Genomic DNA, 71,730 nt, shown 5'->3' on the forward strand with positions numbered 1-71,730 from the left:
GTAATGCTTAAGGAAGTGGTGACAACATTTGCATGAAGGATAAAAGGCACTGATGAGAAAAAAAGTATAACCAAAACGTCATCCTCTATGACGTTTGCGCAGCGTTGTTTGTTGGTATTGTTTGTGAGCTGTGTCTGTGCTGTTTTTTGTGTTGTCTATGTGCTGTCAGTGTTATGTGTTAAAAGGATGAAATTGGCTAGAATAGGTGCAAAACATTTTTTTTGTTAGACTGTAGTCTATCTGATTTGCACCGCAAAACAAAAGCAATTTTGAAAGATGTGTCAAATTAAATGATAATGGAATCGTATGTAGTAATACAACACCTTACTACATATGGGTTCTCTAAGTTATAAAAACATACATTTTGATTTTTATTCAAATTTCTAAGATTCTTGTGATAAATGATGAAAAGATGATTGTAAAGTAACTAAAGAAGGTACAAGAAAGTGAAAATGTCTAATCATTTGATAGCTGGATCGCTCCCCATGCGGGGAAGCCATCCATTTATTTGCTAAGCTAGTTGTGGAAGCAATCCAATTGCCTCAAAAAGTAGCTATATGCACGTGTGCAGGGCACACGTACGAGACTGATAAGGTGTCAAGAGGTAACGGGCTTGCTGACAGAACCGCATAGCTGCAACGCAAAAGTCACTTCAAACTTTTATACACACAGGAAGCAGATTAAATTACTGAAACATTTTTAAAGATGTGCAGCGACAAAATCCATAGACTGAAATTCAATTATGGACGAAAAGAGGGGCAAGAGTCGAGAATGGCATCTATAGATGACCAGAAGACTGACCTATCCTACCAAAATAAAAAAAACATGATAAAATGGGCAGTAATATTGAGCCATGGTGTGTGTCACATGGCTCAAGAGGAGGGATAGTGGGGCAAGTCAGCTTTATACAACATATGGATTTGATTCATATTCAAAACATTTATAAAAAACAAAAAAATCGTAGAGCTTGTTTGACATGTGCTAAAGAGAATCCATAGGGTTATAATGCCTGATCATAATAGATGCATTCTCAAAATGGATTGAATTGTTTCAAAATTAACACTGAATGCCTTAACAGTGGCAAAAACGTAATGTAAAGAAACAATGACGTTATTGCATGTTAGGTGGCCATCTTGGTTGTAGTTTTGTTAACTTTAACAATATGGTATTTGTGGGAACTAAGAGTCACAATGAATAGGGGCGAGATGAGTTGGCAATTTATATAGAACAGTCCTAAAATTATGCTGCATTGCGTTGATTTAAAAAAGATAAATTTGGCCTTTGCAGTGTGATCCGCTGTGTTGCATCTGGCCATGGAGAAAGTATGATGTTTATTTGTGTACTTTGTCAACAACCGATGTAGATGTTAAAGAATGAAATTAATAGCTTTATGTTGTACCGTTGCCATTGACCAAAGAATGTGTGAAATCTGTCACGTCTACTGATTGTGAAATGTGCGACAGAGATATATCTGTTGAGAAAAAAAAAACAAACAACAACATTGCTTTCAGAGAATGAAGTCAAGCGAAATTGTATATGTATCGACATGTCAAGATCTGGGGAAAAGCTGGTAAAAACTAAAATGCCTTTAAATATGAGTGACGACGATGATCTGACTGAAATTGATGCAATTGGAGTCCCAAGAGGAGTTCCTGATTAATACGAATTAATTGACCAAATTGCAGTAGGATGGGAGTCCTCCATTTGCTGCTGGTGAACGATGAACAAGAACGTTGACAGGATAAATTACATCCATTGCAACATGCTGAAATTGGGCAAACGGACACAAGCGGGATTTGAGGCAGGGCATGAACAGCTAGCCTTCCCTAATGGACTTCCAGAATCGCATTGCTTTTGATATGTTGTTGTCTGAGAAAGGGGGGGTCTGCGCCATGTTCGGAGAACAATGCTGTACCTTCATCCCCAACAACACTGCCCCTGATGGGAGCCTGACGAAGGCCATTGCAGGCCTGCGGTCCCTCAACATGAGGACGAAAGAGCACTCTGGTGGTTTATCTCCCGGGCTGCAACAAAACTTGCAGCAGTCGTAGAATTTGGAGATGCAATCCACTTATTGAAACAGTTTTTTTGTTCCTCAAATTACACCTTTCCTCTCAGTTCCAACAGGGCGATCGGCAGCAAATTTAGCATGCTTTAGCTGAAAATGTCGCTCCAAATTCCTCTTCTTGTTATTCGACAACTTCTCATTACAAATCAAACATGCAGGCAATGCTTCAGCATTGGCAATGAAAGCAAAAAGTTCAGTCCATTCTTTCTTAAAGCCTCTGTTCTCATCATCAATCTTTCTCTTTTTGCCTTTTGAATCCATGGCCCATCACTCACACACACATCACTTTGTTTACAACTCATCTGTGCTGTGACGCAGGCTATGACGCAATTTTGCTATTTGGCGTCATTCTTAAATTCAGTATTTTTAATATATTTACAACTACATACATTTTTAAAGCATAAGAATTCTTGTGTCATGATAACCATCTAAAAACCATTTGTAAAAAAACAACAACAAAAAAAACCCACACGTATTTTTCCGTTTTCACGCATTTTTGCAAAACTCCAGGGAGCCGCTAGGGGCGTGCTAAAGAGCCGCTTGTCCGGGAGTTAATCCCAGGTAATCAGGCACCCTAAGGGAGAATCATTCCCCTGCACCAATGAGCCCCATAGTAGACCAGCTGACCTTGTTATATTATGACTGGTAGCCCATGTGACATGGACCTGAAGACTGAATGTCAGTGATTAATGGAATAAATGGAATCTGGTTGGCCTAAGCCTCCCAATTCCCTAACTTCAAGCCCTAACGCTAACCCTAAAACCCTAACAATAAGCAAACCCTAATAATTAACCCTTAACCTGCGAACCCGCGAACCGTAACCTCCTTATGTTAAAGGTAGTGGTCTCCAAACTTGAAGGCAGGCATCGAACAGGACCAGCAGATTGCCTCATTTCAGAATTGTTTTAGAAACCTTTACAGACGGTTAAAATCCACATCATAGTTTTGAGCGCATCTGTTCTGTGAGCGTTCTCCACCCACGCCCACTGTTGGAGGGTGAGCACAATTCTCACCCCCTCTGCAGCACTGCTTCGTCGGGGGAGAACCTGGAAGTGTCTGCCGTGTGGTTGTCGTCTTCAGTGGCCAGGGTAGACTACCTGGCCACCAAGGGGGAAGAGGATTATTCTGCCTCTATTTGAATTGGGGGCGGGGACGCTGTCGATGGTGGATCTGCTTCCTTGCTGGAACCGTCGTGTTGCAGTCATCAAGTCCAGAACCATCCCCAGACAGGATCATGAGAGTCAAAGGTCACAACGGTCCTGCGTCGACGTGCAGAAGAGTTGGACGTGCAGAAGAGTTGCGTGCTGTCGTCAGCTGATGATGTTGTATCCTGTAGGTGTGGTCTGTCACCCACACTGGTGCAGACACTTGTCCAGTTGGCGGGCAGCATCGGACAACCACTTGAAATGGCTCTCTCATCCTGACACTTAGCAGTGACATCCAAAGCTCCCATCCAGTGTCCTCCTGGAGAGCAGTCGTCGTTGATGCATTTGTGGGTCTTGTTTCCTTGGATGTAACATGTATAGTTCACTTCAGCTGGTCTCTCTGTGTAAGCCACTTGCGGCAACGTTCGTCCTTTAACAGTTGCGTTGACATTAATCCAAAAAGAGTTTGATCACAGGTTCTTTTCTGTGAGTCCAATAAAATCCATGTGCATGATTTGGAATGGGTAAGATGGTTTTGGAAATGAGCCTCTCTTAGGTCTCATGTTTCCTTGTGGATTATGTTTTACACAAACAGGACATGCTTTACAAAAAAAAATTAAGTAAGCATCTGAACCAAAGGTAGTGAATTGACCTACACAAACAGGACATGCTTTACAAAAAAAAATTAAGTAAGCATCTGAACCAAAGGTAGTTAATTGACCTCATCCCTCCTGTTGACACATGGCAAGGCCCATGTGTCGCAATTGCTGCTGCCTTAAAAAGTGATTTTGGTAAAACAGGTTTGTCATTGATGCGGTGGATATTATCTGTATCCACCAAGTGTTTCCGCACCTTGTTGTCTAATTCAGGTGGGGAACCATTGGGGAGCGCATATTTTAGCTGTTGCTGATAAGCACTCTCAGCTGCATCATTGAATGGGATGCCATTATGCACCCTAAATTATTTTTCAAATGTTAATGGAATGGCAGCCTCATCACTTTTTATCTTTCCATTTTTGGTCTTTTGAATTTGTTCACATCGCTCGTGAAGTTTTCAACCACACTCTAGCACATTGCAATTCTCCCTCTTATCTTTCCTTTCTCAGTCCTTTTGTCTTCCCAGCCACACTCTCCTCCAAAACATCAACCACTATTTTCCACATTTCAACTTCCCTTCTACTCCATACTTTTTCTTCCACTTTGGCATGTATCGCATACTTGCCATGTACTTCTCATCACCTTCAAGAGTTAGAGATTTACCGTTTTTTGTTTCCTATCTTAACTTGGTATTTTTCGATTTTTCCAATTTTTATTCAATTTTTTTGTTTTACTTTTTTGAGGATCCTCAATGCAGGATTAAATTGACCGTTCAACAACAATTGCCTCTTAGTCAAATTATCCTACCATTCACACTCTCAACCACACAACTTTCATGCAAACAGCTCGGAAAAACAGGCAAAAAAAAAGAATCTACGCCCTTCTTCAATTAAGAAAAAGAAGCTCTGTCTTTTTTTTTTTTTTTTTTTTTTTTTTTTCAACCTGTTCCTTCCACTGGGACTCTAACCCAAGCTGTTCTTTGGCTCGGAAAAACGTACAAAGAAAAATCTACGCTCTTCTTTGAATCACAAAAAAGAAGCTCTGTGTTCCTTAGCACGTTCCTTCCACTGGGACTCTAACCCAAGCCAGATCCCGCAGCTTGGAAGAACAGACAAAGAAGAATCTACGCACCTCTTCAATGAATGAAAAGGAAGCTCTGTTTTCCTTAGTCTGTTCCTTCCACTGGGACTTTAACCCAAGCTGTTCTTTGCCTGGACAAACCAAACCGTAAACTTCATAGCTCGGACAAACCAAAGCCGTATATCTCATAGCTCGGACAAACCAAAGCCGTAAACTTCATAGCTCGGACAAACCAAAGCCGCATTTCATAGCTCGGACAAACCAAAGCCGCAAACTTCATAGCTCGGACAAACCAAAGCCGCAAACTTCATAGCTCGGACAAACCAAAGCCGCAAACTTCATAGCTCGGACAAACCAAAGCCGTATATCTTGTGCACCTTCAATTTTTTACGCGTATCTCATAGCTCGGACAAGCCAAACTGTAAACTTCACAGCTCGGACAAACCAAACCGTAAATTTCACAGCTCGGACAAACCAAAGCCGTATATCTTGTGCACCTTTACGCGTTTACACTTAGGGCTTTAACTTACTTGTCCCCTGGTTCGTTGCACTGCCGGATTCCGTCAATCCACTGTTGCTCGACGAAGGCAGACCTTAGATGCTGGCCCAGCGAAGAATTTACTTGCCAGGTCTTTTCTTTACCAGGTCCTCCTAATGGACGCTGGCTTGTCGACAATGCAGCACGTCGTCCTCCGTCGATCAGCAGTGGGTATGTTGGATCCGGGTCACGGCACCAAAATGTTAGAGATGTTCCGACTCTAACTTACTGTGCAAAAACAACACAGGAGACAGTATGCCCTTTGAACACTTGCACGTGGAGAATTTGTTCGTCATTGTAGATACAACAATGTCCGAACAAATTCTGCAAGTGGAGAATTTGTTCGTTGCTGTTGACACAGCACTGTCCGAACAAAGTCTGCCGCTGCACCCATGCAAGAGAGTATTTATTGAGAAAAGAAGGGTGGGGGTGACAATTTACATGTGTGGTGGCCAAGGTGGGGGTGAAACACCTGGCCTCTGATCACATCATAGCGGGGGATGTTTTACGATGTTGAGTAGACAAAACAACTTTGATTGCGTCTTCTACAATTGGTCAATCAGTGCAAAGGATCTTAGCACTTTGTTCTACTTCTTTGTTAAGACAGGACAAGTTTAGGTCAATCACCACTGATTACATTCCAACATAATATGATCAACCTAATCTAGGTCAATCACCACTGATTACATTCCAACATAATATGATCAACCTAATCTATTCAACCCTAACACCTCTCTGCCAATCCTAATCCCTCATCAGTGTGGAAAGGCCTGCGGAGCATCACGGGCTTCAAGAGACCAACCCCCCATCCTGTGGAGAACCCAAGGCTTGCAAACCAGCTAAACAGGTTTTACTGCAGGTTTGAACGGTCCAGCCACACAACGGGACCTCCTGCAGCACAATCAACTTCCACACCTCCCCCAACAACACCCCTGTTCACACCTCCATCTCCGTTATCACCTACTCTCTCTCTTTCAGATCCGTGAGGAGGAGGTGTGTCAGATGTTCCGGAGAAAGAAGGTCAGGCCCAGACGGCGTGTCCCCCTCCTGTCTGAAAGTCTGTGTTGAACAGCTGGCACCCACCTTTGCACAGATCTTCAACCATTCCCTGGAGCTGTGTGAGGTGCCCTCAAGCTTCAAAAGCTCCACCATCGTTTCAGTGGCCAAGAAGCCCGCCATCCTAGGTTTGAATGATTCTAGACCTGTCGCCGCATCTGTGGTCATGAAATCCTTTGAGAGCCTAGTGTTGAGCCACCTGAAGGACATCCCGGGCCCCCTGCTCGACCCCCTGCAGTTTGCCTAACGGGCAAACAGGTCGGTGGATGATCCGGTCAACATAGGACTGCACTACATCCTGCATCACCTAGACACCCCAGGAATGTATGCCAGGATCCTGTTTGTGGACTTCAGCTCGGCGTTCAACACCATCACTCCCGACATCCTACACCAGAACCTCGTCCAGCTCGCGGTGCCTGGCTCCACCTGTCAGTGGATCACCAGCTTCCTGACCAACAGGAGACAGCACTGGCGCCCCCCCCAGGGGTGCATACTCTCCCCACTGCTCTTCTCTCTCTACACCAACGATTGCTCCTCAGGGGACTTTTCGGTGAAGCTCCTGAAGTATGCGGACGACACCACTCTCATCGGACTGATCCGGGACGGTGACGAGACTGCGTACAGACAAGAAGTGGAGCAGCTGGTCCACTGGTGCAGCCAAAACCACCTGGATCTGTACCCGCTCAAGACCGTGGAGTATGTATGTATGAATTTACTCACAGCAAACTGCATTGACCAGGAATCAAACCCAAGCCTCCCGCGTAGCAGGCAAGAATCCTACCACTGGACTACCAATGCAACTTGTAGCAGCTACCTATCAGATTTTGGAAAGATGACTCTAGCCATCACAAACTGCTGTCGAACTCATTGGTTTTCTTTTTGTCAAACTGTCAAAGCGAATCTAATTAGAAACCAGAATTAGCTCTCACCAAAATGCTAAATAAAGTTAAGGTTGACTTGGAAAAGGTGTCAATTATTGTCCAAATACGTTTCAATGGACACATGTAATATGGTAGCTCACAATATACTGTTGAACGGGGAGGAAACTTGGGTCTCACCGATAGCTGTCCCCGTCAATATTCTTTGGAGCACCCCATCTTACAGCCAGTGTCAAATATTGAACAGAGTCCGTTAATGATCCTAGGAAACGTCCTGACATGGTATGCGCTGCTTCTCACTCTCTGACGCCATATTTAGAGAACTGATGGCTGAGTCTACCGTGCAATGCACAAGGAAGTTGTGGAAGTACACCTTGTCCCCTCAGCCTATTGAACAGAAGGCCTTTGAACTGCCACTTGCCATCACTGGTAATGGGTGCTCACTTAGGCTTGACAACTGGGGCTGATGTAGGAGGATGTTGTAGATACAAGGGAAAGGCGGCTGTACATATACAGGAGTATACAGGAGTTTAAATCCACAATATATGCAGGGGTTTTGGTTTTGGTGAATCATCAGGCAGGATTCAGCAGGCGTTGGGGCTGGCTGCTGTCTCTGTGAGACAGGGTCGGTCCCAACCATGAACTTGAGAGTGAGGTATTATGGTGTCATAATTGTATGCTGCCTTTACGTCACATCACGTATAAACAATTCTGGAGTATCCACATTTTGACGAGGATTTTTTTCTATTTGTAATGTTAATCACGCATAATCACATTGGTGACCCATCAGACAAGATTAGGCAGGCATTGGTGCTGGATGCTCTCTCTGTGGGCAACACAGTACTGGAGTGGTCTAACAATAACCTTGAACTGCGGGCTGGTTGGCCGCTGTTACTTTTTTCCTTTGTCTTTTGGCTTTGCTTTGATGGCTACGCACTTATTGGCTTTCTTTGTGGCGCTGTTGTGTGGCAGCCTTATAGGAGCATAATGAGTTGTGTGTCTTTTATATACCCGCTCTGTGGTATGAATGCTGCTGGGGCCTGAATTTCCCCACCCCCGGGATCAATAAAGTATCAATCAATCAATCAATCAATCAATCAATCAATCAATCAATACATCAATCAACTGTCTGTGGCTTTGAAAACTGGGCAATATGACCATCCGGAAAGGTAAGTGTTCCTCTTTTTGTGTCAGATCAGCAGCAAAAGCCTAGTGTCTCAATGACATCCAGCCCTAAGTTTACAGTCAGCACCCAGATCTGCAACCAAAAAATTCAACAAAAGTTCTTTTTGGATAATATCAAGGTCACCAGTGAGTCACTCAAAATTTATGCTCACTCACCAGTGACAGTAATTTTAAAACTGAGGTCGAGACAGTCGTGCCGTTCCCTTTTTCCTTAGGTGTTAGCAGACTTGGACGTTTTTTTACCTAAATGTCAGTGGTTTGAAGGAAACCTATATTAATCACAATCTATTTTAGGGCAACGAATGTGCACAAATCATATTGAATGATGGTACTGGATGTATGAAATTAGTGGTCTCAAACAAGCCTATATTAATCACCATGTATTTTTATGCAACAAATGTGCAGAACTCATATTGAATAATGTACGTATATACGTATGTTTGGGTAAATTAGTAAGTAACTAACATTGCTGTTGCTCCTTCTTGAGGCCCTAAACTAATCCCCATTCAATTCCATCCATTCCATCCATTATCTATACCACGGGGGGTCGCGGGCGTGCTGGAGCCTATCCGAGCAGTCATCGGGCAGTAGGCGGGGGAGACATTATAACTGGTTGTCAGCAATCACAGGACACACGGAGACAAACAACCATTCGTACTTGCACTCACACCTATGGGCAATTTGGATTACTCAATCCACTGACCAAGCTTGTTTTTGTAATGTGAAAGGAAAACCCATAGGTATGGGGAGAACATGCAAACTTCATACAGGGAGAGCCAGATCATAAGTCAAAAGTCCTTCTATGATAGTTAGTTAGTTAGTTAGTTAGTTAGTTAGTTAGTTAGTTAGTTAGTTAGTTAGTTAGTTAGTTAGTTAGTTAGTTAGTTAGTTAGTTAGTTAGTTAGTTAGTTAGTTAGTTAGTTAGTTAGTTAGTTAGTTAATCTATTGACAATATTATAAAACTTTGGGTCTAAACAAAAAAAGATACACATTACAAAATATTAAAATAAATACCACAATAGATTAAAATAAAAACAAAACACAAAAATCCTTGCTTCACAGTTTTCTGTTTTTCCAACGTTGACAGACAGGCATGTAACATTCGCAAAGTTGCTCTGTTAGTGCCCACAAAGAGTGAGCTCAGGTCCTTACACTCAAGTCCATATTTCTCTCTAATGTCTTGTGTGAGGGGACACACCAGTATGTGCTGTTCGTTCTGTATACCAGTCTCACATTGACATGTCCACTGCTCAGGTGGTGTGCGATTCCAACTTCCCATTTCCACACGTAATCTATGAGACAACCGAAACCGTGTAAAGGCTATCCTCAAATAGTCCTCGATGTAAGGTATAATGCTGGTGCTTGTATATAGTGGATGCACCGATAATTCTGGGTTAATATCTTTGTATGTCATAGGTGTCAAACTCTGACCCGCGGGCCAAATCTGGCCCGCAGTGTAATTCTATTTGGCCCGCGAGGCAATTTCAAATTAACATTAGAGCTGGCCCGCCGGTATTATACGGCGGCAGCGCTGTAACACTGCATTCATCGCTTGTACTACAAATCCCATAATGGTCTGCTGTTGCTTTGGCGCCCATACGTCCGTTCATGACTCCGCCTCATGCCCATATAAGTAGAATCCGTTTTCATTTTTTCCCAGAATGCACCTGAAATTGTCAAGATGTCGCTGCCTAGATTCGATACTATTGGCTTCCGAGCAGCTGTCCACAAACTAATGGGTGACGTCACGGATGTTACGTTCATTTCTTATATACAGCCTATGTGCACACCCTGCATCTCCGTGCCTCTCCCCCACACTGCGACCTCAAACGACAGCTGTCACTGTGTTACCCTACCAACAAATGGCGAAAAGAAAGGCAGAAAATGGAACTTTTCTGGACAGGTGGGAGACAGAATATCTGTTTATATGTATACAAGACAGACCTGTTTGTCTTGTTTGTGGAGCCAACGTGTCAGTAACTAAGGAGCACAATATTAGACGACACTATGAAACCAAACACCAGGACAAATATAAGGTCCTGGACACGGCTCAAAGGAGCCAGAAAGTTAAGGAGATGAAAAGAGGTTTGATTTCACAAAAGAAAATGTTCACAAAAGCCACAACACAAAGTGAGGCTGCTGTAAAGTCAAGTATATCGTGGCACAAGAAATCGCCAAATCAGCTCGACCCTTTAATGAAGGAGAGTTTGTAAAAAAGTGCATGATGAAGGTTTGTGAACAAGTGTGCCCCGAGAAAAACCAAGCCTTTGCAAACGTAAGCCTGAGCAGAAAAACAATAGCTGACCGCACATGCGAGCTTGCCACCAATCTGCATGTCCAGTTGATGGAGAAGGGAAAATATTTTGTTTCTTTTTCCCTTGCTGTGGATGAGAGCACTGACGCGTTTGATATTGCGCAGCTGACTGTCTTCGTCCGCGGCTTGGAAACAAATCTGTGTGTTATGGAGGAGCTTTTGGGATTTAAACCAATGGATGGCACAAACACAGGGAAAGAAATCTTTGAGGAGGTTTGAAAATGTGTAACTGAAATAAACATCCGTGGAATAAACTTGTGGGATTAACCACTGATGGTGCGGCAACCATGAGTGGTAAAAGGAATGGACTGGTGGGCAGGATCTGTGAAAAGAATCGCGAAGAGAACTGTGCAGGTGAATTATCTGTTTATCACTGCATCTTACATCAAGAATCCCTGTGTGGTAAAGGGCTGAAGATGGAGGATGTTATGTCCACAGTAACACAAAGATCTCAATCACCACCAGTTTAAGTCTTTTCTGGAATTTTCTATGCACTTTTTCTTGCTACTCCAAGGCCTGAATGGTTGATTTATTCATAGTTGTTATGTTATTTTATTTTCAAATTTATTAGCCTCTGTAACAAGCTAATTTTGACATTTACCTCAGAAGGCTGCAAACAAAAAGGAGGCATTCAATTTTTATTTAAATTGTATTTATTATGCCATTGATATGTTTTATTATTATCATTATTATGATTACTATTATTACTATTATTGTTAGTATTAGTATTATTAGTGTTATTATCAACTTGATTTTGCACGCCTGCACTTTTAAGTTATATAAGCCTTGGTTGTTCAATATTCATTGTAAAATCAAAACTTGTTTGATTCCATAATAAAAGGTTCATTTGTTCCACCTTGGCCCGCGGCTTTGTTCAATTTAAAATTTTAGCCCACTGTCAATTTGAGTTTGACACCCCTGCCGTAAGCCATCACAGTGTCCAGAGTTTTGCATTTTATAGACACAATTGCCCCTGAAAACCCGTGCCAAGCAACTTGATGGCTGTTGTAAAAGTTTCCTTTCACAATTGACGTGGGAAAAAAAAGGCTTCAGCTTGAAAGGCTGGTATTCCCTGAACGTCTCCTATCCATGTCACAACCAGATCCGAAAAAGGCTTTCTTCCAAGACTTTTGGTGTTTCACGGAAACATGGCTATCATGAAACGTTATTGACAGCTTTTAGTGTGGTAGCACGAATTTGCCGTTGCGACCTGCATTTTGCTGTATCGAAGTAAATGTCATGAAAAGGGTAAAAACACTACATGGAAGCGCAATGTGTATGTAATGTTGGGTTATTTTACAAATAAAGACTGCTGCTTTGAGTTCAAAGGGAGCCAGGCTCTTTATTTACTGTACATAGTCTCCCCTCTAGCGGTAAGAAACGTGAACTACAAAGGTATGGATGACACCACACAATTTACGTTTCAAACTCGGGTTATAGTTTCAATGTCGGAGTTAAAACTAGGGCTGAAGTTTCCGAATGCCATACGTGATGGATGTTGTAAAAGATTGCTTGAACGATTGAAGTGAATGTGTCGTCTTTCGGTGATCACAAAAACGCACGAGTTTTAGTGTGAGGGACCCGGGACCCAGGTCTGTATTAGTGCGCTTTGTTAGGAATAAACAATTGGTAAATTTGGTCTGATTGATCCACTGGTCTTCTCTTTGACAGAACGAACTCGCAAAATTGTTAGGTGCGCCAGTGTGTGGATTGGGACATAGAAACTTGTGCTAAGTGTTGATCGCAATTTGGAGTCAGATCAATAGCTAAAAATCCGTATCCTAACAATTTCTTGGTGACCCCGACGTGATGTCAAGAGAAGGGTAATTGGCAACTCGTGGTCTATATCCAGGACACCGGACATCGTCTGGGACGCTGTCTCTCGGTCGGCGAACCGTTTGGATTAAGTGCACAACGTTGAGCTGGTACAACGTCTCCTCAACCCTGAGCGCTCATCACTGATAAGGTAAGCAGAATACCTGTTACTATAAGTCGAAATTCTGCAAATTGAAAGAGGAAATTTAAGAGGAGACTGTTGTTCAGATCAAATAAAGTGTGCAAGAAGTTAAGAAACATACGGTGAATAAGTTTGGAACCTACGTGTGTGACGTGTACGGTAAAGTCAGGGACTTACGCGTATTACGGATAGGTCTGGGACCTAGCTTCGTCGTGGTGGACAAGGGTACGTTGACGAGCGTATTCAAATAGCCAGGTTTTTTGAGATCCTGGGAGAAGTGAGGCCTCCCAAACACATCCGGTGGTAACAGTTCCTCCTGTGAGAGATCAGACCTCTAAAATATCCAAAATGAATCAAATTGGGGGGAGTGTGTGTGTGTGTGTGTGTGTGTGTGTGTGTGTGTGTGTGTGTGTGTGTGTGTGTGTGTGTGTGTGTGTGTGTGTGTGTGTGTGTGTGTGAGATGAGAGGAGTGCGTGTGCTGAGAGGAATGAATGGAGTGAGATAGTGTGTGTGATAAGAGGTGTGTGTGCGCTGAGAGGAATGAATGGAGTGAGATTGAAAGAATGTATGCAATGTGGTAGCGCAAATTGTGAGTGGCATTGACAGAAAGAAAGTGGCAAAGGAGCGTGTGAGACACCGAAAAGTCTTCGCGAAATTGGAAGCTGACAAATTGTTTCAGGGTTTTTCAACAATTTGGGACATGGAACGTCTCTCACGGCAATTGCAGCAAAAAGAGGGTCAGGTGCTGAAAAGAAAGCTCTCCTTAGAAGACCAGCAGAAAGGGGCCGGCTGGCGTGAGCGCAAGGTGCTTGAGAAGCACAGAGAGAGAGGAAGAGCGACGCTCTTTGCACAATATGGCAACAGCTGCAACAGCTTTGTTTGCCACTCAGAAGAAACTGCCCGTAGAAAGTGTTGTTAATGTGAGAAAAGCAGAGGAGGCAAGGTGTGGCTGAACAAATTTTTGGCTCTGATGAGTGGGCAGACCTGCACACTTGGTGACATTCGCCAGATGTTGGCAGGAGCATGCTCCCTAGTGCAATTACAGGCGATTGAGGAAGCAGCAGGCACAGCGAGACTGGGGAGGGAGGTGCCCTTGCCACCAGTAGCAGCGCCCCTGTTTGAAAACATTAAAATGACTTTCCCACAACCTACCGATCTGGCCCCCACTATGTTTCCCTATGATGTGAAAATGTCACCTGCCCAACATTATGTAACATGTGTGGAGAGTTGGATTGAAACCACAGGTCGCCATCCGACTCTCACGCACGAGGCAGAGGTGCTCTTCCGGACGGCGCTGGTGGATGGACTTCCGCCAGATGTGAAGAAGCAGCTAATGTCAGACCCTGACATTCTGGTTTGTACCGAGGAACAATTTAAACGTCATCTTTTGCATCACTGCAGAATGTTTACTGAGTCACAAGCTAAAGTTGATAACGAGACAGACGCATTATCCAAACTGTTGTTTAAATTACAGTTGGCAAAAATGCATGGTGAAGCTAAACAGTCTAAATCACAGAAAAAGGAAATGCAAATGTCACAGGCTCCTCAGGTGGTGGGACGCGGAAGGGGCCAGTTCCGGGGCGGATACAGAGGCCGGGGAGGGAATGCACCTGCTTACCCGGGAGGGCAACATACAAACCCCATTCGCCCAACGCATGCTTCATCTGCGGCAAAACCGATCACTGGGCAAGAGAATGCCCGCAGTATCGACCGCACGGAGACGCCCGCCCAGCCGGAGGCCCGCCACATCAACCCGAGGCGCCGATGCAACAAGCAGCGCCCCTACCGCCTGGTGGACGGCCCTGGCAACAGCCACAAGCACACGGAGGTCAGTACTATCAACATGATGATCTCTGGTGTGGACAATTTGAATAGGGATGCCCGGGGAGCCAGAGAAGCAGTGGCCCGGCGGAGCCAATGCTTCATGTGACAGTGGAGGGAAAACCTGTGCAGATGCTGGTGGACACAGGAGCAACGTATTCATCAATAAACACTGCCCTTCCTGTATCCTTACTGTCAAAGAAAACAACAACTTTAGTCGGCTTCTCGGGAAAACCACGAAGTCTGCCTTTTACCAAACCACTTGAAACTGTGATCACCCGGACAGGGTGTAGACTGTGGCACAAATACATCCATTCCACAGACACTCCGATCAATTTGATGGGGAGGACTTGTTGTCAGCCGTTGAAGCCAGAATTCTGTGTGGGCCAGAGGGAGTGATTATTCAATTTCCAGATGGCGTCAGCATCCAGTGTTCACAACAAATACAACAACATGGTCAGTGGCTGATGGCGCCCCTACCGACAGAAGCAGAAACTGCAACCATCTACTGGGCCAGGCTGGAGCCAGAGACCCCTGCTGGTGGTGGTGTGTTCTCGACCTACCTACTGTGGAAACCTTGGATCTGCTCACTGGCGCCATACCACCCACCTGTTGATCCTTTGCATTGCACTCTATATTAAAGCCGAAAAAGTGATGATGTATATCGGGATTTGTTTGAAGAAATTGAAGGGCACATGTGGGATTTAACTTCATCACGTATTTTGATTGGTAAAGAGGGAGTTGCAGCGGCAACTGAACTGACACATGAACAAATGCAGTGGTTCAAAATGACAGAGAAAGGGGTGCCACACATTTCGCTGGCTATTGCCCCAGGACACGAGGCCAGACAATTAGGCTCAATGGTCAAGCAGTTGTTGCAACAGACCGATTGGCGGAAAACTCACATTCCTAATTTGTACTGGTCTGAGTTTCAGAATGCACACCAAATTAAACAACCCATGGCAGACACAGGATTGCTGGAGATGATGTTGGTGAACCGCGGTCCAGTAATCTGGACGGGGAACACCCCGACTCCTGTTTGCCTCTGTCGCTCTCACATGCCGATCTGTGTGCCGCCCAGGATGCCACGTCCCCGGAACAAAAATCAGTCTGGGTGGCAGCAAAGGCTGTCAAACAATCAGATGGCTTGTGGGTAGGACCCAAAGGCCAGCCCGCTCTTCCGGAAGGAAGGCTAATGGCGGAGGTCCTGTCACAGGCACACACAACTTCCCATGTGGGTCCCCATCCCATGATGATCCATCTTCGAAGTTGGTGGCATCCCAGACTCTCGGACATGGTCTGGAAATTCGTTGCGGATTGTGAGTCCTGCCAGACATTCAATGCACGTCCTACGTTGAAGCCTAAGCCCGGCCTGTTTCAGCCGACCCCGTGGTCGGGAGCAGAGGTGATCATTGATTTCACCGACATGTATACAAGAGTGAATGGGAAACGCTTTTTGCTTGTGTTGGTTGACGCTTACTCAGGCTGGCCTGAGGCATATCCGTGCTCGAAAGAAGATTCTGCTGCTGTGATCAAGGCTTTGATCACCCATTGCATCCCCACACATGGTTTTCCGGCCCTGATCCGCTCTGACAATGGTACACACTTTAACAACAAAGCCTTGGCCAAGGTGGAATCAATTTTGGGTTTGAAGCATCGATTTGGCTGTGTCTACCATCCTCAGAGCCAGGGCAAAGTTGAACAAATGAACCGGACGTTGAAGGAAAAACTGGCCAAAATTATTGCTCAAATGAAAATGAATTGACTCCAAGCGATTCCGCTTGCCTTGTTGTCTGTGCGGCAATCTGTTAACAGGCACACTGGATTTGCACCGTTTGAATTGATGACAGGTCGTCTAATGCCGGGACCAGCAACGACGCTCGTCCCACCGGAGGATGTTACGGTACCAAATTTGTCTCATACAGCATACTGGTCCTATTTGTCTGCTTTGGTGTCCAGTGTTTCTGCACAGATTGGAGAGAAATCCGCTGCGGCGGAGGAAGGCGTGTCGGTGGAGAAACAGCTCACATGTACACGTGTACGTCCGAGTCATCTCCAGAAAGTGGACGGAGCCCAGGTGGAAGGGCCCCTTTTGTGTCTTGGCCAGGACGTCTCACGCGGCCCAGCTCGACTTCAAAGGACGCCGGTGGTATCACTACTCACACCTACGTCCGGCCCCAGAGTTTGTTCCGTCAGGATGAAGGTATTCCTGTTTGGCCGTGTCCCGGACCCGGCCAAGGGGGGGGGCAGAAAGAGAAGGAGCAGCAATACGGAAAAGTAAAGGGGAGGGCTCGAAAGGTTTTTCGGATTTTTCAGAATTAATTTTAGTAGTGCTATTTTTATTAAGTTGTCTTTTTGTGTGGACATTGATGACAATTGATGAGACCATCCAGCAGAAAACGTCCCAGATTCAAATTTCACCCACCTATAGACAATATTGATGCAGAGGAAAAGTAGTTTATGAAGCTGAGGTGAACACAACAGAAGAGCTCTCACGAGAGGAACAGGGAGGTTTGAGACAGAGATGTGACAGCGGAAATTGGCAAATGTAAGTCACGTTACAGGACAAATTGGAAAAGTACCAGAGAAGGGTGTGGAGGAAGCAAATTGAAAAGGTAAGGGAAGTATTGGATTTAGCACCACCAGACAGAGAAGGGACATGTATTCACCAAGGTAAAGAGGATGGACGGTTTGTAGTTGCTTCATGTCATGGACAAAAGAAGTTAACATATGGAAAAATGTGGTTGTTTATTTTATTTATGGTTTTTCAATGCTTAGGGAATGAGTTAAGTTTGTCCTCGGTTGAGAGGGCATTGGAGAGTCACGGCATACAATTATTCACTAAAAAAGAAAGCCCGTTTTTGACAACCATGTTGTTAGAGATGTTCCGACTCTAACTTATTGTGCAAGAACCACATGAGACAGTATGCCCTTTTGAACACTTGCACGTGGAGAACTTGTTCGTCATTGTAGATACAACAATGTCCGAACAAATTCTGCAAGTGGAGAATTTGTTCGTTGCTGTAGACACAGCAATGCCCGAACAAAGTCTGCCGTTGCATTCATGCAAGACAGTATTTATTGAGAGAAGAAGGGTGGGGGTGACAATTTACATGTGTGGTGGCCAAGGTGGGGGTGAAACACCTGGCCTCTGATCACATCATAGCGGGGGATGTTTTACGATGTTGAGTAGACAGAACAACTTTGATTGCGTCTTCTACAATTGGTCAATCAGTGCAAAAGATCTTAGCACTTTGTTCTACTCCTTTGTTAAGACAGGACAAGCTTAGGTTAATTATTACTGATTACATTCCAACATAATATGATCAACCTAATCTATTCAACCCTAACATATGTGACTCAACAAAATATGACATGTTTAAAGTTAAAGGGAACCGGCATAAGTATTGGGACAATAGATTCCACATGGTGCAAATTCAATTTGTCACTGACTGTAACCTCTCCTCTCTCTCGTGCAGACATCTGGTTGTGGTGTGGTGATGACAAATTATATGATCGCTTGCCAAAGAATACATCAGGTATCTGTGCCCTTGTGTCTTTGATAATTCCTGTGGTGGTTGTCCCCATTGAAATACAGAATCTCAATTGGGACCTGGAGTCCCCATTGGCGGAGCTCCTGAAGCGAGCCAAAAGAGACGTTTTGCCCCCGTGGTTGAGCGACGACGATCCAACATATATTGACGCTATAGGAGTGCCCCGAGGTGTACCAGATGAGTATAAACTCGTTAATCAAGTGGCCTCGGGATTCAAAAGTATCTTCCTATGGATCACCCCCAATAAAAATGTAGACCGTATTAATTACCTTCATTACAATGTCCAACGACTGGGTAATTATACAGCTGAATCGGAAGGACCGATAGCGCGTTGTTTTGCAAAACAGGCCCAGAGAGGGAGTTCCGGACGATAACACCTCAAGGTCGGTGAGGAACGAGAACAAAGAACAACACCACGTCCAGGTGGTCGGGCTTCGAGAGGAAAAAACCCAACTCCTGACCACAGTGATGACACCTCGACGGGGAGGAGATGACCATCGACCAATAATCACACAATATTTTGCATGCTTTAATATTCATATTGTGGTTCTTTAAAACTGGGCAACCCGGAAGAATGTGTCGTCTTTTGGTGGTCACAAAACCGCACGAGTTTTAGTGTGAGTGACCCGGGACCCAGGCCTGTATTAGTGTCCTTTGTTAGGAATCAACAATTGGTAAATTTGGCCTGATTGATCTACTGGTCTTCTCTTTGACAGAACGAACTCGCAAAATTGTTAGGTGCGCCAGTGTGTGGATTGGGACATAGAAACTTGTGTTAAGTGTTGATCGCAATTTGGAGTCAGATCAATAGCTAAAAATCCGTATCCTAACAAGTTTCAATGTCGGAGTTAAAACTAGGGCTGAAGTTTCCGAATGCCATACGTGATGGGTGTTGTAAAAAAATTGCTTGAATGATTGAATTGAAAAAAAATAAAATAAAATAAAAGCTTACAGCGCCTGGTATTCCCAGGCGGTCTCCCATCCAAGTACTAACCAGGCCCGACCCTGCTAAGTTTCCAAGATCGAATGAGATCGGACGTTCTCAGGGTAGTATGGCCGTAAGCCATCAGAATCTCCAGAGTTTTGCATTTTATAGACACAATCGTCCCTGAAAACCCGTGCCAAGCAACTTGATGGCTGTTGTAAAAGTTTCCTTTCACAATTGATGTGGGGAAAAAAAAGGCTTTCAGCACCTGGTATTCCCTGAACATCTCCCATCCATGTTTTGCAGGCTGGCGCCCCCTTGGCTCCCCAGTGAGTTCCTAGCCCCCCCCCCTAAACACTCCACCAGTAACATTTTTGTCTCACACTTAATATTAATGGGATGGATGTGCTTGGTGCAGGGACACAAGCTTCTCAACATCAGGCTGGAACTCACTAAGAAGAAGTCGTAGATCCCCGCGGTCAGTAATTTTCAGTCGGTTTCTTTGCTTGGAAAGAAGCAAGGCGACTGCACTGAAGCCCCGTTCTACTAAATATGATGTTGGGAAGGCAATAAAGTACATCTTGACCTTGTTCCACAGCACTTGATAGCAGTCAGAGATTTTTTTTTGGAACCAAAAATCTTGATATGACTTTTTGAACTTTGGCCTTAGCTCAATGTCATTTTGAATTGAAATCAGTTCTTCCTCTGCCACTCCAGTTTCTTCACCGTCGACATTTAGGAATGGATTGATCACCCAGTCTGGTATTTCAAGCAATAAAATGTCCTCAAATCTACCACTCGAACTTCTGACTTCGACTTCAGACTGCCGCCCCCCTACCGCCCCCTTCTTCCTCACCGCCCCCCCAGATCTTTCCACCGGTACCGCCCACTTTGGGAACCACTTCTGTACATAGTCTCGCCTCAAATTTTTGTCTTAACTGTTGTTATTGGTAACATTCTGGTCGCCTAAGGCAGAGGGACCGTGTGAGACTTTTCCTGCATTATGACATCTTGCCGCAGGTTTTTCACTCACACATTAAAATTGATCTACGTAGATTGCGTAAATGATGTTTAGCCGAGCATGTTTTACAGAACACTAATGATTTTGAAATGATGATCGAAAATGCTTTGCAAGTGATGGACACAATGATGTGCTGTTTCTGTGTTTAGATTTTGTTGTTGTTTTTCTTTCTTCATTATATTTTCTTACTTATGTTTTATTGATCGGGGTGGGCATAATCATATGATAAACAGGAGGGATATGTTAGGGTTTATAAACTATCTTGATCGTATAATTATGTTGAGATGTAGACTAGAATGATGAACTTTGTTTGAACCTTTTACCTTTCCTTGACTCTGAAAAGTTTAACCATTCAGTTGTTGAAACTTTCCAAATGGTGTGGAAACATCCTTGTTTACTTAGTCATCTAAAATGCTCCACTAGGTTTTATTTCCAAGACCTCGTAAAACAATAAACTGGGACCCTCTGCACTGGTTAACCATTTGCTGAGGTGACCACCAACTGGGACCCTCTGCACTGATTAACCATTTGCTGAGGTGACCACCAAACATGTCAAATGTCACCCCCACCCTACTTGTTCTCAATAAATATGCTCTTGTAAGAGACTAACGGCTGAGTCTGTTAGGACATTGCTGTACCTACAGTAACAGACAAGCTCTCCACCTGCAAGTGCTTAAAGGGCATACTGTCTCCAGTGTGGTTCTTGCAAAATAAGTTAGAGTCAGAACATCTCTAACAGGTGTTGTAAAAGATTGCTTGAACAATTGAAGTGAAAAAAAATAAAATAAAATAAAAGCTCACAGCACCTGGTATTCCCAGGCGGTCTCCCATGCAAGTACTAAGTAGGCCCGACCCTGCTAAGCTTCCGAGATTGGACGAGATTGGGCGTTCTCAGGGTAGTATGGCCGTAAGCCGTCAGAGTCTCCAGAGTTTTACATTTTATAGACACAATCGCCCCTGAAAACCCGTGCCAAGCAACGACGGTACTTGATGCCTGTTGTAAAAGTTTCCTTTCACAATTGACGTGGGAAAAAAAAGGCTTTCAGCACTGGTATTCCCTGAACGTCTCCCATCCATGTAACAACCAGGTCAGAAAAAGGCTTTCTTCCAAGACTTTTGGTGTTTCACGGAAACATGGCTATCATGAAACGTCATTGACAGCTTTTTGTGTGGTAGGACGGATCTGCCGTTGCGACCTGCATTTTGCCGTATCAAAGTAAATGTCTTGAAAAGGGGAAAAACACTACATTGGAAGTGTTTTTCCCCTTTTCAAGACATTTGACTGCTGCTTTGAGTTCACAGGGAGCCAGGCTCTTTATTCACTGTACATAGTCTCCCCTCTAGCAATAAGAAACGTGAACTGCAATGCTATGGATGACACTACACAATTTACGTTTCCAACTCGGGTTATAATTTCAATGTAGGAGTTAAAACTAGGGCTGAAGTTTCCGAATGCCATACGTGATGGGTGTTGTAAAAAAACTGCTTGAACGATTGAATTGAAAATAAATAAATAAATACATAAATGCATAAATGCATAAACAAATAAAAGCTTACAGCACCTGGTATTCCCAGGCGGTCTCCCATCCAAGTACTAAGCAGGCCTGACCCTGCTAAGCTTCCGAGATCGGACGAGATCGGGCATTCTCAGGGTAGTATGGCCGTAAGCCATAGGAATCCCCAGAGTTTTGCATTTTATAGACACAATCGCCCATGAAAACCGGTGCCAAGCAACTTGATGGCTGTTGTAAAAGTTTCCTTTCACAATTGACGTGGGAAAAAAAAGGCTTTCAGCACCTGGTATTCCCTGAACGTCTCCCATCCATGTCACAACCAGGTCCCAAAAAGGCTTTCTTCCAAGACTTTTGGTGTTTCACGGAAACATGGCTATCATGAAACGTTATTGACAGCTTTTTGTGTGGTAGCACGAATTTGCCGTTGCGACCTGCATTTTGCTGTATCAAAGTAAATGTCATGAAAAGGGTAAAAACACTACATGGAAGGGCAATGTGTATGTAATGTTGGGTTATTTTACAAATAAAGACTGCTGCTTTGAGTTCACAGGGAGCCAGGCTCTTTATTTACTGTACATAGTCTCGCCTCTAGTGGTAGTACATGCAAGTACTAACCGGGCTCGACCTTGCTAAGCTTCCGAAATCGGACGAGATCAGGCTTTCTCAGGGTAGTATGGCCGCAAGCCATCAGAGGCTCCTGAGTTTTACATTTTATAGACACAATCGGCCCTGAAAACCCGTGCCAAGCAACGATGGTACTTGATGCCTGTTGTAAAAGTTTCCTTTCACAATTGACGTGGGAAAAAAAAGGCTTTCAGCACTGGTATTCCCTGAACGTCTCCCATCCATGTAACAACCAGGTAAGAAAAAGGCTTTCTTCCAAGACTTTTGGTGTTTCACGGAAACATGGCTATCATGAAACGTTATTGACAGCTTTTTGTGTGGTAGCACGGATTTGCCGTTGCGACCTGCATTTTGCCGTATCAAAGTAAATGTCATGAAAAGGGTAAAAACACTACATGGAAGCGCAATGTGTATGTAATGTTGGGTTATTTTACAAATAAAGACTGCTGCTTTGAGTTCAAAGGGAGCCAGGCTCTTTATTTACTGTACATAGTCTCCCCTCTAGCGGTAAGAAACGTGAACTACAACGGTATGGATGACACCACACAATTTACATTTCAAACTCGGGTTACAGTTTCAATGTCGGAGTTAAAACTAGGGCTGAAGTTTCCGAATGCCATACGTGATGGGTGTTGTAAAAGATTGCTTGAACGATTGAATTGAAAAAAATAAAATAAAAGCTTACAGCACCTGGTATTCCCGGGCGGTCTTCCATCCAAGTACTAACCAGGCCCGACCTTGCTAAGCTTCCGAGATCGGACAATCGGGCGTTCTCAGGGTAGTATGGCCGTAAGCCGTCGAAGTCACCAAAGTTTTGCATTTTATATAAACAATCGCCCCTGAAAACCTGTGCCTAGCAACTTGATGGCTGTTGTAAAAGTTTTCTTTCACAATTGATGTGGGAAAAAAAAGGCTTTCAGCACCTGGTATTCCTTGAACATCTCCCATCCATGTTTTGCAGGCTGGCGGCCCCTTGGCTCCCCAGTGAGTTCCTAGCCCCCCGTCCCCCCACAGACACATATGGAAACAAACACCTCTTTCTTGATATTTGGTATGCTGCAATTTGAAAAGAGGTTAAACACTGATGTGTATTTCACAAATAAAACCCAATTTAGCAAACCAATTCATTTTTTAACTGTTTTAACTGTTTCAGCAACATAGAATGGTAAAGACCTAAACACTCCACCAGTAACATTTTTGTCTCACACTTAATATTAATGGGATGGATGTGCTTGGTGCAGGGACACAAGCTTCTCAACATCAGGCTGGAACTCACTAAGAAGAAGTCGTAGATCCCCGCGGTCAGTAATTTTCAGTCGGTTTCTTTGCTTGGAAAGAAGCAAGGCGACTGCACTGAAGCCCCGTTCTACTAAATATGATGTTGGGAAGGCAATAAAGTACATCTTGACCTTGTTCCACAGCACTTGATAGCAGTCAGAGATTTTTTTTTGGAACCAAAAATCTTGATATGACTTTTTGAACTTTGGCCTTAGCTCAATGTCATTTTGAATTGAAATCAGTTCTTCCTCTGCCACTCCAGTTTCTTCACCGACGACATTTAGGAATGGATTGATCACCCAGTCTGGTATTTCAAGCAATAAAATGTCCTCAAATCTACCACTCGAACTTCTGACTTCGACTTCAGACTGCCGCCCCCCTACCGCCCCCTTCTTCCTCACCGCCCCCCCAGATCTTCCCACCGGTACCGCCCACTTTGGGAACCACTGCTGTACATAGTCTCCCCTCTAGCGGTAAGAAACGTGAACTGCAACGCTATGGATGACACCACACAATTTACGTTTAAAACTCGGGTTATAGTTTCAATGTCGGAGTTAAAACTAGGGCTGAAGTTTCCCAATGCCATACGTGATGGGTGTTGTAAAAGATTGCTTGAACGATTGAATTGAAAAAAATACAATAAAATAAAAGCTTACAGCACCTGGTATTCCCAGGCGGTCTCCCATCCAAGTACTAACCTGGCCAGACCTTGCTAAGCTTCCGAGATTGCGTGTTCTCAGGGTAGTATGGCCGTAAGCCATCAGAGTTCCCAGAGTTTTGCATTTTATAGACACAATTGCCCCTGAAAACCCGTGCCAAGCAACTTGATGGCTGTTGTAAAAGTTTCCTTTCACAATTGACGTGGGGAAAAAAAAGGCTTTTAGCACCTGGTATTCCCTGAACGTCTCCTATCCATGTCACAACCAGATCCGAAAAAGGCTTTCTTCCAAGACTTTTGGTGTTTCACGGAAACATGGCTATCGTGAAACGTTATTGACAGCTTTTTGTGTGGTAGCACGAATTTGCCGTTGCGACCTGCATTTCGCTGTATCAAAGTAAATGTCATGAAAAGGATAAAAACACTACATGGAAGCGCAATATGTATGTAATGTTGGGTTATTTTACAAATAAAGACTGCTGCTTTGAGTTCACAGGGAGCCAGGCTCTTTATTTACTGTACATAGTCTCCCCTCTAGCGGTAAGAAACGTGAACTACAACGGTATGTATGACACTACACAATTTACGTTTCAAACTCGGGTTATAGTTTCAATGTCGGAGTTAAAACTAGGGCTGAAGTTTCCGAATGCCATACGTGATGGGTGTTGTAAAAAAATTGCTTGAACGATTGAATTGAAAATAAATAAATCTTCACCTTCACCTTCATCTTCTTCCGCTTATCCGGGGTCGGGTCGCGGGGGCAGCAGCTTTAGGAGGGACTCCTAGACCTCCCTCTCCCCAGCCACTTCCTCCAGCTCATCCCGGGGGATTCCAAGGCGTTCCCAGGCCAGCCGAGGGACGTAGTCTCTCCAGCGCGTCCTGGGTCGTCCCCGGGGTCTCCTACCGGTGGGACATGCCCGGAACACCTCCCCAGGGAGGCGTTCAGGAGGCATCCTAATGAGATGCCCGAGCCACCTCAACTGGCTCCTCTCAACGTGGAGGAGCAGCGGCTCTACTCCGAGTCTCTCCCGGATGACTGAGCTTCTCACCCTATCTCTAAGGGAGAGCCCGGACACCCTGCGGAGGAAACTCATTTCAGCCGCTTGTATCCTGGATCTTGTTCTTTCGGTCACGACCCATAGCTCGTGACCATAGGTGAGGGTAGGAGCGTAGCTCGGTAAATCGAGAGCTTTGCCATTTGGCTCAGCTCTCTCTTCACCACGACGGACCGGTACAGAGTCCGCATTACTGCCGACGCTGCACCGATCCGCCTGTCGATCTCGCGCTCCATCCTGCCCTCACTCGTGAACAAGACCCCAAGATACTTGAACTCCTCCACTTGGGGCAGGCTCTCATCCCCGATCCGGAGAGGGCATTCCACCCTTTTCCGACCGAGGACCATGGACTTGGATTTGGAGGTGCTGACCCTCATCCCGACCGACCATGGACTCGGATTTGGAGGTGCTGACCCTCATCCCGACCGCTTCACACTCGGCTGCGAACCGCTCCAGTGAGAGCTGGAGATCACGGACTGAAGAAGCCAACAGCACCACGTCATCTGCAAAAAGCAGTGACGCAATGCTGAGGTCCCCAAACCGGACGCCCTCAACGCCTCGGCTGCGCCTAGAAATTCTGTCCATAAAAATTATGAACAGAATCGGTGACAAAGCGCAGCCTTGGCGGAGTCCAACCCTCACTGGGAACGAATCCGACTTACTGTCGGAAATGTGGACCAAACTCTGGCATCGGTGATACAGGGACCGAACCGCCCTTATCAGTTGGCTCGGCACCCCGTACTCCCGAAGCACCCTCCAGAGAACCTCCCGAGGGACACGGTCGAACGCCTTCTCCAAGTCCACAAAACACATGTGGACTGGTTGGGCGAACTCCCATGCACCCTCGAGGATCCTGCCGAGGGTGTAGAGCTGGTCCACTGTTCCACGGCCAGGACGAAAGCCACACTGCTCCTCCTGAATCCGAGATTCGACCTCCCGACGGATCCTCCTCTCCAGCACCCCTGAATAGACCTTACCAGGGAGGCTGAGGAGTGTGATTCCCCTGTAATTGGAACACACCCTCCGGTCCCCCTTCTTAAAGAGGGGAACCACCACCCCAGTCTGCCAATCCAGAGGCACCGTCCCCGATGTCCACGCAATGCTGTAGAGGCGTGTCAGCCATGACAGCCCCACAACATCCAGAGCCTTTAAGAACTCCGGGCGGATCTCATCCACCCCCGGGGCCTTGCCACCAAGGAGTTTTTTAACTACCTCAGTGACTTCGACCTCCGAGATTGGAGAGTCCGCCTCAGAGTCCTCAGGCCCTGCTTCCACAATGGAAGGCGTGTCGGTCGAATTGAGGAGGTCTTCGTCACCGACTCACGACATCCCGAGTCGAGGTCAGCAGCAGACCATCTCCACTGTAAACAGTGTTGACCGTGCACTGCTTCCCCCTCCTGAGACGCCGGATGGTGGACCAGAATTTCCTCGAAGCCGTCCGGAAGTCATTCTCCATGGTCTCGCCAAACTCCTCACACGCCCGAGTTTTTGCCTCAGCAACCGCCGAAGCCGCGTTCCGCTTGGCCATCCGGTACCTGTCAGCTGTCTCCAGAGTCCCGCAGGCCAAAAGGCCCTATAGGACTCCTTCTTCAGCTTGACGGCATCCCTTACCGCCGGTGTCCACCAGCGGGTTCGGGGATTGCCGCCACAACAGGCACCAACAACCTTAACGGCCACAGCTCCGGTCGGCTGCCTCAACAATGGAGGCGCGGAACAAGGTCCACTCGGACTCAATGTCCCCCGCCTCCCCGTGGGAAAAGCTCTGCCGGAGGTGGGAGTTGAAGTTCTTCCTGACAGGGGATTCTGCCAGACGTTCCCAGCAGACCCTCACAGAGCGTTTGGGTCTGCCAGGTCGGACCGGCATCTTCCCTCGCCATCGGAGCCAACCCACCACCAGGTGGTGATCAGTTGACAGCTCCGCCCCTCTCTTCACCCGAGTGTCCAAAACATGCGGCCGCAAATCCGATGACACGACTACAAGGTCGATCAACGAACTGCGGCCTAGGGTGTCCTGGTGCCAAGTGCACACATGGACACCCTTATGCCTGAACATGGTGTTCATTATAGAAAATCCGTGTCGAGCACAAAAGTCCAATAATAGAACACCGCTCTGGTTCAGATCGGGGGGGCCGTTCCTCCCAATCATGCCCTTCCAGGTCTCACTGTCATTGCCCACGTGAGCATTGAAGTCACCCAGTAGAACGATGGAGTCCCCAGAAGGAGCGCTCTCCAGCACTTCCTCCAGGGACTCTAAGAAGGGTGGGTACTTTGAGCTGCCGTTCGGTGCATAGACACAAACAACAGGACCCGTCCCCCCACCCGAAGGCGGAGGGAGGCTACCCTCTCGCTCACCGGGGTGAACCCCAATGTGCAGGCGCCCAGCCGGGGGGCAATAAGTATGCCGACAGCTGCTCGACGCATCTCACCGTGGGCAACTCCAGAGTAGAAGAGAGTCCAGCCCCTCTCGAGAGGGCTTGTACCAGAGCCCAAACTATGTGTGGAGGCAAGTCCGACTATGTCTAGTCGGAACCTTTCTGCCTCACACACCAGCTTGGGCTCCTTTCCAGCCAGAGAGGTGACATTCCATGCCCCTAGAGCCAGCCTCTGCAGCCGGGGATCGGACCGCCAAGGTCCCCGCCTTTGGCCGCCGCCCAGCTCACTATGCACCCGACCCCTTTGGCCCGTCCTATAGGTGGTGAGCCCATTGGAAGGGGAACCCATGTTTTCTTTTCGGGCTATGCCCGACCGGACCCCATGAGCGAAGGCCCGGCCACCAGGCGCTCGCCTTCGAGCCCCACCTCCAGGCCTGGCTCCAGAGAGGTGCCCCGGTGACCCGCGTCCGGGCGAGGGAAAACGACATCCATATATTTTTTTCATCATATGGGGTCTTCTGAGCCGTGCTTTGTCTGGCCACTCACCTAGGACCCTTCTGCCATGGTTACCCTACCAGGGGCATGAAGCCCCAGACAACATGGCTCCTAGGATCATAGGGGCACGCAAATCCCTCCACCACGATAAGGTGACGACTCAAGGAGGGTGAAAATAAATAAATAAATAAAAGCTTACAGCACCTGGTATTCCCAGGCGGACTCCCATCTAAGTACTAACCAGGCCCGACCCTGCTAAGCTTCCGAGATCTGACGAGATCGGGCATTCTCAGGGTAGTATGGCCGTAAGCTGTCAGAATATCCAGAGTTTTGCATTTTATAGACACAATCGCCCCTGAAAACTCGTGCCAAGCAACTTGATGGCTGTTGTAAAAGTTTCCTTTCACAATTGACGTGGAAAAAAAAGGCTTTCAGCACCTGGTATTCCCTGAACGTCTCCCATCCATGTCACAACCAGGTCCGAAAAAGGCTTTCTTCCATGACTTTTGGTGTTTCATGGAAACATGGCTATCATGAAAAGTTATTGACAGCTTTTTGTGTGGTAGCACGAATTTGCCGTTGCGACCTGCATTTTGCCGTATCAAAGTAAATGTCTTGAAAAAGGGAAAAACACTATATTGGAAGTTTGACTGCTGCTTTAAGTTCACCGGAAGCCAGGCTGTTTATTTACTGTACATAGTCTACCCTCTAGCGGTAAGAAACGTGAACTGCAACGCTATGGATGACACCACACAATTTACGTTTCAAACTCGGGTTATAGTTTCAATGTCGGAGTTAAAACTAGGGCTGAAGTTTCCAAATGCCATACGTGATGGGTGTTGCAAAAGATTGCTTGAACGATTGAATTGAAAAAATAAATACATAAATAAATAAATATTAGCTTACAGCACCTGGTATTCCCAGGCGGTCTGTCATCCGAGTACTAACCAGGCCCGACCGTGCTAAGCTTCCGAAATCGGACGAGAACAACTTTGATTGCGTCTTCTACAATTGGTCAATCAGTGCAAAAGATCTTAGCACTTTGTTCTACTCCTTTGTTAAGACAGGACAAGCTTAGGTTAATTATTACTGATTACATTCCAACATAATATGATCAACCTAATCTATTCAACCCTAACATATGTGACTCAACAAAATATGACATGTTTAAAGTTAAAGGGAACCGGCATAAGTATTGGGACAATAGATTCCACATGGTGCAAATTCAATTTGTCACTGACTGTAACCTCTCCTCTCTCTCGTGCAGACATCTGGTTGTGGTGTGGTGATGACAAATTATATGATCGCTTGCCAAAGAATGCATCAGGTATCTGTGCCCTTGTGTCTTTGATAATTCCTGTGGTGGTTGTCCCCATTGAAATACAGAATCTCAATTGGGACCTGGAGTCCCCATTGGCGGAGCTCCTGAAGCGAGCCAAAAGAGACGTTTTGCCCCCGTGGTTGAGCGACGACGATCAAACATATATTGACGCTATAGGAGTGCCCCGAGGTGTACCAGATGAGTATAAACTCGTTAATCAAGTGGCCTCGGGATTCAAAAGTATCTTCCTATGGATCACCCCCAATAAAAATGTAGACCGTATTAATTACCTTCATTACAATGTCCAACGACTGGGTAATTATACAGCTGAATCGGAAGGACCGATAGCGCGCTGTTTTGCAAAACAGGCCCAGAGAGGGAGTTCCGGACGATAACACCTCAAGGTCGGTGAGGAACGAGAACAAAGAACAACACCACGTCCAGGTGGTCGGGCTTCGAGAGGAAAAAACCCAACTCCTGACCACAGTGATGACACCTCGACGGGGAGGAGATGACCATCGACCAATCATCACACAATATTTTGCATGCTTTAATATTCATATTGTGGTTCTTTAAAACTGGGCAACCCGGAAGAATGTGTCGTCTTTTGGTGGTCACAAAACCGCACGAGTTTTAGTGTGAGTGACCCGGGACCCAGGCCTGTATTAGTGTGCTTTGTTAGGAATCAACAATTGGTAAATTTGGCCTGATTGATCTACTGGTCTTCTCTTTGACAGAACGAACTCGCAAAATTGTTAGGTGCGCCAGTGTGTGGATTGGGACATAGAAACTTGTGTTAAGTGTTGATCGCAATTTGGAGTCAGATCAATAGCTAAAAATCCGTATCCTAACAAGTTTCAATGTCGGAGTTAAAACTAGGGCTGAAGTTTCCGAATGCCATACGTGATGGGTGTTGTAAAAAAATTGCTTGAATGATTGAATTAAAAAAAAATAAAATAAAATAAAAGGTTACAGCGCCTGGTATTCCCAGGCGGTCTCCCATTCAAGTACTAACCAGGCCCGACCCTGCTAAGTTTCCGAGATCGAATGAGATCGGACGTTCTCAGGGTAGTATGGCCGTAAGCCATCAGAATCTCCAGAGTTTTGCATTTTATAGACACAATCGTCCCTGAAAACCCGTGCCAAGCAACTTGATGGCTGTTGTAAAAGTTTCCTTTCACAATTGATGTGGGAAAAAAAAGGCTTTCAGCACCTGGTATTCCCTGAACATCTCCCATCCATGCTTTGCAGGCTGGCGCCCCCTTGGCTCCCCAGTGAGTTCCTAGCCCCGCCCGCCCCCTAAACACTCCACCAGTAACATTTTTGTCTCACACTTAATATTAATGGGATGGATGTGCTTGGTGCAGGGACACAAGCTTCTCAACATCAGGCTGGAACTCACTAAGAAGAAGTCGTAGATCCCCGCGGTCAGTAATTTTCAGTCGGTTTCTTTGCTTGGAAAGAAGCAAGGCGACTGCACTGAAGCCCCGTTCTACTAAATATGATGTTGGGAAGGCAATAAAGTACATCTTGACCTTGTTCCACAGCACTTGATAGCAGTCAGAGATTTTTTTTTGGAACCAAAAATCTTGATATGACTTTTTGAACTTTGGCCTTAGCTCAATGTCATTTTGAATTGAAATCAGTTCTTCCTCTGCCACTCCAGTTTCTTCACCGACGACATTTAGGAATGGATTGATCACCCAGTCTGGTATTTCAAGCAATAAAATGTCCTCAAATCTACCACTCGAACTTCTGACTTCGACTTCAGACTGCCGCCCCCCTACCGCCCCCTTCTTCCTCACCGCCCCCCCAGATCTTCCCACCGGTACCGCCCACTTTGGGAACCACTGCTGTACATAGTCTCCCCTCTAGCGGTAAGAAACGTGAACTGCAACGCTATGGATGACACCACACAATTTACGTTTAAAACTCGGGTTATAGTTTCAATGTCGGAGTTAAAACTAGGGCTGAAGTTTCCCAATGCCATACGTGATGGGTGTTGTAAAAGATTGCTTGAACGATTGAATTGAAAAAAATACAATAAAATAAAAGCTTACAGCACCTGGTATTCCCAGGCAGTCTCCCATCCAAGTACTAACCTGGCCTGACCTTGCTAAGCTTCCGAGATTGCGTGTTCTCAGGGTAGTATGGCCGTAAGCCATCAGAGTTCCCAGAGTTTTGCATTTTATAGACACAATTGCCCCTGAAAACCCGTGCCAAGCAACTTGATGGCTGTTGTAAAAGTTTCCTTTCACAATTGACGTGGGAAAAAAAAAGGCTTTTAGCACCTGGTATTCCCTGAACGTCTCCTATCCATGTCACAACCAGATCCGAAAAAGGCTTTCTTCCAAGACTTTTGGTGTTTCACGGAAACATGGCTATCGTGAAACGTTATTGACAGCTTTTTGTGTGGTAGCACGAATTTGCCGTTGCGACCTGCATTTCGCTGTATCAAAGTAAATGTCATGAAAAGGATAAAAACACTACATGGAAGCGCAATATGTATGTAATGTTGGGTTATTTTACAAATAAAGACTGCTGCTTTGAGTTCACAGGGAGCCAGGCTCTTTATTTACTGTACATAGTCTCCCCTCTAGCGGTAAGAAACGTGAACTACAACGGTATGTATGACACTACACAATTTACGTTTCAAACTCGGGTTATAGTTTCAATGTCGGAGTTAAAACTAGGGCTGAAGTTTCCGAATGCCATACGTGATGGGTGTTGTAAAAAAATTGCTTGAACGATTGAATTGAAAATAAATAAATCTTCACCTTCATCTTCTTCCGCTTATCCGGGGTCGGGTCGCGGGGGCAGCAGCTTTAGGAGGGACTCCTAGACCTCCCTCTCCCCAGCCACTTCCTCCAGCTCATCCCGGGGGATTCCAAGGCGTTCCCAGGCCAGCCGAGGGACGTAGTCTCTCCAGCGCGTCCTGGGTCGTCCCCGGGGTCTCCTACCGGTGGGACATGCCCGGAACACCTCCCCAGGGAGGCGTTCAGGAGGCATCCTAATGAGATGCCCGAGCCACCTCAACTGGCTCCTCTCAACGTGGAGGAGCAGCGGCTCTACTCCGAGTCTCTCCCGGATGACTGAGCTTCTCACCCTATCTCTAAGGGAGAGCCCGGACACCCTGCGGAGGAAACTCATTTCAGCCGCTTGTATCCTGGATCTTGTTCTTTCGGTCACGACCCATAGCTCGTGACCATAGGTGAGGGTAGGAGCGTAGCTCGACCGGTAAATCGAGAGCTTTGCCATTTGGCTCAGCTCTCTCTTCACCACGACGGACCGGTACAGAGTCCGCATTACTGCCGACGCTGCACCGATCCGCCTGTCGATCTCGCGCTCCATCCTGCCCTCACTCGTGAACAAGACCCCAAGATACTTGAACTCCTCCACTTGGGGCAGGCTCTCATCCCCGATCCGGAGAGGGCATTCCACCCTTTTCCGACCGAGGACCATGGACTTGGATTTGGAGGTGCTGACCCTCATCCCGACCGACCATGGACTCGGATTTGGAGGTGCTGACCCTCATCCCGACCGCTTCACACTCGGCTGCGAACCGCTCCAGTGAGAGCTGGAGATCACGGACTGAAGAAGCCAACAGCACCACGTCATCTGCAAAAAGCAGTGACGCAATGCTGAGGTCCCCAAACCGGACGCCCTCAACGCCTCGGCTGCGCCTAGAAATTCTGTCCATAAAAATTATGAACAGAATCGGTGACAAAGCGCAGCCTTGGCGGAGTCCAACCCTCACTGGGAACGAATCCGACTTGCTGTCGGAAATGTGGACCAAACTCTGGCATCGGTGATACAGGGACCGAACCGCCCTTATCAGTTGGCTCGGCACCCCGTACTCCCGAAGCACCCTCCAGAGAACCTCCCGAGGGACACGGTCGAACGCCTTCTCCAAGTCCACAAAACACATGTGGACTGGTTGGGCGAACTCCCATGCACCCTCGAGGATCCTGCCGAGGGTGTAGAGCTGGTCCACTGTTCCACGGCCAGGACGAAAGCCACACTGCTCCTCCTGAATCCGAGATTCGACCTCCCGACGGATCCTCCTCTCCAGCACCCCTGAATAGACCTTACCAGGGAGGCTGAGGAGTGTGATTCCCCTGTAATTGGAACACACCCTCCGGTCCCCCTTCTTAAAGAGGGGAACCACCACCCCAGTCTGCCAATCCAGAGGCACCGTCCCCGATGTCCACGCAATGCTGTAGAGGCGTGTCAGCCATGACAGCCCCACAACATCCAGAGCCTTTAAGAACTCCGGGCGGATCTCATCCACCCCCGGGGCCTTGCCACCAAGGAGTTTTTTAACTACCTCAGTGACTTCGACCTCCGAGATTGGAGAGTCCGCCTCAGAGTCCTCAGGCCCTGCTTCCACAATGGAAGGCGTGTCGGTCGAATTGAGGAGGTCTTCGTCACCGACTCACGACATCCCGAGTCGAGGTCAGCAGCACACCATCTCCACTGTAAACAGTGTTGACCGTGCACTGCTTCCCCCTCCTGAGACGCCGGATGGTGGACCAGAATTTCCTCGAAGCCGTCCGGAAGTCATTCTCCATGGTCTCGCCAAACTCCTCACACGCCCGGGTTTTTGCCTCAGCAACCGCCGAAGCCGCGTTCCGCTTGGCCATCCGGTACCTGTCAGCTGTCTCCAGAGTCCCGCAGGCCAAAAAGCCCTATAGGACTCCTTCTTCAGCTTGACGGCATCCCTTACCGCCGGTGTCCACCAGCGGGTTCGGGGATTGCCGCCACAACAGGCACCAACAACCTTAACGGCCACAGCTCCGGTCGGCTGCCTCAACAATGGAGGCGCGGAACAAGGTCCACTCGGACTCAATGTCCCCCGCCTCCCCGTGGGAAAAGCTCTGCCGGAGGTGGGAGTTGAAGCTCTTCCTGACAGGGGATTCTGCCAGACGTTCCCAGCAGACCCTCACAGAGCGTTTGGGTCTGCCAGGTCGGACCGGCATCTTCCCCCGCCATCGGAGCCAACCCACCACCAGGTGGTGATGAGTTGACAGCTCCGCCCCTCTCTTCACCCGAGTGTCCAAAACATGCGGCCGCAAATCCGATGACACGACTACAAGGTCGATCAACGAACTGCGGCCTAGGGTGTCCTCGTGCCAAGTGCACACATGGACACCCTTATGCCTGAACATGGTGTTCATTATAGAAAATCCGTGTCGAGCACAAAAGTCCAATAATAGAACACCGCTCTGGTTCAGATCGGGGGGGCCGTTCCTCCCAATCATGCCCTTCCAGGTCTCACTGTCATTGCCCACGTGAGCATTGAAGTCACCCAGTAGAACGATGGAGTCCCCAGAAGGAGCGCTCTCCAGCACTTCCTCCAGGGACTCTAAGAAGGGTGGGTTTTTTGAGCTGCCGTTCGGTGCATAGACACAAACAACAGGACCCGTCCCCCCACCCGAAGGCGGAGGGAGGCTACCCTCTCGCTCACCGGGGTGAACCCCAACGTGCAGGCGCCCAGCCGGGGGGCAATAAGTATGCCGACAGCTGCTCGACGCATCTCACCGTGGGCAACTCCAGAGTGGAAGAGAGTCCAGCTCCTCTCGAGAGGGCTTGTACCAGAGCCCAAACTATGTGTGGAGGCAAGTCCGACTATGTCTAGTCGGAACCTTTCTGCCTCACACACCAGCTTGGGCTCCTTTCCAGCCAGAGAGGTGACATTCCATGTCCCTAGAGCCAGCCTCTGCAGCCGGGGATCGGACCGCCAAGGTCCCCGCCTTTGGCCGCCGCCCAGCTCACTATGCACCCGACCCCTTTGGCCCGTCCTATAGGTGGTGAGCCCATTGGAAGGGGAACCCATGTTTTCTTTTCGGGCTATGCCCGACCGGACCCCATGAGCGAAGGCCCGGCCACCAGGCGCTCGCCTTCGAGCCCCACCTCCAGGCCTGGCTCCAGAGAGGTGCCCCGGTGACCCGCGTCCGGGCGAGGGAAAACGACATCCATATTTTTTTTTCATCATAAGGGGTCTTCTGAGCCGTGCTTTGTCTGGCCCCTCACCTAGGACCCTTCTGCCATGGTTACCCTACCAGGGGCATGAAGCCCCAGACAACATGGCTCCTAGGATCATAGGGGCACGCAAATCCCTCCACCACGATAAGGTGACACCTCAAGGAGGGTGAAAATAAATAAATAAATAAATAAATAAAAGCTTACAGCACCTGGTATTCCCAGGCAGACGTCCATCCAAGTACTAACCAGGCCCGACCCTGCTAAGCTTCCGAGATCTGACGAGATCGGGCATTCTCAGGGTAGTATGACCGTAAGCTGTCAGAATATCCAGAAATTTGCATTTTATAGACACAATCGCCCCTGAAAACTCGTGCCAAGCAACTTGATGGCTGTTGTAAAAGTTTCCTTTCACAATTGACGTGGAAAAAAAAGGCTTTCAGCACCTGGTATTCCCTGAACGTCTCCCATCCATGTCACAACCAGGTCCGAAAAAGGCTTTCTTCCATGACTTTTGGTGTTTCATGGAAACATGGCTATCATGAAAAGTTATTGACAGCTTTTTGTGTGGTAGCACGAATTTGCCGTTGCGACCTGCATTTTGCCGTATCAAAGTAAATGTCTTGAAAAAGGGAAAAACACTATATTGGAAGTGTTTTTCCCGTTTCAAGACATTTCACTGCTGCTTTAAGTTCACCGGAAGCCAGGCTGTTTATTTACTGTACATAGTCTACCCTCTAGCGGTAAGAAACGTGAACTGCAACGCTATGGATGACACCACACAATTTACGTTTCAAACTCGGGTTATAGTTTCAATGTCGGAGTTAAAACTAGGGCTGAAGTTTCCGAATGCCATACGTGATGGGTGTTGCAAAAGATTGCTTGAACGATTGAATTGAAAAAATAAATAAATAAATAAATAAATAAATAAATAAATAAATAAATAAATATTAGCTTACAGCACCTGGTATTCCCAGGCGGTCTGTCATCCGAGTACTAACCAGGCCCGACCGTGCTAAATTTCCGAGATCAGGCGTTTTCAGGGTAGTATGGCCGTAATCCGACAAAGTTTCCAAAGTTTTGCATTTTATAGAAACAAATGCCCCTGAAAACCCGTGCCAAGCAACTTAATGGCTGTTGTAAAAGTTTCCTTTCACAATTGACGTGGGAAAAAAAAGGCTTTCAGCACTGGTATTCCCTGAACATCTCCCATCCATGTAACAACCAGGTCCGAAAAAGGCTTTCTTCCAAGACTTTTGGTGTTTCACGGGAACATGGCTATCATGAAACGTTATTGGCAGCTTTTTGTGTGATAGCACGAATTTGCCGTTGCGACCTGCATTTTGCTGTATCAAAGTAAATGTCATGAAAAGGGTAAAAACACTACATGGAAGCGCAATGTGTCTGCAATGTTGAGTTATTTTACAAATAAAGACTGCTGCTTTGAGTTTACAGGGAGCCAGGCTCTTTATTTACTGTACATAGTCTCCCCTCTAACGGTAAGAAACGTGAACTACAACGGTATGGATGACACCACACAATTTACGTTTCAAACTCTGGTTATAGTTTTAATGTCGGAGTTAAAACTAGGGCTGAAGTTTCTGAATACCATACGTGATGGGTGTTGTTAGGGTTTATAAACTATCTTGATCATATGATTATGTTGAGATGTAGACTAGAATGATGAAATTTGTTTGAACCTTTTACCTTTCCTTGACTCTGAAAAGTTTAACCATTCAGTTGTTGAAACTTTCCAAATGGTGTGGAAACATCCTTGTTTAGTTAGTCATCTAAAATGCTCCACTAGGTTTTATTTCCACGATCTCGTAAAACAATAAACTGGGACCCTCTGCACTGGTTAACCATTTGCTGAGGTGACCACCAACGGGGACCCTCTGCACTGATTAACCATTTGCTGAGGTGACCACTAAACATGTCAAATGTCACCCCCACCCTACTTGTTCTCAATAAATATGCTCTTGTAAGAGACTAACGGCAGAGTCTGTTCGGACATTGCTGTATCTACAGTAACGGACAAGCCCTCCACTTGCAAGTGCTTAAAGGGCATACTGTCTCCCGTGTGGTTCTTGCAAAATAAGCTAGAGTCAGAACATCTCTAACATTTTGGTGCCGTGACCCGGATTCCAACATACCCACTGCTGATCGACGGACGACGAAGTGCTGCATTGTCGACAAGCCAGCGTCCATTAGGAGGACCTGGTAAAGAAAAGACCTGGCAAGAAAAGTATTCGCTGGGCCAGCATCTTAGGTCTGCCTTCGTCTGACAACTGTGGATTGACGGGATCGGGCAGTGCAACGAACTAGGGGACAAGTAGGTTAAAGCCCTAAAATTGTGTTGTTGTGAGCGCGTCACAAAATATAGCTAGGGTTTAAGTCCCAGTGGAAGGAACAGACTAAGAAAAACGGAGCTTCCTTTTCGTTCATCGAAGAGGTGCGTAGATTCTTCTTTGTCTGTTCTTACAAGCTGCGGGATCTGGCTTGGGTTGGAGTCCCAGTGGAAGGAACGTCCTAAGGAACACAGAGCTTCTTTTTTTGTGATTCAAAGAAGAGCGTAGATTTTTCTTTGTTGGTTTTTCCGAGCCAAAGAACACCTTGGGTCCAAGACCCAGTGGAAGGAACGGGTTAAAAAAGACCGAGCTTCTTTTTCTTGATTGGAGAAGGGCGTAGATTCTTTTTTGTCCGTTTTTTCCTAGCTTTTTGGAAGGGTTTTATACCCATCCGAGATAGGCCTAAAAGTAAAAAAGCGCTAAGTTGTGTGGTTGAGTGTGTGACTGGTAGGATAACTTGACTAAGAGGCAATTTTGTTGAAGGGTCAATTTAAACCTGCATTGCGGATCCTCAAAAAAGAAAACCAAAAATTGAAAAAAAATTGGAAAAATCTAAAAATACCAAGTTAAGATGGGAAATAAAAACGGTAAATCTCTAGCTGTTGAAGGAGATGAGAAGTACATGGCAAGTAGATTTCTTAATTGTATGCGATACATGCCACAGTGGACGAAAAAGTATGGAGTAGAAGGGAAGTTGAAAGTTGAAATGTGGGACGTAGTGGTAGATGTTTTGGAGGAGAGTGTGGCTAGGAAGCCAAAGGGATTGAGAAAGGAAAGAAAAGAGAGAGAATTGCAATGTGCTAGAGTGTGGTTGAAAACTTCACAAGAGCGAAGAGAACAAATTCAAAAGACCAAAAATGGAAAGATAAAAAGTGATGAGGTTACCATTCCATTAAGATTTGAAAAAGAATTTAGGGTGCATAATGGCATCCCATTCAATGATGCAGCTGAGAGTGCTTATCAGCAACAGCTAAAAAATGCTCTCCTCACTGGTTCCCCCCCTGAATTAGACAACTGGGTGCGGAAACACTTGGTGGAAGCGCACACTGCTTTTGTTACAAAATGCAGTGCATGCAGTGGGCTAGAGACGCTGACAAAGTGATCAAGAAAGGCAAAAGTTCTGATGTATTTCATCTAGATGATGATGATAATCATGTAGATGAAGATGCAACAGTTTTCTTCCAAAGTTCCCAATGGGGCAGAGGAAGAGGTCAAGGCCAACAAGGTCGCAGGCCGCCATATGGTTCAAAACCCCCACCAGATTCTGACAACTATTGGTACTGTGGGAGACGAGGACACTTTGCGAGAGTGTGTCAATATGCAAAACAAGACCAATCAAAGGGTGAGGGAAGGGGCAGAGGAAAAGCCAAATTTTCAGCATGACGGGCTTCCTCTCCTTTGACCTCTCATGCTCCTACTTTTGGTATTTTTTAGGTTATTAGAACTCCTGTACATACAAGACGTATGACAATGCTGATTGTATGCCCAAAGACAAATGACAAGGGGTCAAATTATGTGTGCACACTGAAGTTAAAATTTGCAAATCAAGTGGCAAAGAGATGAAACTTGTTTCTAAAAGATAAATAGAAAAATTAGAATGTGCTGTCCTCGCGTGCGTGGGTGGGACCAGCTTCATGATCGACTGCAAGAAATGGCCAGCTTGTGACGAATCATTGATGCCAGGTCCCCTCCCCTCACACCGAGAGCTGTGCATGTGTGTGCATATTTGTTAAATTGATAAAATTGGCTAAACCTGTGTACAAAGAAATTTGTTAGACTGTGGTCTATCCAATTTGCACCGCAAAATAGAAACCATTTTGAAGTATGAAACAAAAAAAGAAAAAAAAGAAAAAAGAGAGGAAAAGAAAGAAATCTGTTTGTAGGCAGAAACTGGTTTACACTAGTGCTCATTAGTGTCTCACCCTGATGACAAATTCGAAAGACAGAGTAAAGGAATATAAGAGTTTGAGCTTAAAGTAGTTCATTAGACAACAAGAGAAAACATGTTTTCTGGAATTGGATGAAGCAAAATTGTGGATTTCACACACTCCAAAACTAAATTTGAGAAAAATAATTGATTAGTTGTGTTGTAAGAGTCTATAAACTTCTATATTTTAGTTAAATCCGAGAGATTGAGTTGGTTAATTTATATTAAAAAAATAATAATTCTGATTCATTCGCCAGCTGTTTTTTTTGTGTTGAGTTTCTTTTTGGATTGGTAAATTGTTCTATGGGGGAACATTAGGAATAATTAGGATAGGGATTGTGTCTAGAATGGTATATGAATGTTGTGTGGAGGACTTGGATAACTTGAGACCAATGTGATGAAAAGACTCCTCTTTGGTGACTGTGTGTGAGATGCAAATGAGCAGGGACGAATGATTTCCTGAATGAAAGGAACATATTGGTTGAATGGTTGAAGTTGTTGGAGACTACTATGGGAAATTAGTAGAGCAACTTTGACGAAAGAGTGATCTTGTGCAAGTTAAATGCTAAGAAAAGAAAAAACCCAAAGAAAAAGTTGTTTTTGGATTGCTAATTACTAATGCAGCTATGAGAAAGTGGTGTGGGTGTTTAGAAGGGCACACGCTTATGCGCTTCCCTGGCTCATCAACATTTGTTTGACTGATCAAAGGAACCATTTGCTACAGGACTTAACATTGAAGGAACATAAGAGTTTGATCTTAAAGTAGTTCATTAGACATCCTGTGCATGAGAGTATGAAACTGTAAAGTGCTGAGTGTGTGATGGTGGGAACAAAACAAGATATGTGGTGCAAGGACATCTGAGTTCCAGAACAAAAGATAACCCAGGAGCAGCAAGGAGGACAAGATACCCACAGGGCCAGCTGGTAGATAACAACTGGTGACCCTGGAAGGAAAACTACAACCAGGAGGAGCGAGCAAGTGATTCTGCAGGAGAAGAAAGACCAATGAGAGCAAGCTAAAGTTAACTGCAGTTTACACATAGCCAATAGAATAATGACAGAATGCCTTTGTTGATGTTCCATTTGCATATTGTGTAGTATAACTAATGGCTGGGCAACTCGGATGTAGAGCACGTCTGCTGGTGGCAACAGAGGCGTACAGAGGTGTATTGAGAGGGACCCGAGACCCAGGTGATGTATTAGATTTGTGTGTTAGGAATAAATCCACTCGTGTGTGAAAATGCCGGATTCCTGATACCTTTCTATTGCAGAACGAGCGCGCATATTGTTGGATGAGTGGCAGTTGGGTAAGGTCACAAATTGGAGTCAGATTAGTAACTCGAGTTCAGGTTAAATTAGAAATATATTCCAACAACATCCAAATCCAACCGGGATCAGAGAATCTCCTTTAAACCAGGAGGCAATAAATGGGATAAAGGGGGGCAAGGAGGCAATCTCCTGTCATAAATGGTCTTTTGTCAGGAGGAATCATTAGGAAGTGCTTGGATTCTCCTTGCAAGACTCCTGTTTTTCCAGTCCAAAAGGCCAACAAGATTGATTGGCGAATGATACAAAATTTCCGAGCAGTAAATGAAGCAGTACAGACAGGAGCACCTATTGTGCCTGACCCACACACGCTTCTGAACACTTTTTAAGGCAGCAGCAATTGCGACACATGGGCCTTGCCATGTGTCGACAGGAGGGATGAGGTCCATCATACATCAACAATTCACTACCTTTGGTTTAGATGCTTACTTAAAATTTTTTTGTAAAGCATGTCCTGTCTGTGTGAAACATAATCCACAAGGAAACATGAGACCTAAGAGAGGCTCACTTCCAAAACCGTCTTACCCATTCCAAATCATGCACATGGATTTTATCGAACTCACACAAAGTGGACCTCACAAATACTGCCTAGTGATGATTGATGCATTTTCCAAATGGGTTGAAATAGTTCCATCTAAACGAGCAAACGCTACTATCAAAAGCACTTCAGAAGGGCTATCACCTTTTGAAATCATCCATGAGAGACCATATAGACTACCTGTGTTCACTGCAGATTTGCAAAAAGCAGATGAAGAACAGTCCTTGGCAGATTACATGATCAGGACGCTCAAAATGGAAGATGTGTCAAATGCAAATTTACTGCCGCCTGATCTTCCTTCCCCACAGGTTGACAACCTCATCAAGCCACGAGACTGGGTCTACATCAAGGTCATCAAAAGAAAGAACTGGGCCAGCCCACGGTGGGAGGGACCATTCCAAGTCTTGCTGACCACCCCCACTGCAGTAAAGATTCCTGAACGGCCCAGCTGGATTCACCTCAGCCACTGCAAGTTGCAGAGAGTGCTGGACCCCTCATTCGGGGTGGTGGGGAAGTCCGACTTCAAAGGGGCTTCATTGGTTAGGGTGGGGCGTCTCAATGTTGGTGAAGAATCCAGCGATCCCCACTCCGCTAGGCGAGGAGATGTCCCGGTGTCTCTGCCATCCTAGTAGCAACGGAATTCCATATGCTAGGTGGATTCTACGCTGCGCTGTGGTTGGAGTGTGCTATGGTTTGTGGGCTCATCTGAATGGACCAATGGACAGTGTCATTCGTGGAAGAAGATGGTCACATGATGAGAATTTTGAGGACTGGTCATGGGACCCCAGAAACCCATACGAAACCAACGCTTGGTACCGGTATGTGATGTTCACTGTGAGAGCTCACACACAGGAGGGATGCTATGTGTGTGTTCCAAACTCCCCCCTTCCTCCACGCAAGTTCACTTGGAGGCCAGAGCAAGGAATGTCACTGAAGCAAAATGTATGGCATCCATGGAAGGGATTGGATATCAACACCGTGCTGTCACAGTCAGTGATGCCGACCCTTTCCGCCCTGGACTTACAGACGGTATCTGTGATCAGCTTTTCTGGACAAATCTCAATGTGACTGTTAAAGGACGAACATTACCGCAAGTGGCCTACACAGAGAGACCAGCTGGAGTGAACTACACATGTTACATCCAAGGAAACGAGACCCACAAATGCATCAACGACGACTGCTCTCCAGGAGGAAACTGGATGGGAGCTTTGGACATCACCGATGAGTGTCAGGATAAGAGAGCCATTTCGAGTGGTGGGGGTTATCCCACCGATATGGCTGCACCATCAAACAGAACCTACTTCATACAGAATGGCTGGCGGCTTTGTGGTCAAAAGGGTTGTTTGATGCTGCCCGCCAACTGGACAGGAGTGTGTGCACCAGTGTGGGTGACAGACCACACCTACAGGATACAACATCATCAGCTGACGAAAGCACGCAACTCTTCTGGACGTCGACGCAGGGCTGTTGTGACCTTTGACCCTCATGATCCTGTCTGGGGTCAGTGATGGACAAAACAGAGTGATTCAGGCTATTGAACAAATGGTCTTGCAAAACAGGATGGTTCTGGACTTGATGACTGCAACACGAGGGTTCCAGCAAGGAAGCAGATCCACCATCGACAGCGTCCCCGCCCCCAGTTCAAATAGAGGCAGAATAATCCTCTTCCCCCTTGGTGGCCAGGTAGTCTCCCCTGGCCACTGAAGACTGAAGACGACAACCGCGCGGCAGACATTTCCAAGTTCTCCCCCGATGAAGCAGTGCTGCAAAGGGGGTGAGAATTGTGCTCACCCTCCAACAGTGGGCATGCCAAGCCCCCGACGGCTGAACAATCACGAGCAATTTTTGTCTTGACTGTTGTTATTGGTAACATTCTGGTCGCCTAAGGCAGAGGGACCGTGTGAGACTTTTCCTGCATTATGACATCTTGCCGCAGGATTGGGACATAGAAACTTGTGTTAAGTGTTGATCGCAATTTGGAGTCAGATCAATAGCTAAAAATCCGTATCCTAACAAGTTTCAATGTCGGAGTTAAAACTAGGGCTGAAGTTTCCGAATGCCATACGTGATGGGTGTTGTAAAAAAATTGCTTGAATGATTGAATTGAAAAAAAAATAAAATAAAATAAAAGCTTACAGCGCCTGGTATTCCCAGGCGGTCTCCCATCCAAGTACTAACCAGGCCCGACCCTGCTAAGTTTCCGAGATCGAATGAGATCGGACGTTCTCAGGGTAGTATGGCCGTAAGCCATCAGAATCTCCAGAGTTTTGCATTTTATAGACACAATCGTCCCTGAAAACCCGTGCCAAGCAACTTGATGGCTGTTGTAAAAGTTTCCTTTCACAATTGATGTGGGAAAAAAAAGGCTTTCAGCACCTGGTATTCCCTGAACATCTCCCATCCATGTTTTGCAGGCTGGCGCCCCCTTGGCTCCCCAGTGAGTTCCTAGCCCCCCCCCCCCTAAACACTCCACCAGTAACATTTTTGTCTCACACTTAATATTAATGGGATGGATGTGCTTGGTGCAGGGACACAAGCTTCTCAACATCAGGCTGGAACTCACTAAGAAGAAGTCGTAGATCCCCGCGGTCAGTAATTTTCAGTCGGTTTCTTTGCTTGGAAAGAAGCAAGGCGACTGCACTGAAGCCCCGTTCTACTAAATATGATGTTGGGAAGGCAATAAAGTACATCTTGACCTTGTTCCACAGCACTTGATAGCAGTCAGAGATTTTTTTTTGGAACCAAAAATCTTGATATGACTTTTTGAACTTTGGCCTTAGCTCAATGTCATTTTGAATTGAAATCAGTTCTTCCTCTGCCACTCCAGTTTCTTCACCGTCGACATTTAGGAATGGATTGATCACCCAGTCTGGTATTTCAAGCAATAAAATGTCCTCAAATCTACCACTCGAACTTCTGACTTCGACTTCAGACTGCCGCCCCCCTACCGCCCCCTTCTTCCTCACCGCCCCCCCAGATCTTTCCACCGATACCGCCCACTTTGGGAACCACTTCTGTACATAGTCTCGCCTCAAATTTTTGTCTTAACTGTTGTTATTGGTAACATTCTGGTCGCCTAAGGCAGAGGGACCGTGTGAGACTTTTCCTGCATTATGACATCTTGCCGCAGGTTTTTCACTCACACATTAAAATTGATCTACGTAGATTGCGTAAATGATGTTTAGCCGAGCATGTTTTACAGAACACTAATGATTTTGAAATGATGATCGAAAATGCTTTGCAAGTGATGGACACAATGATGTGCTGTTTCTGTGTTTAGATTTTGTTGTTGTTTTTCTTTCTTCATTATATTTTCTTACTTATGTTTTATTGATCGGGGTGGGCATAATCATATGATAAACAGGAGGGATATGTTAGGGTTTATAAACTATCTTGATCGTATAATTATGTTGAGATGTAGACTAGAATGATGAACTTTGTTTGAACCTTTTACCTTTCCTTGACTCTGAAAAGTTTAACCATTCAGTTGTTGAAACTTTCCAAATGGTGTGGAAACATCCTTGTTTACTTAGTCATCTAAAATGCTCCACTAGGTTTTATTTCCAAGACCTCGTAAAACAATAAACTGGGACCCTCTGCACTGGTTAACCATTTGCTGAGGTGACCACCAACTGGGACCCTCTGCACTGATTAACCATTTGCTGAGGTGACCACCAAACATGTCAAATGTCACCCCCACCCTACTTGTTCTCAATAAATATGCTCTTGTAAGAGACTAACGGCTGAGTCTGTTAGGACATTGCTGTACCTACAGTAACAGACAAGCTCTCCACCTGCAAGTGCTTAAAGGGCATACTGTCTCCCGTGTGGTTCTTGCAAAATAAGTTAGAGTCAGAACATCTCTAACAGGTGTTGTAAAAGATTGCTTGAACAATTGAAGTGAAAAAAAATAAAATAAAATAAAAGCTCACAGCACCTGGTATTCCCAGGCGGTCTCCCATGCAAGTACTAAGTAGGCCCGACCCTGCTAAGCTTCCGAGATTGGACGAGATTGGGCGTTCTCAGGGTAGTATGGCCGTAAACCGTCAGAGTCTCCAGAGTTTTACATTTTATAGACACAATCGCCCCTGAAAACCCGTGCCAAGCAACGACGGTACTTGATGCCTGTTGTAAAAGTTTCCTTTCACAATTGACGTGGGAAAAAAAAGGCTTTCAGCACTGGTATTCCCTGAACGTCTCCCATCCATGTAACAACCAGGTCAGAAAAAGGCTTTCTTCCAAGACTTTTGGTGTTTCACGGAAACATGGCTATCATGAAACGTCATTGACAGCTTTTTGTGTGGTAGGACGGATCTGCCGTTGCGACCTGCATTTTGCCGTATCAAAGTAAATGTCTTGAAAAGGGGAAAAACACTACATTGGAAGTGTTTTTCCCCTTTTCAAGACATTTGACTGCTGCTTTGAGTTCACAGGGAGCCAGGCTCTTTATTCACTGTACATAGTCTCCCCTCTAGCAATAAGAAACGTGAACTGCAATGCTATGGATGACACTACACAATTTACGTTTCCAACTCGGGTTATAATTTCAATGTAGGAGTTAAAACTAGGGCTGAAGTTTCCGAATGCCATACGTGATGGGTGTTGTAAAAAAACTGCTTGAACGATTGAATTGAAAATAAATAAATAAATAAATAAATAAATACATAAATACATAAATACATAAATGCATAAACGCATAAATAAATAAAAGCTTACAGCACCTGGTATTCCCGGGCGGTCTCCCATCCAAGTACTAAGCAGGCCTGACCCTGCTAAGCTTCCGAGATCGGACGAGATCGGGCATTCTCAGGGTAGTATGGCCGTAAGCCATAGGAATCCCCAGAGTTTTGCATTTTATATAAACAATCGCCCCTGAAAACCCGTGCCTAGCAACTTGATGGCTGTTGTAAAAGTTTTCTTTCACAATTGATGTGGGAAAAAAAAGGCTTTCAGCACCTGGTATTCCTTGAACATCTCCCATCCATGTTTTGCAGGCTGGTGCCCCCTTGGCTCCCTAGTGAGTTCCTAGCCCCCCGTCCCCCCACAGACACATATGGAAACAAACACCTCTTTCTTGATATTTGGTATGCTGCAATTTGAAAAGAGGTTAAACACTGATGTGTATTTCACAAATAAAACCCAATTTAGCAAACCAATTCATTTTTTAACTGTTTTAACTGTTTCAGCAACATAGAATGGTAAAGACCTAAACACTCCACCAGTAACATTTTTGTCTCACACTTAATATTATGGGATGGATGTGCTTGGTGCAGGGACACAAGCTTCTCAACATCAGGCTGGAACTCACTAAGAAGAAGTCGTAGATCCCCGCGGTCAGTAATTTTCAGTCGGTTTCTTTGCTTGGAAAGAAGCAAGGCGACTGCACTGAAGCCCCGTTCTACTAAATATGATGTTGGGAAGGCAATAAAGTACATCTTGACCTTGTTCCACAGCACTTGATAGCAGTCAGAGATTTTTTTTTGGAACCAAAAATCTTGATATGACTTTTTGAACTTTGGCCTTAGCTCAATGTCATTTTGAATTGAAATCAGTTCTTCCTCTGCCACTCCAGTTTCTTCACCGACGACATTTAGGAATGGATTGATCACCCAGTCTGGTATTTCAAGCAATAAAATGTCCTCAAATCTACCACTCGAACTTCTGACTTCGACTTCAGACTGCCGCCCCCCTACCGCCCCCTTCTTCCTCACCGCCCCCCCAGATCTTCCCACCGGTACCGCCCACTTTGGGAACCACTGCTGTACATAGTCTCCCCTCTAGCGGTAAGAAACGTGAACTGCAACGCTATGGATGACACCACACAATTTACGTTTAAAACTCGGGTTATAGTTTCAATGTCGGAGTTAAAACTAGGGCTGAAGTTTCCCAATGCCATACGTGATGGGTGTTGTAAAAGATTGCTTGAACGATTGAATTGAAAAAAATACAATAAAATAAAAGCTTACAGCACCTGGTATTCCCAGGCGGTCTCCCATCCAAGTACTAACCTGGCCAGACCTTGCTAAGCTTCCGAGATTGCGTGTTCTCAGGGTAGTATGGCCGTAAGCCATCAGAGTTCCCAGAGTTTTGCATTTTATAGACACAATTGCCCCTGAAAACCCGTGCCAAGCAACTTGATGGCTGTTGTAAAAGTTTCCTTTCACAATTGACGTGGGAAAAAAAAAGGCTTTTAGCACCTGGTATTCCCTGAACGTCTCCTATCCATGTCACAACCAGATCCGAAAAAGGCTTTCTTCCAAGACTTTTGGTGTTTCACGGAAACATGGCTATCGTGAAACGTTATTGACAGCTTTTTGTGTGGTAGCACGAATTTGCCGTTGCGACCTGCATTTCGCTGTATCAAAGTAAATGTCATGAAAAGGATAAAAACACTACATGGAAGCGCAATATGTATGTAATGTTGGGTTATTTTACAAATAAAGACTGCTGCTTTGAGTTCACAGGGAGCCAGGCTCTTTATTTACTGTACATAGTCTCCCCTCTAGCGGTAAGAAACGTGAACTACAACGGTATGTATGACACTACACAATTTACGTTTCAAACTCGGGTTATAGTTTCAATGTCGGAGTTAAAACTAGGGCTGAAGTTTCCGAATGCCATACGTGATGGGTGTTGTAAAAAAATTGCTTGAACGATTGAATTGAAAATAAATAAATCTTCACCTTCACCTTCATCTTCTTCCACTTATCCGGGGTCGGGTCGCGGGGGCAGCAGCTTTAGGAGGGACTCCTAGACCTCCCTCTCCCCAGCCACTTCCTCCAGCTCATCCCGGGGGATTCCAAGGCGTTCCCAGGCCAGCCGAGGGACGTAGTCTCTCCAGCGCGTCCTGGGTCGTCCCCGGGGTCTCCTACCGGTGGGACATGCCCGGAACACCTCCCCAGGGAGGCGTTCAGGAGGCATCCTAATGAGATGCCCGAGCCACCTCAACTGGCTCCTCTCAACGTGGAGGAGCAGCGGCTCTACTCCGAGTCTCTCCCGGATGACTGAGCTTCTCACCCTATCTCTAAGGGAGAGCCCGGACACCCTGCGGAGGAAACTCATTTCAGCCGCTTGTATCCTGGATCTTGTTCTTTCGGTCACGACCCATAGCTCGTGACCATAGGTGAGGGTAGGAGCGTAGCTCGACCGGTAAATCGAGAGCTTTGCCATTTGGCTCAGCTCTCTCTTCACCACGACGGACCGGTACAGAGTCCGCATTACTGCCGACGCTGCACCGATCCGCCTGTCGATCTCGCGCTCCATCCTGCCCTCACTCGTGAACAAGACCCCAAGATACTTGAACTCCTCCACTTGGGGCAGGCTCTCATCCCCGATCCGGAGAGGGCATTCCACCCTTTTCCGACCGAGGACCATGGACTTGGATTTGGAGGTGCTGACCCTCATCCCGACCGACCATGGACTCGGATTTGGAGGTGCTGACCCTCATCCCGACCGCTTCACACTCGGCTGCGAACCGCTCCAGTGAGAGCTGGAGATCACGGACTGAAGAAGCCAACAGCACCACGTCATCTGCAAAAAGCAGTGACGCAATGCTGAGGTCCCCAAACCGGACGCCCTCAACGCCTCGGCTGCGCCTAGAAATTCTGTCCATAAAAATTATGAACAGAATCGGTGACAAAGCGCAGCCTTGGCGGAGTCCAACCCTCACTGGGAACGAATCCGACTTACTGTCGGAAATGTGGACCAAACTCTGGCATCGGTGATACAGGGACCGAACCGCCCTTATCAGTTGGCTCGGCACCCCGTACTCCCGAAGCACCCTCCAGAGAACCTCCCGAGGGACACGGTCGAACGCCTTCTCCAAGTCCACAAAACACATGTGGACTGGTTGGGCGAACTCCCATGCACCCTCGAGGATCCTGCCGAGGGTGTAGAGCTGGTCCACTGTTCCACGGCCAGGACGAAAGCCACACTGCTCCTCCTGAATCCGAGATTCGACCTCCCGACGGATCCTCCTCTCCAGCACCCCTGAATAGACCTTACCAGGGAGGCTGAGGAGTGTGATTCCCCTGTAATTGGAACACACCCTCCGGTCCCCCTTCTTAAAGAGGGGAACCACCACCCCAGTCTGCCAATCCAGAGGCACCGTCCCCGATGTCCACGCAATGCTGTAGAGGCGTGTCAGCCATGACAGCCCCACAACATCCAGAGCCTTTAAGAACTCCGGGCGGATCTCATCCACCCCCGGGGCCTTGCCACCAAGGAGTTTTTTAACTACCTCAGTGACTTCGACCTCCGAGATTGGAGAGTCCGCCTCAGAGTCCTCAGGCCCTGCTTCCACAATGGAAGGCGTGTCGGTCGAATTGAGGAGGTCTTCGTCACCGACTCACGACATCCCGAGTCGAGGTCAGCAGCACACCATCTCCACTGTAAACAGTGTTGACCGTGCACTGCTTCCCCCTCCTGAGACGCCGGATGGTGGACCAGAATTTCCTCGAAGCCGTCCGGAAGTCATTCTCCATGGTCTCGCCAAACTCCTCACACGCCCGGGTTTTTGCCTCAGCAACCGCCGAAGCCGCGTTCCGCTTGGCCATCCGGTACCTGTCAGCTGTCTCCAGAGTCCCGCAGGCCAAAAAGCCCTATAGGACTCCTTCTTCAGCTTGACGGCATCCCTTACCGCCGGTGTCCACCAGCGGGTTCGGGGATTGCCGCCACAACAGGCACCAACAACCTTAACGGCCACAGCTCCGGTCGGCTGCCTCAACAATGGAGGCGCGGAACAAGGTCCACTCGGACTCAATGTCCCCCGCCTCCCCGTGGGAAAAGCTCTGCCGGAGGTGGGAGTTGAAGCTCTTCCTGACAGGGGATTCTGCCAGACGTTCCCAGCAGACCCTCACAGAGCGTTTGGGTCTGCCAGGTCGGACCGGCATCTTCCCCCGCCATCGGAGCCAACCCACCACCAGGTGGTGATCAGTTGACAGCTCCGCCCCTCTCTTCACCCGAGTGTCCAAAACATGCGGCCGCAAATCCGATGACACGACTACAAGGTCGATCAACGAACTGCGGCCTAGGGTGTCCTGGTGCCAAGTGCACACATGGACACCCTTATGCCTGAACATGGTGTTCATTATAGAAAATCCGTGTCGAGCACAAAAGTCCAATAATAGAACACCGCTCTGGTTCAGATCGGGGGGGCCGTTCCTCCCAATCATGCCCTTCCAGGTCTCACTGTCATTGCCCACGTGAGCATTGAAGTCACCCAGTAGAACGATGGAGTCCCCAGAAGGAGCGCTCTCCAGCACTTCCTCCAGGGACTCTAAGAAGGGTGGGTACTTTGAGCTGCCGTTCGGTGCATAGACACAAACAACAGGACCCGTCCCCCCACCCGAAGGCGGAGGGAGGCTACCCTCTCGCTCACCGGGGTGAACCCCAATGTGCAGGCGCCCAGCCGGGGGGCAATAAGTATGCCGACAGCTGCTCGACGCATCTCACCGTGGGCAACTCCAGAGTGGAAGAGAGTCCAGCCCCTCTCGATAGGGCTTGTACCAGAGCCCAAACTACGTGTGGAGGCAAGTCCGACTATGTCTAGTCGGAACCTTTCTGCCTCACACACCAGCTTGGGCTCCTTTCCAGCCAGAGAGGTGACATTCCATGTCCCTAGAGCCAGCCTCTGCAGCCGGGGATCGGACCGCCAAGGTCCCCGCCTTTGGCCGCCGCCCAGCTCACTATGCACCCGACCCCTTTGGCCCGTCCTATAGGTGGTGAGCCCATTGGAAGGGGAACCCATGTTTTCTTTTCGGGCTATGCCCGACCGGACCCCATGAGCGAAGGCCCGGCCACCAGGCGCTCGCCTTCGAGCCCCACCTCCAGGCCTGGCTCCAGAGAGGTGCCCCGGTGACCCGCGTCCGGGCGAGGGAAAACGACATCCATATATTTTTTTCATCATAAGGGGTCTTCTGAGCCGTGCTTTGTCTGGCCCCTCACCTAGGACCCTTCTGCCATGGTTACCCTACCAGGGGCATGAAGCCCCAGACAACATGGCTCCTAGGATCATAGGGGCACGCAAATCCCTCCACCACGATAAGGTGACGACTCAAGGAGGGTGAAAATAAATAAATAAATAAAAGCTTACAGCACCTGGTATTCCCAGGCGGACTCCCATCTAAGTACTAACCAGGCCCGACCCTGCTAAGGTTCCGAGATCTGACGAGATCGGGCATTCTCAGGGTAGTATGGCCGTAAGCTGTCAGAATATCCAGAGTTTTGCATTTTATAGACACAATCGCCCCTGAAAACTCGTGCCAAGCAACTTGATGGCTGTTGTAAAAGTTTCCTTTCACAATTGACGTGGAAAAAAAAGGCTTTCAGCACCTGGTATTCCCTGAACGTCTCCCATCCATGTTATTGACAGCTTTTTGTGTGGTAGCACGAATTTGCCGTTGCGACCTGCATTTTGCCGTATCAAAGTAAATGTCTTGAAAAAGGGAAAAACACTATATTGGAAGTGTTTTTCCCATTTCAAGACATTTGACTGCTGCTTTAAGTTCACCGGAAGCCAGGCTGTTTATTTACTGTACATAGTCTACCCTCTAGCGGTAAGAAACGTGAACTGCAACGCTATGGATGACACCACACAATTTACGTTTCAAACTCGGGTTATAGTTTCAATGTCGGAGTTAAAACTAGGGCTGAAGTTTCCGAATGCCATACGTGATGGGTGTTGCAAAAGATTGCTTGAACGATTGAATTGAAAAAATAAATACATAAATAAATAAATATTAGCTTACAGCACCTGGTATTCCCAGGCGGTCTGTCATCCGAGTACTAACCAGGCCCGACCGTGCTAAGTTTCCGAGATCAGGCGTTTTCAGGGTAGTATGGCCGTAATCCGACAAAGTTTCCAAAGTTTTGCATTTTATAGAAACAAATGCCCCTGAAAACCCGTGCCAAGCAACTTGATGGCTGTTGTAAATGTTTCCTTTCACAATTGACGTGGGAAAAAAAAGGCTTTCAGCACTGGTATTCCCTGAACATCTCCCATCCATGTAACAACCAGGTCCGAAAAAGGCTTTCTTCCAAGACTTTTGGTGTTTCACGTGAACATGGCTATCATGAAACGTTATTGACAGCTTTTTGTGTGATAGCACGAATTTGCCGTTGCGACCTGCATTTTGCTGTATCAAAGTAAATGTCATGAAAAGGGTAAAAACACTACATGGAAGGGCAATGTGTATGTAATGTTGGGTTATTTTACAAATAAAGACTGCTGCTTTGAGTTCACAGGGAGCCAGGCTCTTTATTTATTGTACATAGTCTCGCCTCTAGTGGTAGTACATGCAAGTACTAACCGGGCCCGACCTTGCTAAGCTTCCGAAATCGGACGAGATCAGGCGTTCTCAGGGTAGTATGGCCGCAAGCCATCAGAGGCTCCAGAGTTTTACATTTTATAGACACAATCGGCCCTGAAAACCCGTGCCAAGCAACGATGGTACTTGATGCCTGTTGTAAAAGTTTCCTTTCACAATTGACGTGGGAAAAAAAAGGCTTTCAGCACTGGTATTCCCTGAACGTCTCCCATCCATGTAACAACCAGGTAAGAAAAAGGCTTTCTTCCAAGACTTTTGGTGTTTCACGGAAACATGGCTATCATGAAACGTTATTGACAGCTTTTTGTGTGGTAGCACGGATTTGCCGTTGCGACCTGCATTTTGCCGTATCAAAGTAAATGTCTTGAAAAGGGGAAAAACACTACATTGGAAGTGTTTTTCCCCTTTTCAAGACATTTGACTGCTGCTTTGAGTTCACAGCAGTTTCAAGCAATAAAATGTCCTCAAATCTACCACTCGAACTTCTGACTTCGACTTCAGACTGCCGCCCCCCTACCGCCCCCTTCTTCCTCACCGCCCCCCCAGATCTTCCCACCGGTACCGCCCACTTTGGGAACCACTGCTGTACATAGTCTCCCCTCTAGCGGTAAGAAACGTGAACTGCAACGCTATGGATGACACCACACAATTTACGTTTCAAACTCGGGTTATAGTTTCAATGTCAGAGTTAAAACTAGGGCTGAAGTTTCCGAATGCCATACGTGATGGGTGTTGTAAAAGATTGCTTGAACGATTGAATTGAAAAAAATACAATAAAATAAAAGCTTACAGCACCTGGTATTCCCAGGCGGTCTCTCATCCAAGTACTAACCAGGCCTGACCTTGCTAAGCTTCCGAGATCGCGTGTTCTCAGGGTAGTATGGACGTAAGCCATCAGAGTCTCCAGAGTTTCGCATTTTATAGACACAATTGCCCCTGAAAACCCGTGCCAAGCAACTTGATGGCTGTTGTAAAAGTTTCCTTTCACAATTGACGTGGGAAAAAAAAAGGCTTTTAGCACCTGGTATTCCCTGAACGTCTCCTATCCATGTCACAACCAGATCCGAAAAAGGCTTTCTTCCAAGACTTTTGGTGTTTCACGGAAACATGGCTATCATGAAACGTTATTGACAGCTTTTTGTGTGGTAGCACGAATTTGCCGTTGCGACCTGCTTTTTGCTGTATCAAAGTAAAAGGCTCTTTATTTACTGTACCTAGTCTCCCCTCTAGCGGTAAGAAACGTGAACTACAACGGTATGGATGACACCACACAATTTACGTTTCAAACTCGGGTTATAGTTTCAATGTCGGAGTTAAAACTAGGGCTGAAGTTTCCGAATGCCATACGTGATGGGTGTTGTAAAAGATTGCTTGAACGATTGAAGTTAATGTGTCGTCTTTTGGTGGTCACAAAAACGCACGAGTTTTAGTGTGAGGGACCCTGGACCCAGGCCTGTATTAGTGTGCTTTGTTAGGAATAAACAATTGGTAAATTTGGTCTGATTGATCTACTGGTCTTCTCTTTGACAGAATGAACTCGCAAAATTGTTAGGTGCGCCAGTGTGTGGATTGGGACATCCAAACTTGTGTTAAGTGTTGATTGCAATTTGAAGTCAGATCAATAGCTAAAAATCCGTATCCTAACAATTTCTTGGTGACCCCGACATAATGTCAAGAGAAGGGTAATTGGCAACTCGTGGTCTGAATCCAGGACACCGGACAGCGTCTGGGACGCTGTCTCTCGGTCGGCGAACCGTTTGGGTTAAGTGCACAACGTTGAGCTGGTACAACGTCTCCTCAACCCTGAGCGCTCATCACTGATAAGGTTAGCAGAATACCTGTTACTATAAGTCTAAATTCTGCAAATTGAAAGAGGAAATTTAAGAGGAGACTGTTGTTCAGATCAAATAAAGTGTGCAAGAAGTTAAGATACATACGGTGAATAAGTTTGGAACTTATGTGTGTGACGTGTACGGTAAAGTCAGGGACTTATGCGTATTACGGATAGGTCCGGGACCTAGCTTCGTCGTGGTGGACAAGGGTACGTTGACGAGCGTATTCAAATAGCCAGGTTTTTTGAGATCCTGGGAGAAGTGAGGCCTCCCCAAAACATCCGGTGGTAGCAGTTCCTCCTGTGAGAGATTAGACCGCTAAAATATCCTAAATGAATAAAATTGGGGGGAATGTGTGTGTGTGTGTGTGTGTGTGTGTGTGTGTGTGTGTGTGTGTGTGTGTGTGTGTGTGTGTGTGTGTGTGTGTGTGTGTGTGTGTGTGTGAGATGAGAGGAGTGCGTAAATAGGGAGTTGCAGCGGCAACTGAACTGACATATGAACAAATGCAATGGTTCAAAATGACAGAGAAAGGGGTGCCACACATTTCGCCGGCTATTGCCCCAGGACACGAGGCCAGACAATTGGGCTCAATGGTCAAGCAGTTGTTGCAACAGACCGATTGGCGGAAAACTCACGTTCCTAATTTGTACTGGTTTGAGCCTCAGAATGCATTCCAAATTAAACAACCCATGGCAGACAGGATTGCTGGAGATGATGTTGGTGTCCCGCGGTCCAGTAATCTGGACGGGGAACACCTAGACTCCTGTTTTTTGGATTTTTCAGAATTAATTTTAGTAGTGCTATTTTTATGATTTTGTGTGGACATTGATGACAATTGATGGGACCATCCAGCAGAAAACGTCCCAGATTCAAATTTCACCCACCTATAGACAATATTGATGCAGAGTGTTAGGGTTTATAAACTATCTTGATCGTATGATTATGTTGGGATGTAGACTAGAATGATGAACTTTGTTTGAACCTTTTACCTTCCCGTGACTCTGAAAAGTTTAACCATTCAGTTGTTGAAGCTTTCCAGATGGTGTGGAGGCGTCCTTGTTTTGCTCCACTAGGATTTATGTCCACGGCCTCGTGGAGCGATAAACTGGGACCCTCCCAAGTGGTTAATCATTTGCTGAGGTGACCACCACACATGTCAAATGTCACCCCCACCTTGGCTGACTCTCACCCCCACCCTTCTTCTCTCAATAAATACTCTCTTGCATGACTTCAACGGCAGACTTTGTTCGGACATTGCTGTATCTACAGTAACGAACAAATTCTCCACTTGCAAGTGTTCAAAGGGCATATTGTCTCTCGCGTGGTTCTTGCAAAATAAGTTAGAGTCGGAACATCTCTAACATTTTGGTGCCGTGACCCGGATCCAACATACCCACTGCTGATCGACGGAGGACGACGTGCTGCATTGTCGACAAGCCAGCGTCCATTAGGAGGATCTGGTAAAGAAAAGACCTGGCAAGAAAATTCTTCGCTGGGCCAGCATCTTAGGTCTGCCTTCGTCGGACTACAGTGGATTGACGGGATCCGGCAGTGCAACGAACCAGGGGACAAGTAAGTTAAAGCCCTAAAATTGTGTGATTGTGCTGTTGTGAAACGCGTAAGAGTGGAAGGTGCACGGAATATAGCTTGGGTTTAAGTCCCAGTGGAAGGAACAGACTAAGGAAAACAGAGCTTCCTTTTCATTCATTGAAGAGGTGCGTAGATTCTTCTTTGTCTGTTCTTCCAAGCTGCAGGATCTGGCTTGGGTTTAAGTCCCAGTGGAAGGAACAGACTAAGGAAAACAGAGCTTCCTTTTCATTCATTGAAGAGGTGCGTAGATTCTTCTTTGTCTGTTCTTCCAAGCTGCAGGATCTGGCTTGGGTTGGAGTCCCAGTGGAAGGAACGTGCTAAGGAACACAGAGCTTCTTTTTTGTGATTCAAAGAAGGGTGTAGATTTTTCTTTGTACGTTTTTCCGAGCCATAGAACAGCTTGGGTTGGAGTCCCAGTGGAAGGAACAGGTTAAAAAAAAGACAGAGCTTCTTTTTCTTAATTGAAGAAGGGCGTAGATTCTTTTTTTGGTCTGTTTTTCCGAGCTGTTTGCATGAAAGTTGTGTGGTTGAGAGTGTGAATGGTAGGATAAATTGAAAAAAAAACAGTACTAGCAAAAACCAACGGTAATACACAGGCTAGTAATTTTGTTGAAGGGTAAATTTAATCCTGCATTGAGGATCCTCAAAAAAGAAAAACAAAAAATTGAAAAAAAAAAATTGGAAAAATCTAAAAATACCAAGTTAAGATGGGAAATAAAAACGGTAAATCTCTAGCTCTTGAAGGTGATGAGAAGTCCATTCCATTAACATTTAAAAAATAATTTAGGGTGCATAATGGCATCCCATTCAATGATGCAACACTAGTGAAGTCTAGTGTGGAGCTGGAGTTGGGGGCGGAACGGAACTCAGAGGCGGAGCTGGAGGCGGAGCTGAAGTCAGAGGCAGATCTGGTGTGAAGCTGGTATCAGAAGCAAAGATAATGTGGAGCAGGAGTTGGAGGAGAACTTGGAGTCAGATGCAAATCTGGTGTGGAACTGGAGTCGGAGGTGGTGCAGAAGTCAGACACTGGTGTGGAGGTAGAACCGTAGTCAGAGGCAGAACTAACCGCGGTGCTGTGGTCAAAGGTGGAGCAGGTGTGGAGCTGAAGTCAGAGGCAGAAATGGTATGAAGCTGGTACCGGCGCTGAAGTCAGAGGTGGAGCTGAAGTCAGAGGCAGAGCTGGTGTGACACTGGTATCGGAATTGAAGTCGGTAGCGAAATTGATGTGAACCTGAAGTCAAAGACGGAGCTGAAATTATAGTCAGATGCAAAGCTGGTGTGGAGCTGGAGTTTGAGGTGGAGCTGAAGTCAGGGGCAGTGCTGGTGAGCAGCTGGAGTCAGAGATGGAGCTGAAGTCAGTGGCAGAACTGGTGTGGAGCTGGAGTCGGTATCGGCGCTGAAGTCAGAGGCAGAGCTGGTGTGGAAGTGGAGTCAGAGGCTGTTCCATTAAACCATATAGTGTACATTCCTTCCCTGCAACACTAGTGAAATCTTCATGGTATAGTGGATAGTGCTCTGGACTCTCACCCCAGCGACCCGAGTTCAAATCCCGGTGGGACCAAAAAAAATATGTCATCATGGAACAGGCGTTGGCGGCGGAGCTGGTGTGGAGCTGGAGTCGGAGGCGGAACGGAAGTCAGAGGTGGCGCTGGAGCTGGAGGCGGAGCTGAAGTCAGAGGCGGAGCTGAAGTCAGAGGCAGATTTGGTATGATGCCGGAATCGAAGGCGGAGCTGAAGTCAGTGACAGAGATGGTTTGGAGCTGGAGTTGGAGGAGCTGTAGTCAGAAGTGAAGTTGAAGTCAGATGCAGAACTGGTGTGGAGCTGGAGTCAGAGGCGGAGCTGAAGTCAGGGTCGGAGGTAGAGCCGAAGTCAGAAACTGGTGTGGAGCTGGAGGCGGAGCTGGAGGCGGAAGTGGGGCTGAAGTCAGAGGCAGAGATGGTGTAGAGCTGGAGTCAGATGTAGAACTGGTGTGGAGCTGAAGTCAGAGGCGGAGCTGAAGTTGGAGTCAGATGCAAAGCTGGTGTGGGGCTGGAGTTGGAGGCAGAGCTGGTGTGGAGCTGGAGTCAGAGGTGGAGCTGTAGTCAGAGACTGGTGTGGAGCTGGAGGCGGAGCTGAAGGCAGAGGCAGAGCAGGTGTGGAGCTGGAGGCAAAGTTGGAGGCGGAAGTGGGGCTGAAGTCAGTGGCAGAGCTGAAGGCGGAGCTGAAGTCAGAGGCAGAGCTGAAATTGGAGTCAGATGCAGAGCTGATGTGGAGGTGGAGTCAGAGGTGGAACTGGTGTGGAGCTGGAGTCGGAGGAGGAGCTGTAGTCAGAGGCGGAGCTGAAGTTGAAGTCAGATGCAAAACTGGTGTGGAGCTGGAGTCGGAGGTGGAGCTGAAGTCAGAGGAAGAGCTGATGTGAAGCTGGAGTCAGAGGCGGAGCTGAAGTCAGGGTCGGAGGTGGAGCTGAAGTCAGAGATTGGTGTGGAGCTGGAGGCGGAGCTGGAGGCGGAAGTGGGGCTGAAGTCAGAGGCAGACATGGTGTAGAGCTGGAGTCAGAGGCAGAGCTGGAGGCGGTGCTGAAGTCAGAAGTGGAGCTGAAGTCAGAGGCAGAGCTGGTGGTGGAGTCAGAGACTGCTCCATTAAAACATATAGTGTACATTCCTTCCCTGCAACACTAGTGAAGTCTTCATGGTATAGTGGATAGTGCTCTGGACTCTCACCCCAGCGGCCCGAGTTCAAATCCCGGTGGGACCAAAAAAAATATGTCATCATGGAAAAGGCGTTGGAGACGGAGCTGGTGTGGAGCTGGAGTTGGAGGCGGAACGGAACTGCCTTCAGCTGAAGTCAGAGGCAGCTCTGGTGTGGGGCCGGGATCGGAGGCAGAGATGGTGTGAAGCTGGAGTTGGAGGAGGAGCTGGAGTTAGTAGCAGAGCTAGTGAGGAGCTGGAGTCAAATGCGGAGCTGAAGTCAGAGGCAGAGCTGGAGGTGGTGCTGAAGTCAGACGTGGAGCTGAAGTCAGAGGCAGAACTGGTGGTGGAGTTAGACACTGCTCCATTAAACTTGCTTATCAGCAACAGCTAAAATATGCGCTCCTCAATGGTTCCCCACCTGAATTAGACAACAGGGTGTGGAAACACTTGGTGGAAGCACACACTGCTTGTGTTACAACAACCATGTAGTGGGCCAGAGACGCTGACAAAGTGTTCAAGAAAGGCAAAGGTTCTGATGTATTTCATCTAGATGATGATGATAATCATGTAGATGAAGATGCAACAGTTTTCTTCCAAAGTTCCCAATGGGGCAGAGGAAGAGGTCAAGGCCAACAAGGTCGCAGGCCGCCATATGGTTCAAAACCCCCACCAGATTCTGACAACTGTTGGAACTGTGGGAGACGAGGACACTTTGCAAGAGTGTGTCGTTATGCAAAACGAGACCAATCAAAGGGTGGAGGGAGGGGCAGAGGAAAAGCCAAATTTTCAGCATAACGGGCTTCCTCCCCTTTGACCGCTCATGCTCCTACTTTTGGTTTAAAACATTTTTTTTAGGTTATTAGAACCCCTGTACATACAATGAAATTATGACAATGCTGATTGTATGCCCGGCAAATGACAAGGGGTCAAATTATGTGTGCACACTAAAGTTAAAATTTGCAAATCAAGTGGTAAAGTAATACAACTTGTTTCTAAAAGATAAATAGAAAAATTAGAATGTGCTGTCCTCGCGTGCGTGGGTGGGACCAGCTTCATGATCGACCGCAAGAAATGGCCAGCTTGTGACGAATCATTGTTGCCAGGTCCCCTCCCCTCGCACCGAGAGCTGTGCACGTGTGTGCATATTTGTTAAACTGATAAAATTGGCTAAACCTGTGTACAAAAGAAATTTGTTAGACTGTGGTCTATCCAATTTGCACCGCAAAACAGAAACAATTTTGAAGAATAAAATAAATAAATAAATAAATAAATAAGAGAAGAAAAGAAAGAAATCTGTTTGTAGACAGAAAACTGGTTTAATTCGCAAGCTGTGTTTTTTTTTTATGTGTTGAGTTTTGTTTTTTTTTGGACTGGTGAATTGTTCTATCGGAAACATTAGGATAGGGATTGTGCTGAGAATGGTATATGAATGTTGTGTGGAGGACTTGGATAGCTTGGGACCAATGTGTTGAAAAGACTCCTCTTTGGTGACTGTGTGTGAGATGCAAATGAGCAGGGACGAATGATTTCCTGAATGAAAGGAAAGTATTGGTTGAATGGTTGAAGTTGTTGGAGACTACTATGGGAAATTGGTAGAGCAGCTTGGACAAAAGAGTGATTTTGTGCAAGTTAAATGCTAAGAAAACAAAAACAAAAAACCCAAAGAAAAAGTTGTTGCTAATTACTAACGAAGTTATGAGGAAGTGGTGTGGGTGTTTAGAAGGGCACGCGCTTATGCGCTTCCCTGGCTCATCAACATTTGTTTGACTGATCAAAGGAACCATTTGCTACAGGACTTAACATCCAAATCTAACCGGGATCAGAGAATCTCCTTTAAACCAGGAGGCAATAAATGGGATAGCCCCTGTCGTAAATGATCTTTTGTCAGGAGGGATTATTAGGAAGTGCTCAGATATTCCTTGCAACACTCCTATTTTTCCAGTCCAAAAGGCCAACAAGATTGATTGGCGAATGATACAAGATTTACGAGCAGTAAATGAGGCAATACAAACGAGCACCTAATGTGCCTGACCCGCACACACTTCTGAACACTTTGAAACCATACCAGAAGTTTTTCACGGTGATTGATCTTAGCAATGCATTTTTCTCAGTGCCAATCCACCCAGACTCACAGTTTTGGTTTGCGTTTACCTTTAAAGGACTAAGTTATACGTACACCAGATTGCCGCAGGGATTTGCTGATAGTCCAACTATTTTCACTCAAGCTATCATGGCATGTTTGGCTGATTTTCAAATTTCAAACAAAAGCCAACTTCTAGTTTATGTAGATGATCTCTTGATAGCCTCTGAAACTGAAGCTGCTTGCAAGGAAGACTCCTTAGCTTTGTTACACTATCTCTGTAAAGCAGGGAATAAAGTAAGCAAAAATAAACTACAATGGATCAAACAGGAAGTGAACTATTTAGGTCACACGTTGTCAGCTGCTGGAAGACAGATACAAAAAAACTGAAAACAAATCATTGCAGATGCACCAAAACCTGAATAAAAAAAAAAAAATGATGTCATTTTTGGGGCTCTGCAATTACTGCAGAGCATGGATCCCACATTATGCAGAAAAGACGCAACCACTGCTGAATATTGTGCATGGAGTCCCCATGGCAATGACAGAAAAAATAATATGGACACTGTTGGAATATATTTCTAATTTAACCTGAACTCGAGTTACTAATCTGACTCCAATTTGTGACCTTACCCAACTGCCACTCATCCAACAATATGCGCGCTCGTTCTGCAATAGAAAGGTATCAGGAAGCCGGCATTTTCACACACGAGTGGATTTATTTCTAACACACAAATCTAATACATCACCTGGGTCTCGGGTCCCTCTCAATACACCTCTGTACGCCTCTGTTGCCACCAGCAGACGTACTCTACATCCGAGTTGCCCAGCCATTAGTTATACTACACAATATGCAAATAGAACATCAACAAAGGCATTCTGTCATTATTCTATTGGCTATGTGTAAACTGCAGTTAACTTTAGCTTGCTCTCATTGGTCTTTCTTCTCCTGCCGAATAACTTGCTCGCTCCTCCTGGTTGTAGTTTTCCTTCCAGGGTCACCAGTTGTTATCTACCAACTGGCCCTGTGGGTCTTGTCCTCTTTGCTGCTCCTGGGTTATCTTTTGTTCTGGAACGCAGACGTCCTTGCACCAACCACATATTTTGTTTTGTTCCCACCGTCACACACTCAGCACTTTACAGTTTCATACTCTCATGCACAAGATGTCTAATGAACTACTTTAAGATCAAACCCTTATGTTCCTTCATTCCCTCTCATGACCTCAGACTACTGAGGTCATCACTCGAATACCTTGTTTTCTTGTTAAACACAAGCTAAAAATCACTAGCCGTAAGCTAAAAATCAGTAAACAATTTAATTCTAGTAGACAATCAGGAGAAAAGTTCATACCCTCCCATGGCCCCAGGTCCCTGAGGCCACCTTCACATACTCACATCCCGGAGGGCCACAGCTGTCTCCGCCTCCTGGGGGTCCTTCTGAGGGATCATCATGTACTGGCCACCCGGAGGGAGTGGCCCCAACGTGCGTTCAATTGTCTTAACAGTTAATGATCTGATACATGGAATACAGCAACATCCGCATAACACCATAATAGCGGCAAACACAGCGATAGAAATCAGTACTGATGCAATCAAGCTTTTATATTTGCCAAAGACGTTTAACCAGTCAGAGTACCAACTGGTGTCCACACCTGAGTGCTCCTTCATTTTGTTACTTAGCGTGCGCAGACCCTCCAATGCCTTAGTAAGCCGACCGTCAGGAGACGTATTGTTGGGAATCAGAGTACAGCACTGATCCCCAAAAATACCACAGACTCCTCCTCTTTCCGCTAGCACCATATCTAAACCTATTCTATTTTGGAATGCCATAAGAGACGTGGCTGCTAATTGCTCATGCACTGTTCGGAGTGCCGAGGTGGTGAAGTTCGCCAATCGTTGGACATTGTAGTGGACATAATTAATCCGGTCCACATTTTGTTTACTGTAATGAGCAGGAAAATACTCTCCCATCCTGCCGCCACTTGATTCACCAATTTGTATTCATCAGGGACCCCTCTCGGAACTCCAATTGCATCTATGTACGTGGGGTCTCCTGCATTCAACCATTCTTGCATGTCCTTTTTCCTCCTCACAAGGAAGGGGATTCTTCCCCACCGTCCAATGCCTTCCCAATTTATTCTGGACACGTCTAATGCTGTCACACTAATTGGCATGATCAGCGTTACTAGGGCGCACTTACCTGAGGCATTGGAGGGAAGCCTATCGTACAACACTTTTGCTCCACACCACAGCCAAACATCAGCACGAGCGAGAGGGATTCCTGCTGGCAAAGACACATTTTCATTACACCATGACTCCTGGATATTTCCAATCCCAGGGCCAGTCCCATTTAACTTTAGGCAGGTGAAATTTTGTTGTGCAACATGGGCTTCAAAAATGGGCTTTTTCTTTTCCATATCTGTCAGTGGAAAGGCCAAGTCCAATTTGCTGCACTCTCCTTGGAGAGTCTTGTTATACAGGAAACCAAAGAGACAAGTTTTGGATACAGCAGTTGCTGCCATGATTTTCAAAACTGGTCTCGCACCTAAACATACCAAACAATTTTCGTTAGTATTGTTAGCGGCCTGTTCAGCCATCAGGAGCCAATTATTAGTGACCATAGAAATACCTGTGTGAATCATAAACCAGTCATCCACCGTCGTCATTGTTTTGGCCGTGGTACCCGTTTGACGGGTATAATTATTTAACACTGGTGCTTCCCCTTTTGTCATAGTCCCATTCTCACAAATGATAATTGGAAAATATGGATCTTTTCCAGACGAATATGCCCACAACTTAAACCCCCAACATGATGTATTTAACACTAACACTTCTTGGTGTGGTGGCGCAATTGACTTATCACCCGTTGCAATTGTCAATTTCAATATCTCCCCTTCTTTTCTTAGGAGAATCTTATTATGGAAATACTTAGCAATATTATTCTTTGACGGTGTCCAATAATCACCCGCCTGTGTGGTAACCAAGGAATCCCATCCCCACATTGTCACATGCCCTGTCATATACCACCAATAACCAGGGAACATGTCTCCAGTTACTACCGACATGTCTGCCATCACTGATGTATACCACGCTTCCCGAAACCCTCTCAGTGCCTTTATTGGTATATTTACTTGGGTAGTTGTTTTCGGGGCCACTGTTACTCTCACCGAATTATTGTATGCCCAGCCTATTATCCAAGGCTGGTAGCCTTTTTTCTCCCACTCATTTTCTGACTTCACCTCTCTTCTCCTTCTTGGTTCCTGTGGGCGTACCAAGGGCCAGTCCTGGTACCATGGTTGATAATTGTCCAATTTATCTAACAAATCAAGCCATTGTTGAGTCCAGTTGAAATTTGTCACCCAAGCGTTCACCTGTATCGGTTGTTTATACTTCAGATTTAGCAGTAGTTGTTGTGTCTGTGTCAGCGTCTTACCACCATCTTGCTCTGCTTCATACCATACCGTTCCATTACAGGAATGATACACCCTCACTCGTTCTCCTTTCGCTCCATCACTTCTGCCATCCCGCACCATATGTTCAAACGCCAACATAGTCCACACAAAGCACAAGCCAGCAAGCAAAATAGTCAATAAAGTTAAACATTTGCATCGTCGTCGTCTTGGTTCAGACACTTTCAAGTCCGACTTTGATCCAATTCTCGCCATCGTCACGTTCCCTCTCTTGACCTGCCCGTCCGGGCGGTCAACCTTTATGCTCACCATAGGCAGGCACAAAGTCTGGGGCCTGGCGCAACTGTGAGTAATGGTACCACTTTTGTCCTTTAGTTTCCAATTGGACGGCGTGTGAAGTTCTAGCCAGAACCCTAAACGGTCCTTTCCAGCGAGGTTCAGTCCACTTCCGGGAAAGCACCCGGAGGTAGACATACGGAGTGATGTCCGACTCCGGTGATGCTGATGACAAATCTGCAACCGCTTTGTCTGCGACCTGCGTAGACACACTGGATACAAGTGAATGAAGATACTTCCAGTATGCAGCGTGTGATAAATCAGGTGTCGGTACGTCAGCTGGCGGGACCAAGGTGGAGGCAGGCCCTGGCATTAGGCGACCAGTCAACAGTTCGAATGGCGCAAAACCTGTTATTTTGTGAACAGTTTGGCGGACGACCAACAGGGCTAGGGGCAATGCTTGCAACCACGTCATTTTTGTTTGAGCCATGATCTTAGCCAATTTGTCTTTCAAAGTCCTGTTAAACCTTTCAACTTTGCCTTGGCTCTGGGGGTGGTACACACACCCAAAGCGATGCTTCAGCCCCAACAGCGCCTCCACTTTAGCCATTGCTTTGTTGTTAAAATGTGTCCCATTATCTGATCTGATTAAAGCAGGAAAACCATGTGTTGGAATATAATGATTCACCAAAGCTTTAATGACTGACGTGGTGTCTTCCCTTGCACACGGATACGCCTCCGGCCAGCGTGAATAAGAATCCACAATGACCAGAAGGAACCGCTTCCCGTTGACCCTGTCAAGCATGTCCGTGAAGTCAATTACAATTTCTGCTCCAGGCCAGGCCACAGGGGAGAATGCTCCTGGCTTGGGTTTCAATGTCGGTCGTGCATTAAATGTTTGACATAATACACAAGCCGCCACAAACTGCCAGACCACCTCCTGCAACCTTGGATGCCACCACTGACGAAGTTTTGGAAACATTGCCTGAGGCCCCACATGTGCCACTGTATGGGCCTCAGTCAACACCGAGGTCATGAGTTGTCCTTCAGGGAGGACCGGCTGGCCTCTAGGTCCCACCCAAAGACCATCCGATCGCCTGACCGCCTTTGATGCGATCCACATCGATTTTTGTTCCGGTGACGACTTACCTTGTGCGTCCTTAATGTCCTCCAATGTAACCTCGGGTGCCACTGGAAGATCCGGGGGTTCCCCATCCCCGACCACAGCCGTGGTTGCTAACATCATCTCGCCCTGAGGGGTGTACCCAGCCACTTCTTTCGCGAGAGCATCCGCCCTCTCATTACCCTTTGCCATCATGGTGTTGGCCTTTGAATGTCCCGGGACCTTTACAATTGCCAATTTGTGGGGACCCTTAATTGCTTCATACAATCGCTCCATCAAAGTTCTATGAGCAATTTCTTTGCCTTTCGCTGTTAGCCAGCCATTGTGCAGCCACCCCTTTAGGTCAATCAGGGCAGCCGACGCTGCATATGCTGAATCAGTATATACAGTTAATTGCTGTCCTGGACACTGTTCCAAAGCCAACACCAAAGCCAACACCTCAGCCGCCTGGGCGGAGGGTTTTGTTGTCAACTTCTGAGCTGTCACCGGGAGGAAGGAAGAACCTTTCCTCTCCACCACTGACGCTGCCGCATGGAGGGTCCCATCCTTGGCACGCCAGCAACACCCATCCGTGAACATAACCCGTCCACCTTCCAATGGTTCTGCATACAAGTCCTCACGGACCTTTTGATCTTTCTGTACTTTCAGAGCACACTCATGTGCCCTTTCCAGGAGGTGATTCGCCATGTTCACACCATCATGCACATACGTAACGTTTGGTGCCGTCAATGTCCTCATCATCCGTGTTTGTCTTAAGGGTGTCAACGTAAATGCCGCCGATGCGACAAAAGCTGACACCGCATGGTCTGTTAACACCTGGACGGCATACCCCATGACCACATGTGCCGTTTTCTGTAGGACCTTTGCCAGGCCCGCGGCGTATCTAACGCAGTCTGCTTGTTTCTGTTCAATTCCGTCTAATGGCACACTACAATACAATAGAACTGCCCTGTTTGTCCCATGTCTTTGGTACAATGCCGCATTCACTGTCTTCTCATTAATGGCCACATCTAACTGAAACACCTTAGTGTAATCTGGGGTAGCCAAAGCTGCTGCTGATGCCAATTCCTGAATTAGTTGCACAAACAATGCATCATCCTCAGGGGTCCACTGCAATGTGGCCTTCAAATTTCGGACCCCTTGTTGTTTGACCAGGGCCCGCAAGCTTTGTGTTTTATCCACAAAACATGGGATGTAGGCTCGGCTGTAGCCACACAATCCCAAGAAAGACAGCATGTCTTGCACTGTCTCTGGACGTGGGTGTCGCAAGATGGAGCTGCGGTGATCCGGGGACATAGCCAAACCGGCTGGTGTGATGACACGCCCCAGAAAAACCACAGACTTACGACAACACTGTAACTTTTTCCTTGACACTTTGAAGCCTAGGTCAGCAAGCTTCAACAGCACTGCTCGTGTGGCTTCCACACACTGGTTGGATGTTTCGGCTGCAATGAGGAGATCGTCCACATACTGCAGGAGCACTGAGCCTTGGGGTAGTTCACATGATAATAACAAGTCCTTCAATACCTGATTAAAGATTCCCGGCGAATTCTTGAAGCCTTGTGGGAGTCGTTTGTACTGCAATTTCACCCCTTTGTAAGAAAAGGCTAACACGTGTCGTATTGACTCAGCCAGTGGTAAACAGAAATATGCATTCGCCAAATCAATTACCGTATACCACTGTTTCTGAGGATCCAGGGAGGACAGGATGCGATGGGGGTCAGGGACCGGCAAAACTGGAGTTATAGTTATGTCATTCACCGGCCGCAAGTCATGGGCCATCCTCCATGTCACCCCATCAGCCTTCCGGACCGGCCTCAGAGGTGTGTTCCAAGAGGACGCCGACGTTTCCAACACCCCCGGATCCCACAATCCTGCCACTGTGTCCTCCATACCTTTGTCTGCTTCCTTCGGCCATTGATATTGAGGACGGCGGACCAGACTGGAGCAATCAACTTCCAATTGGATCGGCTGAACCGTATGACAAAAACCAACATCAAATGGACCCTGCGACCAAAAGGTCTGTGGCATTTGATCCAGCATCGCCTGTGCAGACTCATGGTCCGTCTGTTCCCGCCCATGATGGCGGTCCAGAAAGACCAATTCAAGGTCTGACTCATCTACCATTTTTGCCATTATCCTGTAACTTTTGGTTGCGGCCGAATGCCACACATCTGGATTCTCAGTCATCATCCAGTCATGTCGTTGTGTTAATCGTTTCACCATGGGCCCCAATTGGCGGGGCTCATGGCCTGGCGACACAGCCAGTGACACGTGCGGCAAACCTTCCTCACTCATTCGATACCATTGCTCTTGCTCCGGCGACAACTGTACATATGCTGCCACCCCCTCGGGGCCCACAAAGATGCATGGTGATTGTAATGTCCAATCATCTCCCTCAATTTCTTCAAACGCATCTCTATATATCTCATCTGATTCTCTATCATAATATAGAGTGCAATGCAATGGATCCACTGGGGGGTGGTACGGTGCCAATGCCTGGATCCACGGTTTCCACAAGAGGTACGTGGAGTAGACACCTCCCCCAAACGGAGTCTCAGGATTCAATCTCGCCCAGTAGATTCGTGCCGTTTCTGGTACTGTGGGGAGTGGTGCCATCAACCACTGACCCTGAGGTGTCACAGGCTGGGAGCATTCCAGAACCTGTCCGTCAGGAAATGTCACTGTAAGTCCCTTCTCGCCGCACAATATCTGGGCTCTCAATGCTGACAACATGTCTCTGCCCATCAAATTGATGGGTGTGTCCATTGCATGAACATATGAATGATATAGTTTCTGTCCGGTGTTTGTGATTTCCGTTTTCAATGGCCGACTAAAGGGCAGAGTCTGAGGACGTCCCGAGAAGCCGACCAACGTTGTAACTCGTTTCGACAACGCTGTAGTTGGCAGTGGCATGTTGATCGATGAATGTGTTGCTCCAGTGTCCACCAACATCTGGACCGGAGTGTCTGCCACTGTCAACCGAAGCATTGGCTCTGCCTGACCAGTGCTTCCCGAGCTTCCCAGGCCCCCCTATTCGTCCGGGCCGTACCACAGGTCGGCTTGGTAATACTGCCCTTGTGGATTCGGCTGTGGCCACGGGCGGGGCTGCTGTGGTCCCCTTTGGTGTGGTGGCCCTGCTTGCTGGTTCTGCTGCTCCGCCCCTTGCGGTGGTGGTGGGTTGCCATTACAATCTCGTGCCCAGTGATCAGGGGCCCCGCAGTTGAAGCAAGTCCCTGGAGCGAACCAATTCCGCCCTCGTCCCAGGGGGGCGCCACGACCACGCCCTCTGTATCCACCACGGAACCCTTGGCCTCGGCCCCGTCCAGCCCCCACTGGAGTCTGATACATCTGTTTTTGTTTAACCTTTTCTTGTTTTGCCTCACCATGCAACTTTGCCAACTGTAATTTAACCAAACTAGTCGCCAGAGCGTCAGTTTCCTTTTGATCTTTATTTGCTTTTTCCATGTAGATGCGGCAATGGTGTATCAAATGCCTCTTGAATCTCGGTTCCGGACAGACCAAAATGTCCGGATCAACTCTCATAATCGCTTGCACCTCATTTGGGAGGCCGTTCAGCATTGCCGTCCTGAACATCATCTCAGCTTCAGGGTAGCTGCCTGGGTGTTTACCTGTGGTCTCAATCCACAGCTCCAATGCCTGAGCATAATGTTGCTCCGGAGTCACATCTTTTCCATAATTAAAAATTGTTGGCATCACATCCACTGGGGAGGGAAAGGCCGCCCTCAGCTCCCGAAACAACGCCTCCGCGATCTCTGCCAGGGGCGTTTCTCTCCCCAGCTGGCGGGTGCCAGCTGCCCCCTCAATATTCTGTAATTGAATCAGGGAACATGATCCCAAAATGGCTTGTCTAAAATCCCCCAATGCTACTCCCTGTCCTGACATGGCAGCTAAAAATTTAGTAATCCAGGCTCGTGCCCCTTTATGCAGGGGGGGCAATTTTTCCACCAATGCAGCCACATCCCGAAGCACCAAAGGCTCATATTGACGGCCCGCTTGAGTCACCACTAGGGGTGCCATTGTTTGAGGCTGCTCCTGCTGTGCCATCATTTTCCCTTTACTACTTGCGGTGATCAGCGCCGCTGGGCGTTGCCTGCCCATGTCTCCGTGTGTCTGTCAGACAGATCGAATAGGTGTGCCTTCTCTCTGGAAAAAGGGTGTAAAAGTGATTTCACACTTTTTGGCTTGTTGGTGTCCACTTTTGGGTGCAATGGAGATGTGACTTTGTGAATGAACAGTCGGATCTTTTCCACAATATTACTTCCTTGTTTAACTTCAAAAACAATTGAACTCCTTGTCTTGCTGTCAAAGAAACTATCTCTGTCAGACAGATCGAATGAACTGATAAAGACGCCAGGGTATGAAATTTTGCTCTTTCTCCGTGAAACAATTCATCCTTCTTTAATTTCAGAAAGAACTTCTGACACCGTTCTTTTTCCTTCTTAATTTTCTTACTTTTTATTCCATTAATTTTGAACGGACCCTTAATTTGAAGGGAACCCTTAATTTGAAGGGACCCGAGACCGTTATCCCACTTCCTCTTATCCGCCATCTTTAAATCCACTCGCGTGTCTCCCAACCACTTTTTACGCAGAACAATTTTAGTTTCCACACTCACACCGCTTCCACACTGATACGTAAATCCCAGATTTTAAACCGTATCGTAACCACGAATAGTTCCAAACTATTCTAGTAGGTAAATCCCAGATTTTATACCCTACTAAGTCCACACTATTGTACTGATACGTAAATCCCAGATTTTAAACCGTATAGTAACCGTGAATAGTTCCAAACTATTCTAGTAGGTAAATCCCAGATTTTATACCCTACTACACACTTTCACTGGTCCGCTCATCCTTCCTCTTATAATTTAGCGTTGTCAATGTGCAGAATTTGAAAAGTAATCTGCTTACCTTGTCTCACTGTGGGCCCAAGAGGAAAGACGGTCGGACGTGTGGCGTCTTTATCAGGTCGTCACCTGGTGTGGACGTGGGTCCCAGACCCCGAGTCCCAGACTCTTGTGGTTACCGAAGTCCCAGACTTCTTTAGAGTCCCAGACTCTTTTACCTCTCTTGCATCACGTCGGGGTCACCATAAATTGTTGGAATATATTTCTAATTTAACCTGAACTCGAGTTACTAATCTGACTCCAATTTGTGACCTTACCCAACTGCCACTCATCCAACAATATGCGCGCTCGTTCTGCAATAGAAAGGTATCAAGAAGCCGGCATTTTCACACACGAGTGGATTTATTCCTAACACACAAATCTAATACATCACCTGGGTCTCGGGTCCCTCTCAATACACCTCTGTACGCCTCTGTTGCCACCAGCAGACGTACTCTACATCCGAAAAAAAAAAAAAAAGATGTCATTTTTGGGGCTCTGCAATTACTGCAGAGCATGGATCCCACATTATGCAGAAAAGACGCAACCACTGCTGAATATTGTGCATGGAGTCCCCATGGCAATGACAGAAAAAATAATATGGACACCAGTAGCGGAAGATGCTTTTGTAGTACTGAAACAGGCTTTGATGGAAACTACAACCCTTATCTTACCAGACTACAATAACACGTTTGTGCAAACGGTAGACTGCAGGAATGGTTTTATGACCCCAGTGTTGCTGCAGAGTCATGGCAGTAAACTAAGACCAATTGCATTTTATTAAAAAAAAATTGGATCCAGTGGCTCAATCGTTACCAGACTGTGTCCAAGCAGTATGCGCAGCAGCGCTTGCAGTGACACTATCCGCAGATGTGGTCCTTTTCCACAAAATGGACTTGCTGGTTCCACATGCTGTAGATGTGTTGCTACTGCAAAG

The 71,730-nt window shown here is 46.7% G+C and overlaps 3 non-coding genes and 11 pseudogenes across 3 annotated transcripts; all 14 read right to left on the reverse strand.

Annotated features, from left to right (window-relative positions):
• Positions 1-19,137: 19,137 nt before the first annotated feature.
• Positions 19,138-19,256, reverse strand: LOC147039905 (5S ribosomal RNA; annotated as a pseudogene).
• Positions 19,257-20,932: 1,676 nt separating this feature from the next.
• Positions 20,933-21,051, reverse strand: LOC147039906 (5S ribosomal RNA; annotated as a pseudogene).
• A 637-nt stretch (positions 21,052-21,688) lies between these two features.
• On the reverse strand, positions 21,689-21,807 carry LOC147039907 (5S ribosomal RNA). Its single transcript, XR_015063246.1, has one exon. It is a non-coding gene; the product is annotated as a 5S ribosomal RNA (ribosomal RNA).
• Positions 21,808-22,954: 1,147 nt separating this feature from the next.
• On the reverse strand, positions 22,955-23,071 carry LOC147039908 (5S ribosomal RNA; annotated as a pseudogene).
• Positions 23,072-24,203: 1,132 nt separating this feature from the next.
• LOC147039909 (5S ribosomal RNA) lies at positions 24,204-24,312 on the reverse strand (annotated as a pseudogene).
• Positions 24,313-28,326: 4,014 nt separating this feature from the next.
• On the reverse strand, positions 28,327-28,445 carry LOC147039910 (5S ribosomal RNA). The gene has a single exon (XR_015063252.1). It is a non-coding gene; the product is annotated as a 5S ribosomal RNA (ribosomal RNA).
• A 1,976-nt stretch (positions 28,446-30,421) lies between these two features.
• On the reverse strand, positions 30,422-30,540 carry LOC147039911 (5S ribosomal RNA; annotated as a pseudogene).
• A 968-nt stretch (positions 30,541-31,508) lies between these two features.
• Positions 31,509-31,617, reverse strand: LOC147039912 (5S ribosomal RNA; annotated as a pseudogene).
• Positions 31,618-35,637: 4,020 nt separating this feature from the next.
• LOC147039913 (5S ribosomal RNA) lies at positions 35,638-35,756 on the reverse strand (annotated as a pseudogene).
• A 7,949-nt stretch (positions 35,757-43,705) lies between these two features.
• Positions 43,706-43,824, reverse strand: LOC147039914 (5S ribosomal RNA; annotated as a pseudogene).
• Positions 43,825-45,501: 1,677 nt separating this feature from the next.
• LOC147039915 (5S ribosomal RNA) lies at positions 45,502-45,620 on the reverse strand (annotated as a pseudogene).
• Positions 45,621-46,285: 665 nt separating this feature from the next.
• On the reverse strand, positions 46,286-46,404 carry LOC147039916 (5S ribosomal RNA). Its single transcript, XR_015063243.1, has one exon. It is a non-coding gene; the product is annotated as a 5S ribosomal RNA (ribosomal RNA).
• A 1,131-nt stretch (positions 46,405-47,535) lies between these two features.
• On the reverse strand, positions 47,536-47,644 carry LOC147039917 (5S ribosomal RNA; annotated as a pseudogene).
• Positions 47,645-51,662: 4,018 nt separating this feature from the next.
• Positions 51,663-51,781, reverse strand: LOC147039918 (5S ribosomal RNA; annotated as a pseudogene).
• Positions 51,782-71,730: the final 19,949 nt, after the last annotated feature.

Source organism: Syngnathus leptorhynchus, chromosome 21, assembly GCF_054491065.1.
Source record: "Syngnathus leptorhynchus isolate UIUO chromosome 21, UIUO_Slep, whole genome shotgun sequence".
NCBI lineage: Eukaryota > Metazoa > Chordata > Actinopteri > Syngnathiformes > Syngnathidae > Syngnathus > Syngnathus leptorhynchus.